Consider the following 71,597-nt stretch of genomic DNA (forward strand, 5'->3'; position numbering starts at 1 on the left):
AATTTGCTTTCTGTTTCTCAATTATGCAAAATGGGCTACAACTGTCTATTTACTGATGTAGGTGTTACTGTCTTTAGAAGAAGTGATGATTCAATAGCATTTAAGGGAGTGTTAGAGGGTCAGCTATATTTAGTTGATTTCAATAGAGCTGAACTCGACACTTGCTTAATTGCTAAGACTAATATGGGTTGGCTCTGGCATCGCCGACTAGCCCATGTTGGGATGAAGAATTTTCACAAGCTTCTAAAGGGAGAACACATTTTAGGACTAACAAATGTTCATTTTGAGACAGACAGGATTTGTAGCGCATGTCAAGCAGGGAAGTAAGTTGGTGTTCATCATCCACACAAGAACATCATGACAACCGACAGGCCGCTTGAGCTACTCCACATGGATCTATTCGGCCCGATTGCTTACATAAGCATCGGCGGGAGTAAGTACTGTCTAGTTATTGTGGATGATTATTCTCGCTTCACTTGGGTGTTCTTTTTGTAGGAAAAATCTCAAACCCAAGAGACCTTAAAAGGTTTCTTGAGACGGGCTCAAAATGAGTTCGGCTTAAGGATCAAAAAGATTAGAAGCGACAACGGAACGGAGTTCAAGAACTCTCAAATTGAAGGCTTTCTTGAGGACGAGGGCATCAAGCATGAGTTTTCTTCTCCCTACACACCACAACAAAATGGTGTAGTGGAGAGTAAGAATAGAACTCTACTTGACATGGCGAGGACCATGCTTGAAGAGTAGAAGACTTTGGACCAGTTTTGGGCGGAAGCAATCAACACCGCTTGCTACGCCATCAACCGTCTCTACCTTCACCAAATCCTCAAGAAGACATCTTATGAACTCCTCACCGGTAAAACCCCAATGTTTCATATTTTAGAGTCTTTGGTAGCAAATGCTTTATTCTTGTTAAAAGAGGTAGAAAATCTAAATTTGCTCCTAAGGTTGTAGAAGGCTTTTTACTTGGTTATGACTCAAACACAAGGGCATATAGAGTCTTTAACAAGTCCACTGGACTAGTTGAAGTTTCTTGTGACATTGTGTTTGATGAGACTAACGGCTCTCAAGTAGAGCAAGTTGATCTTGATGAGCTAGATGATGAAGAGGCTCTGTGCGTCGCGCTAAGGAACATGTCCATTGGGGATGTGTGTCCTAAGGAATCCGAAGAGCCTCCACAAGCACAAGATCAACCATCTTCCTCCATGCAAGCATCTCCACCAACTCAAGATGAGGATCAAGCTCAAGATGATGAAAATGAAAATCAAGAGGAGCCACCTCAAGAGGAGGACAATGATCAAGGGGGAGATGCTAATAATCAAGACAAGGAAGATGATGAGGGTCCAAGACCGCCACACCCAAGAGTCCACCAAGCGATACAACAAGATCACCCCATAAACTCCATCCTCGGCGATATTCATAAGGGGGTAACCACTCGATCTCGTGTTGCTCATTTTTGTGAACATTACTCCTTTGTGTCTTCTATTGAGCCATACAGGGTGGAAGACGCATTAAGGGATTCGGATTGGGTGTTGGCAATGCAAGAGGAACTCAACAACTTCATGAGGAATGAGGTATGGCATCTTGTTCCACGTCCTAACCAAAATGTTGTAGGAACCAAGTGGGTCTTCCGCAACAAACAAGATGAGCATGGTGTGGTGACAAGGAACAAAGCCCGACTTGTAGCCAAGGGATATTCACGAGTCGAAGGTTTAGATTTCGGTGAAACCTATGCACCCGTAGCTAAGCTTGAATAAATTCGTATATTACTTGCCTATGCTACTTACCATGGCTTTAAGCTCTATCAAATGGACGTGAAAAGTGTCTTCCTCAATGGACCAATCAAGGAGGAGGTCTATGTTGAGCAACCTCCCGGCTTTGAAGATAGTGAGTACCCTAACCATGTATATAAACTCTCTAAGGCGCTTTATGGGCTCAAGCAAGCCCCAAGAGCATGGTATGAATGACTAAGAGATTTTCTTATCGCTAATGGCTTCAAAGTCAGAAAAGCCGATCCTACTCTCTTTACTAAAACTATTGCAAATAATTTGTTTGTATGCCAAATTTATGTTGATGATATCACATTTGGGTCTACTAACAAATCTACTTGTGAAGAGTTTAGTAGGATAACGGTACAAAAATTCGAGATGTCTATGATGGGGGAGTTGAAGTATTTCTTAGGATTTCAAGTGAAGCAACTCCAAGAGGGCACCTTCATCAGCCAAACGAAGTACATTCAAGACATACTCACCAAGTTTGGGATGAAGGATGCCAAGCCCATCAAGACACCCATGGGAACCAATGGGCATCTCGACCTCGACACGGGAGGTAAATCCGTAGATCAAAAGGTATACCGGTCGATGATAGGATCTTTACTCTATTTATGTGCATCTCGACCGGATATTATGCTTTCCGTATGCATGTGTGCAAGATTCCAAGCCGATCCTAAGGAAGTTCACCTTAGGGTCGTGAAACGAATCTTGAGATATTTAGTTCATACTCCTAAGTTTGGTCTTTGGTACCCCAAGGGATCCACTTTTGATTTAATAGGATATTCAGATGTTGATTGGGCAGGGTGTAAAATTGATAGAAAGAGCACATCAGGGACTTGTCAGTTCTTAGGAAGATCCCTGGTGTCTTGGGCTTCAAAGAAACAAAATTATGTAGCTCTTTCTACCGCCGAAGCCGAGTACATTGTCGCGGGCCATTGTTGCGCACAATTGCTTTGGATGAGGCAAACCCTTAGGGACTATGGTTACAAATTAACTAAAGTTCCTCTCCGATGTGATAATGAGAGTGCAATCCGCATGGCGGATAATCCCGTTAAGCACAACCGCACTAAGCACATAGTCATTCGGTATCACTTTTTAAGGGATCACCAACAAATGGGGATATCGAGATTGCATATGTTAGTACCAAAGAACAATTAGCCGATATCTTTACCAAGCCATTAGATGAGAAAACCTTTACCAAACTGAGGCATGAGCTAAACATTCTTGATTCGAGGAATTTTGATTGATATTTTGCACACATAGCTTATATACCTTTGATCATATCTTTTTCACTTCCTATGACTAATGTATTTTTCAAGTGTATTTTATGCTAAGTCATAGATTGAAAGGGAAATGGAGTCTTCGGCAAAGACAAGGCTTCCACTCCACTCCATCGAATTATTCATCCTTCACCGTAACTCCGCACCGCTCTCCAATTTGGTATAATCTTCACTCATATGTTGTTTGCCAAAGGAGGAGAGAAAGTAAAAAAGGGCTTATATTTCACTCACAAGTATCCGTTTTTGGCGATTCATGCCAAAGGGGGAGAAAGTATTAGTCCAAAGCAAAAGGACCGCACCACCACCAATTTCAAAAAATGTAGTCTTTTCAATTTGTATTAAAGAAGTTTTTCAATTGGTATCTTATTTTTTATATAATTTAAAATTGGTATGACCTCTTTCAAAATTAATATCTAAAACCCTCTTGAACGCTAAGAGGAGAATTTCATTGAGTGGGAGTTTTGTTTAGTCAAAGGAAAAGCATTTGAAACAGGGGGAGAAAATTTCAAATCTTGAAAATGATTCTCAAAATCTTATTCATATACCTTTGACTATTTGCAAAAGACTTTGAAAAAGAATTTCCAAAACATTTGCAAAAACAAAACAAGTGGTGCAAGCGTGGTCCAAAATGTTAAAATAAATAAAGCAATCCATGCATATCCTATGAATGTATAAATTGGTTTAATTCCAAGTAATCTTTGCACTTACCTTATGCAAACTAGTTCAATTCTGCACTTATATATTTGCTTTGGTTTGTGTTGGCATCAATCACCAAAAAGGGAGAGATTGAAAGGGAAATAGGGTTCAAACCTTTTCCTAAATGATTTTGGTGGTTGAATTGCCCAACACAAATAATTGGACTAACTAGTTTGCTCTAGATCATAAGTTCTACAGGTGCCAAAGGTTCACAATTAACCAATACAAAGCTCAAAGAAAGGGTTCAAAAAGAAAGGAGCAAAGCAACCGAAGGCTGCCCTGGTCTGGCGCACCGGACTGTCCGGTGTGCCACCGGACTGTGTCCGGTGCACCAGGGAGAATCACTTTGAACTGCTCAGCTTCGGGAATTCGGGGAGCCCCTCCGCTATAATTTATCGGATTGTCCGGTGTAGCACCGGACTATCCGGTGTGCCATGCGGAGTAACGGCTACAGCGCCAATGGTCGACTGCAAAAGTGTACAGTGAACAGTGCGGACTGCGCGCGCAGAGTCAGAGCAGGCGCCAGAAGGCGCACCGGACAGTGAACAGGACATGTCCGATGCACCACCGGACTGTCCGGTGGCCCCACATGTCAGAGCTCCAACGGTCGAACCCTAACGGTTGGGTGATGTGGCTGGCGCACCGGACAGTGTCCGGTGCGCCCTTCGACTGCAGCCTTCCCCAATGGCCACTTTGGTGGTTGGGGCTATAAATACCCCCAACCACCGACACTTCAAGGCATCCAAGTTTTCAGCCAACACATTCAATGCAAGAGCTAGTGCATTCAATACAAGACACAAATAGATTGAATCAAAATCTCTCCAAGTCCCAATTCCACTCAAAAGCATTAGTGACTAGAAGAGAGAGTTTTGTCGTGTTCTTTGAGCTCTTGCGCTTGGATCGCTTTTCTTCTTCCTCCATTCTTGTTCTCAACTCACTTGTAATCAAAGCAAGAGACACCAAGTTGTGGTGGTCCTTATAGTGGACTAAGTGTCCCGTTTGATTGAAGAGAAAAGCTCACTCGGTCTAAGTGACCGTTTGAGAGAGGGAAAGGGTTGAAAGAGACCCGGTCTTTGTGACCACCTCAACGGGGAGTAGGTTTGCAAGAACCGAACCTCAGTAAAAACAAATCATTGTGTCATCCGTTCTTATTCGCTTGTGATTTGTTTTCGCCCTCTCTTTCGGACTCGATTATATTTCTAACGCTAACCCCGGCTTGTAGTTGTGCTTAAATTTATAGATTTCAGATTTGCCTATTCACCCCCTTCTAGGCGACTTTCAATTGCGTGGGGTAAGTTTTCGAATCATCGCATTAAATGCGCATGTCTCCACGATTCCCGTGATCTTGGACTGATGCTGGGCTTGGGTTGTCCTCCTGTCTGAGACGGGCTCGGACGAGGCAGAAACCGCCATTCCATGAAGAGAGGATCTCGGGCGAGACGAGGATTTCTCCGAGTGCTGCCCTTGCTCGAGGACAGGCTCGGGTGAGGCGGAGTTTTGAACTACCGTCGAGCGAGGTCTTAGGCGAATCGTGATTCGTCCTTTCTTGACCTTGGAAATGTCTTATGATTTTTTCGATAGTTAGGTGTTAAACATGTTTAGAGGTATAATCTGAGTACCTCTAATTATAATACTTGATATATATATACATATATACATAAACATGTATTAAATATTGTATGAATCTATTAAAACGTTAAAACAGATGGATTAGACGGAAGGAGTACAAGATCTTGCTCTTCGTCGTCCGTTTGTCACTGACCGCCTATGCTGACCATACGTGATTATGACACGTGTGTTGTTTGCCGCTGACGTCCTGTTTTGTTTTTCAATATGCTGACCATACGTGATTGTGACACGTGTGCTACTACGTCGTGTTGAATTATGACACGGGTGCTACTACAAACGAGACATCGTGCTACCCTTAAAGCAATCGTAGGAGACGACTTATGCCAAGTGATGGTAAAGCAATAATGTATGACTTTCGATCCATATTCTATACATGATCTACACATAAATTAAAAATTACATAAACAGCGTAAATAGACAACCGTTTGTTATTTATATTATTTGTACGTGTTTTTAATACACATATAAAGAATAATTATCTATGGAATATATATACAACCTTAATTAATATAAGATTTTTTGACAAAACACCACAGATTTAATATAGGATTTCTTGACATGACTTTATTTAGAGGTTAATTATCAAAACAAAGTAGACAGTTTTTTTATAAAGAGTCCGTCTTTAAACGATTATTCATATATATTGTCTATTCATTACAATTATGATCTAGAGACCTAGACTTATATTATATGCTGTTTCTTGTACTTAGAAGAAAATCGATACCTTGTCTTACATGCCCTGCTAGGTAACCAATGCTATGTCACGTGCTGCTTGATTTCTTGTGCTTTGATTGATTAGGGAACGAAACAAACATATAGACGGCTATATGTATAGGCTGGTGGAGTAGGAGTGATATATAGTACTCCCTCTGTTTCTTTTTATTAGTCGCTAGATAGTACAAAATTGCACTATCCAGCGACTAATAAAAAGAAACGGAGGGAGTAATTAATTAGCACAAGCAACAGAAATAAACAAAACATGTCGCTGTCACCTGCTCCGATGCCTTTGATTGCAGTGGGTGGTGTGGATCATCAGAAGCGCATCCAAGGTCAGGTCAGGTGTGTGGGGGCATGGCATGGCAGGTATGGAGGAGTTGCTGACGCTGCTGTTCAACGCGCTGCTGCTGGTGTTCGTGGTGAAGCTCTTGCTGGCCTTGTTCCACACCAAGATCATCGTCATCCTCCTCTACATCCTCGTCCTCCTCTTCGCCATGCTCCTCTCCGGCAGATTCCCCGGTTGATATTATCTACTCATACTCCCCCATCTGAGTTGTTCTCGCTTGTAGCCCTGCCCTGTATCACGTCTACTATTAAAGTAACCTCCATTCACAAATACTATCATATACACAGATTGTCTTCGATTGATTGATCTGTTGGATTGGATTGGATCTGAAAGGAGCCGGAAATGGGGAAAAATGAGGAGTAAGAAGAGAAAAGGGAGCGCCGCCGCGAGGGAAAGGGCCAAGGAAAGGGAAGGCTCTTCTTTTGCCCTCCCAGCGAAACCAAGCCCCGTTCTGGAAGGGAGGCGGAGACCTTTCGTTGCACAGCACAGCACAGCCACCGTGTAACTGCCGGAACACGGATGGGGATCCGCCGTTGCATTCTCTCTTCTCCACACCATAAGCAGGACACCGATGCTATTTCCACTACACCATAAGCAGTGATGGTATCATAGTTTCTCATTCAGCCGCACCCCTTTCACTCTACTGGTTATCTTTTTTTCCTCCTATAAGCCGCGATGTTAATGTTGTGAGGTAATGAGAATCAGAATCAAACATGCAGCTATAAACGGTAAAAGGAGAGAAATCATAATCAAAGCATGGCCAATTCCCACTAGTCCTTAGGCATACATAATGCATAGCCATAAACTGAACTAGTTTTTTTTCCCTGGCATCCACAGCTTTATTTAGCAACAATTAAAATCTCTAAACTAAGATTTGCTTAAGAAAAGCAGCCATACTCAAAAAGCTTAACAAAAGACAGTATGCCATTATTTTTTCACATCTTCATGTACAAAAGCTTGTATCATCCATTAGTTAAGTTTACCATGTGTTTAGAATATAGGCTGCATTGCTGCAATATTAAGAGAGAGAGAGAGAAGGCGACGATGTACCTTAATGAGTTGGGTAAAGCTATTAAGTGATTCATATGCTTGAGAGTCTGGTACAGAGCTTTCATTTTCTTTTGTACTGTATAGGATAGTTTGTTTTATTCTTGTTTGCTTTCTTCTTCTTCTGCAATTTTTCAGCCTAACTTTTTTTTTTGTTTTGATCCACTCTTTTGCTTTTCTTTCTCCTTCAGTCCAGCTACATGTTTGAATGGTTCAGTTAAACTAAATGATTCTTCAACGCTAGGCTTGCTAGCATCCACATTAGGAGTTCCTCGGGTTTCTTCTTCTTCCCCTTGCTTACTCACTCTATGAAGTGCCTCTTCCACAAGCAAGTAGCAGTCTTCATATTCAGCAGCTCTTGAAGCTAGTGGAAGAAGTCTTTGGCAAGGATTTTTTTTTACCCAAGTGTGGCATCTAAATTCTAAATTAGGATTTTCCACTATATCCGTCCCATGCATATCTACATCGAGTCCATCGCTTCAAAATATATCTTTCAGGCAGTAATTTAATGTTCAACAAATGGAGACCTTTTAGTCCATGCCTACATAATATACCAGTTCTCTCAAAGAGTCAACATTTGCATGAGACAATCTGACTAGTAGGATCCAGTATAACCTTTCGCTCTTCATCAAGTGTAACTGTCCCTCCATAAGCTCCAATTGCAATGACAAATTCATTAGTTCCATTTGAACCTACTACATAGGCTGCTAGTGACTTTTCATACTCACTTTGGAATAGGGCTAGAAACGAGTCGAGCTCGGCTCAGCTCGATGTGGCTCGCTCAGTGGCCGAGCTCGGCTCAGCTCGCCTACTCACCGAGTTGTAAAAGGAGGCTCGGGCTCACAAGCTGCACCTTGAAAACTAATATTGCATTATATAGTGAATTAATAGTCTATAAATGTGAAATAAATAATCATAACCCAACATTACAAGTAATCTAAGATATAATTGTCATATATCCATCATTAAAGACTAAGAAACGAGTCAGATATCTATAAAATTATCCAATATCAATCATTATTGTGTAGGTTTATTAATTTTGTGCAGCTCGCGAGCCAGAGCGGCTCGTTATCTTAACGAGCTCGAAAACCTGGCTCGGCTCGCGAGCTTCGAGCTTTTTTCGCAGCACTACTTTGAAAGGCTTAAAATAATGCAACTGTAGAGCATGGTCCATGGCACCTTCGGTTTGCACAGGAGGAGGAGCGCCTCCATGGACATTTTTCTGTGGGTGGAACTGTAACCACACTATAAGTACTAATTTACATTACCAGTCCAAATGTCCTATGCAGGGCCGTGTGATATGTAGCCCTTAGGCATACAGTTTCACTGAATATCTAGTAAAACTTCTCGGCTAGCATAAACAAGAGAGATAAGACTGTCTCCAGTAAAGTGTGACAAATAAGAGACGTGGAATTGTAGATGACATTGTTTGTAGAGAGAAGTCTGAAATAATAAGGGATCTGCTGGAGATAGCGTAACCTCCCAAGCACAAAAATTGACCACCAAACCAAGTACGCCCAGCAGGCTGTAAACTGCTTGTATTTTGGTACACACCTTCACTTGTTATATATAGCCAGTGGAACAGTCCTGGAATGCAGCCACGCCAAACCAGTTTGGCCGCTTAGGAATATGTTTGATTAGCTAATCTGTTCGTAGGCACTTTGGTCTATAGAACTAAAAGGGCAGCCAATGAGTACTAGATTAGGAAAGTAAGGGAGAAACATACATATATAATCCACTTAATGACGTTCAGAGTCGCAGGTTCTGTCAAACATACCAATATGTCAGATCTGATTAATTGTGAACTGAGTTCGATCTCTGTTGCACTTGCTTACTTGGTGGTAAAAAAAGGAACAAGTGGCGTGTGGAGGAGCATGTTGGTTGTAGTTTCAGCCTCAACTGAATAATCCCAGTTGCCCCATATGTCACATCAACAGAGGAGAGGCATGGTTTGAGATCTCGGCCAGAAACAGCTTCTCGCTAGCTTTGCGCTGGATTGCCTACTACCTGCCGGCAGCTGTTTGATCGTTCCCTGGTTTAAGCAAAGATATACAGCTGTTCAAGCGTTGAACCTGAATTAAAATAAACACTCCCTTGTTCCGTGGAGATTCATATACATTGTTTTTTTTCTGACGATTTGTTTATTCAATTTTGTGTACTAGGTTGGCGAAGTAATCCGATTCCAATGCAGACATTTTTCCAGTCAGCAATGGGCACTGCATCTAGTTTCATCTGCGCTATCTCCTGGTTCTTTTCAGTCAGCAGCCATTGGTGGCGAAATCAGGATCCGAATAGCTTGCTGTTCTGTATGTATTGAACTGCTGATCACGCTAATCAGTGTACGTCGTGGCAAGAACTCAATTCATAGAAAAAAAAGAAAAAGTGTCAATCTAAATACTTTTTTTGTTACTAAAAAGAGAGATGGAAATTCCCAACCAAGAGAAGAGGCAAGACCTGCTGAAATCATCTTGGCTCCGAAACGAAAAGGAAGAGAAAAGCTACGACATTGATCGATTTGGTCTGTACGGTGTGAGACAGACAGTCCCGTCATCTGGGTCCCGAGAGCTGCTGCGCCGACACGCACGACGGCGGCGACCAGCCACTGCTGACGCCGCCGGCGCTTCCCCTGGCTTTCCCTTGCTCCATCCACCCGGCAGCGGCGGGCCGCAGGTCCACCAACCCACGCCCGTACATCCTAAGGTACCGGAGGAGCTCCGCCCGGGGCTGGCCCGCCTCCATGCTGCCGTCGAGCATGGCGGACACCACCGTCATGGTGGGCCGCAGCGCCGCGTCCTCGTGGAGGCAGCAGAGCGCCACCCGCACCACACGTTCCACCTGCACCGCGTCCGCGCGCCCCTCCAGCCTCGGGTCCACCAGCTCCTCGTACCGGCCCTGCTCGTGCAGCTCCAGCGCCAGCGCGGGGAAGTAGCCGCTGCTCTCCGATGACGACGACGACGACGACGCGCTGGACCCGCTCGCCATCTGATGCTCCTCCCCCTGCTTCTTTGAGTTCTTCCTCCCGCGCACGATCTCCAGGAGCACCATGCCGAAGCTGTACACGTCCGCCTTGTCGGTGATGGGCGCGTTCATGAGCCACTCCGGCGCCAGGTACCCGCGCGTGCCGCGCATCGTCGTGAACAGCCCCGACTGCTCCGGGCTCATCAGCTTCGCCAGCCCGAAGTCGGAGATCTTCACGCCGCCGTGGTCGTCCAGGAGGATGTTCTCTGGTTTCACGTCGCAGTGCAGGATCTTACGGTCGCACCCAGCGTGGAGGTACGCCAGCCCGCGCGCCGCGCCCACGCACACCCGCAGCCGGGCCGCCCACTCCAGCTCCAGCGCCGGCGCGCTGCGGAAGAGCGTCTGGTCCAGGGAGCCCCGGTTCATATACTCGTACACCAGCAGCTGCCGCCCCGCGCCCTCGGCGCAGAACCCACGGAGCTTCACCAGGTTCACGTGATGGACGTTGCCGATCACGGCGATCTCCGTCAGGAACTCGCGCCGGCCCTGCGTGCCCAGCCCGTTCATCCGCTTCACCGCCACGGGGCTCCGGTCGGGGAGCTCGCCGCGGAACACGGAGCCGAACCCGCCGGAGCCGATCTGCCACTTGAAGCCGTCCGTCGCAGCGTCCAGGTCGGCGTACGTGAACCGGGTCGGCAGGCCCGGGATGAGCACGTCCTCGTCGAGGCCCTCGCTGTCGGACGGGGCGGAGGACGACGACAGCATCGCCGGCAGCTTGAACCAGCTGCTGCTGGTGCTCTTCTTGACGTGCTGCGGCCGGCGCCTCCTGAGCGCGTAGAGCAGGAAGGAGATGAGCACGGCCGCCACGGTGGGGAACACGATGCCGAACACGATAGTTATCAGGCTCAGGGACGACGACGAGCCTTTACTGCCGCGCTGCTGCTGCTGCGGTAACGGGAGAGTCTTGATGAAGCCCACGGCGACGTCGGCGCCGGCGCGGAAGACGGAGCCGATCCGGTTGTGCAGGAGGAAGCAGGACCCGGAGGTGTTCTTGTAGAAGAAGCCGAGGCAGGAGCAATTGGCGGAGCAGAGGTCGCGGCACGCTGGGAGCTCGTCGCCGGAGGTATCGGCTACCGCGAACTTGGTCGACAGGTAGCCGATCCCGGCGCCGAGGCTGACGTAGTTGTAACGCGTCGTTGCCTCTTGTTTGGCACAGGTGTCGGCGATGGATGGCAGCGCGGAGCCGTCGGCCGGCTCGCAGCCGCCGTTGGAGTAGGTGCTGAAGGCCTCGGGACAGGTGCAGGTGGATCCGTTGGCGTCCGATGTGCAGAGGCTGAGGGACGGGCACGGCAGCGGGAGGTCGCAGTCGTTGGCTGGCGCGGCCCAGATGGTGGAGACGGTGGCGGCGGCGGTGAGGGCGACCGCACGCAGGCTGCCGGAAGGGTAGAGCTTGAGGATGCGCGACTCGGACTTTGACGCCGGCGGCGAAGGGAAGAGGAGCCTGTAAACGGTGTCCCTGCCGTTGGCGGCGAAGAGGTAGAGGCCGGAGGAGTTGACGGCCATGGCGGCGACGGCTTGGTTGGAGTCTTGCAAGGCGGCGGGGTCGGAGGACATGGACCAGTAGGTGAGGAAGGCAGTGGAGGCGTTGGTGGCCCACTGAAGGAGCGCGTCGTTGGGTGTGAGGACAAGGCGGTAAGCTCCGGGGGAGAGGTCGCGGTCGGACGCGGAGGACGTGAGCGGGCTCCCGAGGAGGAGCGGCTGTCCCGGGAGCAGCGTGTCGGTGGGGCGGTCGAAGGAGGACCAGAGCGTGGTGTTTCGGCTATCGATGAGCGCGAGCTCGCCGGTGTCGAGGAGGCGCAGCGCTACGACGGGTTCGCGGAGGCGCGGCGTGGACCAGGCCGGGTCGTCGGGCTTGGCGGCGGAAGGGTCGTAGAGAGCGAGCCCGGTGGGGGCGACGGACAGGACGATGGAGTTGAACATGGTTGAGCCGGTGGCGGTGGCGGTCCAGACTGGGGTCCGTGAGGCAGTGTGCAGGACGGAGAAGAAGAAGCGGGACTGGGAGTCGTCTGAGGACTGGCCGGCTCCGGCGGCGTTGTAGATGGCGGCGGAGAAGTTGGCGCTGGGGGAGCGGAGGAAGACTCCGTCGGTGTCGATGGAGTGTATGTAGGTGAGATTCAGGGTCGGGTAGAGGTACTCGACGGGCACAGCGCTGGCATCGGCAGCGGCGATTGCCACCGACAGCGAGACCGAGAGTAGGATCAGGCGGTGGAGGACAGGCGACGCCATGGACATGGGAGGGGCGCGCGTTTGCGCCTGGCGCTGGCGGCCGGAGTGGTTGCGATTGACGATTTGGAGGAAGGCGCTGAGCGCAAGGAAAGGGAACGGCGCGAAGAGCGTTGACTTTGCTAGCTGCTGGGCTGGAGCTGGCACCCTTAGCAAGTGGAACCATTCTTTTTTCTTTTTTCTTAAATATACTATAAATATAAATTTTGGAGGTAACAATAATAATCAATACTTATTTTATAGTTTAGTTGTGCAAGCTGACGAAATGATGGCGTTGTGGGTTGATTGAGCGGCCACATTTATTGATTACATTGTGTGGGCTAGAGGTATATAAAATATTTTAAATAACAGAGTTGAAAGTCTCTAGTTTAATTTTAGTAATTGATTGTTAGCTTAGATATGCTAATATATGTTGATACATAAATGGTTAGTCCACAGATACACTAGTGTAAGCAATATGAGATATGTTGGTGATGGTGTCAGCGTTTGGTAACAGCGGTGCACCACGAGATGTATCACGAAGTGTTTTTTGTGGTTGGTGAGATCGATTGTAGCTTATGGTTTGCGTCGCATGGACGTGATAGGAGAATTACACAGGTTTAGACGATCGGGAGGCGTAAAACCCTACATCCTATGTATTGTGGAGATTGGATTGTATTGCACTGAGCCCGAAGTTACAATGGTGCCTTGCTACTTGCTAGCTCGAGGTTCTGGTAAGGGATAGCTATGAGATGGGATCCTCCGTTGAATCGTAGGAGTCCCCAACCTGCTTTATATAGACAAACAGATTTAGCGTTACAAGTATGTTTTCTTCCTAACTACCAGTCCTGCAATATCAGGGGTTTGTTGTTTCTCGCATGAGCCCTCACGCCTTTTGAAACAACTACCGCTCTGCCTTGATCTCCAAGCCTTTTCGTCGTCTTTGGGCCCAAGTTAGTCGATCGGCCCATGAAATCAGTCGGTCAGCCCATAAAATCAATCATCCGACCTATTTAGGCCCTTTAATGGCCCATGTACAGAATCCACGACTCAGGGGATATCTATCCATATCGCCCACATATGTGACTTGAATAAATTGCAATATTCAGCTAGTGTTGATTAAAGAGCTCATTGCATACAAGGCATAGCATGATGCTATATGACTGTAGAAAACATAAGGAAAATGACTTGGCTACGAAGACTAGTTACTAGTGTGAATGACAAGTCAAGACTCGAGTGTGATGGCCCGTATAGCAGTGAAGCTAGAGTAAGTACTCGACACCAAAACAGGGTTATAATCAATGAACCGATAAGGCCACGTGATGATATGGAGTGGACTGTGGACCATATCCTGTTTTTGGATGATGAAATAAACTTTATGCCAAGGACAATGATCAAATGTAGCGTGGTGTTAGTGCTCGGAATAGGCCATGCCTCTGGATGTTGCCAATGTTGAAGTATACTCAGTAGTAACAAGATTGAGAGAGAGACAAATGACAGTTCTATCTTTATTGCAGCAGGGGTTATGTTTATATACATATGAAGGGGTGAGTTCACAAGGGGTGTGTCCCTTGGGAATTATCTGTCGCACCCCTTGGATTGATCACAAATACAATAATTTGTAACACTCCCCCTTGATCAATCCAAATCCATTTGATCATCTGCAAGTTGTCTTCCAATATATTATCTCCTCAAAAACCCTGTGGGAAAAAATAAGGAGTACACAATATCTTTTGGATTATGAGTAGAACTCACGCTGACCTCCAAAAGAAAATATGCCTGTAATCATCATTCTTAAAAACCCCCGTGGGGAAAATTAATGATGAAGCATATAGCTTAGTTGATATTACCTCATTAAAAACTTTGGATGAGAAAACCTTAACAAGGCAAAACTCATACAAAGAAAAGAGTGTAATATGATGGATCAAAACAGGTCAAATATCATGGAGAATTACTCCCCCTGATTCTTGCAAGCACTTAAGTCTTCTCATACCAATCACCTCAACACATTTCTGAAACGTTGAGTATGGTAGAGATTTTGTGAATAGATCAGCAAGATTATCACAAGACTTTGTTTGCAAGATGTTAATATTTTCATTTTCCTGTTTCCATCTGAACAACACAAGCTCAATTATCCTTATGGATAATGGTCAGTGATTCAATCGAATCATGGTACGTTGTTCTCCAATGGACCTCTAGCCCAAAGAACAATAATATGTCTATAGCCATCATCTCAAAAACCCCAGTGGGGAAAATAAATGATGAGACATATAACTCAGGCTAATATTTCTCCAAGATAATCTTGCCAGAAAATCTGAGAAATCAACATATCAGCTGAGTCTCCTTAAAAACCCAGTGGGAAAAATAAGGAGAGTAGTCATACTCTATTGTTGGTCCATTTGAACTCTAGGGAGATAAACTCATATCCTAGTTCAAATACAACAATAACTATGTCATAATGTATCATCCTCGAAAACCTCTACGGGAAAAATAGATGATACGACATAGGCCTTGTGTTGATGTTGCCTCGTTAAAAACTTTGAATGAGAAACCCAAATAGGTGAAAACTCATGCAAAGAAAAGAGTGCAACATGATGTATAAACAAGTTCTTTCAATCAAGAGGGAAACTCCCCCTGATCTTTACAAAACACTAAGTCATCCCATACATACTCACAAACACATTTAAAATGTGGAGTAAGTTAGAGACTTAGTTGGTAACTTATTTTTCATCTAAACAACACAAAGTAATATTATCTTCATAGATAATAAGGTCACTGATATAAAATCATGACCACCACATACCCTCTGTATGTAGTATATCATTCTGTACAATCCCATGAAGTGTACTATAGAATGATTAGTGTAAGTGACCATTAATCTCTGTTGATTAACATTTATCAAACAGTAGGTCCAACTTACCAGAAGTATGTCATTGATCTTATACCTGGGGATCTTCTATAGATATCCAAGATCAGTATATCCAAACATAAGGAGAGCATGAGTACATCTAGAGATCATAACTCGATCTCATGTGCTGTTAGCTAGCAAATCGTTGCAAAGCAATATCCGGCCGGATGCTCTTGCAAGATACAATAGCACATCTCATGATCGGAAAGAATCAAATAACAATGATTCTCTCATATTGAATTTCTTCAATATATGTTGGATATAGACAATTTTGTATCCAAGATACTCAAGATAGTTTACTTTGAATTGAAAATCTCTTTCAATTCATATCCTCTATCTCGAACTCCGTCGATAAGTAATGTATGTTTAAAATATGCTGCACATATTTACATTGAACATACCATTCTTTGTGTATCCTTTCAGAAGGAAGGATTCACTAGGTCGAATGTACCATATTTGACCAGGATGCTCTAAGTCACAAAGACTTTCCAAGCATTACAAATTTGTGATTGGTGATTATGTATTTGGAATCCTTCAAGACTCCATAAATACCATAATCCAGTGACCACATATGCATATGTTGTCACTACATCTATCAACTGCATAGATAGATGATTTACTGCCCATAATATTGTATCGGAATTTTACTACTCACAGTAGAGGAGAATTTATAGCATTAAAATAATGCTTGGGTTTGCGTATAAACCCAGTTGCTACTAGTCATGCTTTCTCACCACCTCATTGTTTCCAAGTCCATGAAAACAAACTTGTATCCACAGTAAGATACCATGAAGTGGAAAATAATTCAACACTTCTTTCCGGTGAGCAAGGCTATCTCTGCAACATTGTATCACTCAAACAAGATCCAGTTTGAGCATACTCGTGCTCTGCTATGGCCATAGTCTTTTGGATCACTTGGAGCGCATATACAATTTGCTGAGATGTATGTGTCGACACTTGTAGCTTTTAAATAACACAATTCTCCAGTTGACATGAAGTCATTTTCTTATGTACCCTTATGATTTGTCGTGAAATCCCAAAACGAGAATCAAGGGCTTCCGATAACCTAGCCTCATCAGTGCGCACTGAGCTAGGTTGTGAATGTCTTCCATTCACAGGATAATCCATATCCTCTAGGTGTCTACCAACACTAGGTTGGTTACCAACGAATAGTTGGTCTGCATTTACTATCTCAGAAGGTCTAGCCTTCAGCTGCTTGCAAGCATCTTAATCCCAATTTGTGACCATACTTCTCCCCCTCTTATTTACAACAACGTTGCAATAGGGAGTTAAGTGGTTTTCCATGTAACCACTCTTTCTGGCACTTCCTCATAGGATTAATTTGAGTGACACCTCATAGTAAATGCATATGGCAGTTAATTTGCAACTTCTTGCAAATCATTCGAACCCAAAGGTTCAGTTTTAGTACGTGATCCTGAGCCTGAATGCTTACTGCATTCATTATAATTTCCTGGCATTCATTTTTGGTACTTGAAATCTCCCCCTAATGCCTGGAAAAGCTCATGATTCAAGCAAGCGTACGGGCCATAAATAGAATCTTATGAAGAGATTCTAAAACTTAATGATCGACGGAGAATGAATTCTCACATAGATCCCCAGTTTTCTGTGTGCCCATATATGTACGCTGCGGTGGTGAGATTGGGAACATACCCAATGTACGCATGGGAAATCTTTCACGGATTCCCACGTACTAAAAACCATAGGGGAACTTGTACATGCAGTACATGCAGTTAATCACAAGTCAGGAGCGTGCAAAACTTCCTGACTCCAACCATAACCAGTTGGAAATGACAATTCATTACTGATGGTCATTAATGATCTGAAATTTTCGAATCAATCACAGATTCATCATATCCTTTATGGATATCATTTTGAATACCAAGACAAACAATCACCATTGTAAGCACATTTGGTAAATTCAGTAGTGTGGAGGCTAATGTGCTCAAGCTTGAGACATTATTGCTTAATGGACATGTGTTGTCCGAAGGACACACTTGAGGTCATCATATAGATGCACCAAAGAACCATATAAAGCCTTCGATGTCCATACAATCTCTGTAATGGACCACACTCGTTCCTTTGAAACAATTCAAAGAACTTAACCAATTCAGATCAGATTTTAAGATAAGAGGGACTTAAAATCTCATTTCCGATGATACTCATCAAGTATCTATCTTATGGGAAAAACATGACCAACAGAATTGTCCATAACTTTTCATTTCATCCAACAATGGAATGACCAATTCAGTCTTACCCAGCATGGTAAGTATCATCACATGAAAAGTTTAACAAATGCAACACATTGTACGAGAGGATGTATGTCGAATACTATCCATAAGAAATGTTTTCGTGAAACACATGCAATATCCATCACTATCACTTTGTGTTTCCACATGATAGAAATTATATGGATATCTCTATAATATGGTAAGATAGCAATTAGGATATCTCAACACATCCTTGATACTTCCAATACCAAAAGGGGACTAGATATTAACATATCATGATATCGCGCGAAGCGATTGTTAAAATATTCTTTCCTCTTTCCAAAGGAATATGAGAATATTTTGTTTCCCCACTTATAGAGTTTGTGGCTCAATTCTCCACATTGCATGTTTCTTCCTCAATTGGAAGAATCCATGTACAAGTTTGCACAACTCAAATCAATGAGTCTTCAACTCCCTTGATGAGTTGGTTCAACTCTAATCGATGAGTTTGTTCAACTCAAATCACATGAGTGATCAACTCCAATCGATGAGTTTGTTTAACTCAGATTCATATGAGTTTTTACACTCAAATCACATGAGTGTGTTCAACTCACATCGCATGAGTTGAACCTATCAATTATGAGATTATACCAAATCTCATGCATCATTTAAATAGTACTCAAAAGCAAAATCATTTAACAAAGTGGTCTTCTCTTAGAAAAAGAAGTGTTGTTACATGATTAGTCCAAATCATGAATTACACAACTAACCACTGTTATCATGTCAGATGGAAGATTGAAGTACACTTCATATCTTAGCTTTCATGAGTAGTATGCATCTATTGGGATTTCATATACATGATTAGATGCTTAGGCATACAACACTATACCACGTATAGTGTAATGACAAAAGAGTTTGTCATACTCATTGCCCTTCCCTTTTTAATGTGCTTATATATTTGCTTTCAAGCAAAATATATGATACAAAGTGTTAGTCTACAGTATAATGTAGACACATACTCATAAGTCCACAAGACTTATGATTTTCTTTGCTATTCATTTTGCGCTTGCACATCAAGCCACAAAAGCACATAAGTTCTTTTCATAAGAACCATAAGAGAAAGAGAGCATCTCATTTCCTCCAAATTGAAGAGGTGAATTCCCATATCATGCAAAAATGATCTTGATATCTAATGAACATTGAGGATAATTAAGGCCAGTAGGCGAGTTCATCAAACTCTATTAAATAATTATCATCCAAATGGATTAACCATTTTCTGATGTTGTAATATGCCGCAAAATATATCATATCTTTATATGTTGGAGAACTCTAGGTATCACATAAAGTGTACCAAAAGATTTTTGAAAATTGGTGTACACAACGTAGATAATCTCCATGTAATGAAACAATGGAGTAGATCTCTCAGTAGTGGGCAAAAACTTTTGTTGCCTGAAAGCATGGTCTCTGGGCTGATATATTCAAGGAACATACCGCAGCCAATGCTTAGGACTCCACTACCCTGTGCTTGGCCAAAATTTCAAAAATAAAATGGTAATCACAATAAAGGTGAATTACCAACATCACATCTCCAACATATCTACTTGGGGAAACACATATAGGTAATCATCATCGACATATGATGTAGACCTCTTACTGATGGGCAAATAACCTTTTGATGTCTAAAAGCTTGGTCTCAGGGCAAATAAATTCCAAGAATTTATTGCAGCCAAAGCTTAGATCTCCATCATGTGTTGAATAATCCCAAGTTCAAGATATGTGTCATATTTTGCAAGAATCCATCGTTTAATTAAGTAGAACTTAATTAAAAGAATTCTTTTAGCAGTCACCATGACTGCAGCGTCCAGCCTGGCTCCATAGCCCGCGACGCCTGCTTGGTCCGTGATCTTTTTGGGTTAGCACGTATAGGTAATCATCTCGAAAGATGTAGACCTCATAGTGATAGGCATTTCAAATGCGGCCTAAAGCACGGTCTCTGGGCTACTAAATTCTATAAAGAATTTAGCGCAGCCAGTGCTTAGGACTCCATCCCCCTATGCTTTTCCCAAAAAATGCAATCTTATGTTGCATGAGGACCGTTAAGTTTCGACTTATTAAAGTGCTATGTTTTTCATGCAAACATAAAAGAATGCAAAAACATAAGTAAGTCGAAAATATGTGAATTATAAATATAATTCACTGACAAGTCTGCATTTTCACAATAAAAACAGACAAATATGTATAATTACATATAATATAGCAGTCTCATTATTCAAATTTAGATATTAAATACTGATTGAAACTGTGATACAAAAAAAATCACAGAGTCATGTACTTAAATTTGCAGAAAATAAAATAATAATGAGTAAATTTAGCCCATCCAGACATGTGGCCGAACAGCCCAGCCAAGCCAGGTGCGGCCCATGCGACCAGGCCGGCCCAGCCAGCCAGCCAACCCAGGCGCGGCCCAGGCGACCAGGCGCGCGGCCAAACGCCAGGCGAGGCCAAGCGACCCAGGCGGCAGGCGTGGCCCAGACGGCCAGGCGCGCGACCATATAAAAGTGGTGGGGCGGTTTTATGGTTTGGAACCCTAACCACCTGCTCCACAGCCGTCGCCGTCGCCTGGAAAAATGGTCATCGCACCGCCATCCTGTCCGGTTCTTGCGCCGCGTCCGAGAAGCTTGCACAAAGGTCGGCTACACCTTGTCCATGTCGGGAACAGGCCAAGCCCGGCCACGGCGCTAGACGCGGGAGCGGCCGCCTAGCCTCGACGATTCAGGCGCAGCGGCAATGGCGGCGCAGGCGCGTGGTCCATTTTGTGGCCGCGGCCATGCCGGCCCCTGCGCGGGCAACAGCCCGACAGTGCGCGGCACAGATCGGTGCGCGCGGCAACGGCCTGATGGCGCTCGGCACGGATCGGTGCACGCGGCAACGGCCTGACGGCGCTCGGCACGGAGCCCCTTGCGCGGGCGCGGCCCTCCACGATGCGCGGGCACGGCGGCCCCCGGCCCCGCGGCGGCACGGGCAAGCGGCCCTAGTGTGCGTGGGCGCGACGGCCTTCGGCGCACGGCTGCGCAGGCACAGCCCCGGCCATGCGGGCGCGGAGGCCTTCGTCGCACGGCCGCGCAGGCACAGCCCCAGCCATGCGGGCGTGGAGGCCAGCCCCCGGCATATCGCGGGCGAGGCCCCAGCAGCCGCCCCATGCGCGATGATGAATTTTGTATGATTTTCAGCATTGGAAACATACCTTTTAGAGCCAATTGCTAATGCCATGGCGCTTGATGGCACTGCCATGCATGCTGGTACGTAGGCAGCATGGAGATTAGTTTCTGAGCGGGTCGTCGTAGCAGTTCCATCATCCGCCGTAACGCCAGTACGCATTGATTCTGGCCATCTGTATCACCGATGTGTACAACGCCGCCTCCCACAGATAGAACCGCACATCGCCGATAGAAAACACTCGCTTCTTTTTCTCAGTTCTCGCGAGCAGTGCTGATAACGTGTTGAAGTATACTCAGTAGTAACAAGATTGAGAGAGAGACAAATGACAGTTCTATCTTTATTGCAGCAGGGGTTATGTTTATATACATATGAAGGGGTGAGTTCACAAGGGGTGTGTCCCTTGGGAATTATCTGTCGCACCCCTTGGATTGATCACAAATACAATAATTTGTAACAGCCAAGATGCCTTCCAATGATCTCAATAAAAAATTGTGGGGCACTACAAATTTCGCCTGCGTGCTTCTATGTCCCAGATTTATTGAGACATGTAGCCACTCGATTTGCCAATGCTTTTCACTTCTGCTTTTCTCACGAATACAAGCATAAGGCCTTGTTCGTTTACATCGGATTGCACCCGGAATCATTCCGGCTAATCAAAGTTTATATAAATTAAAGAAGCAATCCGGCTCGGATTCGTTCCGACCCATCAATCCGACACAAACGAACAAGGCCTAAGGATGCTTTGAGCCAACTTTTTTTAAGTGGTGATTGGTCAAGTCCAAATTGGCTTCCATAGAGGCGAAGATGAAAATCTGTGAGATTTTGCTTTCTATACGATTCTGACATGTTGTGGAGGATCGCATTAGGACATCTGAGCCTTTGTTAATCACATGGAGCACTGTTGATGGGGATGAGAAGCCTGCCATGCCAGAGATTTCTGCTACCATGAATTTTGCTATAAAAAAGACAAGTACCTCTCTTGGAAGCAAATAAATTCTGACATGGGGCTCCATTGACACGAGGTGATTGCATCAAATGGAGCAAAAACTACATGGGGCTCCATTGTTTTTAATCCAAATACATTCTGACACCACGAATGATGTTTAGCATGCTTCTAGGCTCCAGATTGCTTTGAATGATATGTTTGAAATGATGGTAACCGATGATGATGTGCTTGAAAAAATTAAGTAACCAAACAGATGACTATGACAAAAGGAGCAGAAACTTTGGGAAGCAATTGGCAATAAAGCAACAAAAGGCAAAGAACTCTCGTAAGTAATTTAAAATTCTAATTCATTTATTTTAGTTAGTTTTGAACATGCTAGTTCTCTAACATAGAGATAAACATTTCAGTTGGTTGGTGGGATGCTATTGACAGCCTTAACTGAGACCTTCGGCTGTGAACATAATTGGAGTAGTTTTTAATTTGTAAGTAATAAAGCATACTTGAGTTATTGTGTTTCTTTGATAGTTGGTTCGTGCTTACTCATTAGGCTATCTCCAGCAGCTTACTCATCCACATCATCATTCAAACTTCACTCCGCGACAGTGTTTTTGATAACCATATGGGTAAATTGTTGAAGACGGTACTAGTATTTACTTTCTATATACATACAAAGAAACGAAACCGACTGGAACACCAAAGATTGAATAATTTGGTTTATGTATAATATAACATGAAGATTATGGAAATGTTTAAAAAGAGGCGTGTGAAAGGGATAAATTTCAACCCTTTAGGGCTAGTTTGGGAACCACAATACCGGAGGGGATTGGAGGGGCTAAAATCCCTTTCTTATTCAATTTTAAATAAGGGGATTTTAATCTCTCCAATCCCCTCCGGTATTTTAGCTCCCAAACTAGTCCTTAATATTAGAAGAGTTTCAATTAGACAATGAATGGGTTGAAATAACAAGTACTAATCAAGTACATCATATAGATGATCTTTTTTGTCTCATGTTTATGAAGCTAACGACGCATCAGTCACATGAAGGACGCAGTTTGGTAGAGCTTCTGCTTATTGGAAAAGCAGCTTATCTGAGAAGCTGGTAAAAATCAAATCAGCTTCTACTTATTACATGCTTTTAGTTCATTTCGAGAAGCAGCTGAACTGATAAGCTGCTAAGCCTACTATTTGGTACAACTTCTGCTTAAATCTGTGAAAAAACTGTTGCGAAATAAGCTATGAAATAAGGGGTGTTTGGTTACAGGGACTAAAGTTTAGTACGTGTCACATTAAATGTTTGAATAGTTATTACAAGTATTAAATATAATCTAATTATAAAGCTAATTATACAACTAGAGACTAAACGACGAGACAAATTTATTAAGTCTAATAAATGTGTAATTAACAAATGTTTACTACAACATCGCATGATCGACTCAAACAAATTAGATTTAATAGAATCGTATCGTTTAATCCTCATATGTGTAATTGATTTATAATTGGACTATATCTAATACTTTTAACTAGCATCTAAAGATCCGATGTGACAGAGACTTAAGAGCCCTTAATTTCTACCTCAACTAATGAAGAAGAGTGATCAAGACTCAAGAGGAGATGAAGCCTATGATCTGGACATCGTTGTTGTCAACGATCCAGATGTTGAGTGTGACTATGGCCAACTACTGCCTACCCCTCTCCTCTCCATGATGGTGCGAATGAGGCTGGCCTAAATGATAGGCTTAGATATCCATTAGGCAATGGCCTACCACTATAAACCTGACCATGTTTGAGTAATTGAGTTTGTTTGTTTGATTCTTAGTTTGTTTGTTTGATTTTTAGTTTGTTTGATTGCTATGGTCAATATGGACATACCACTTACATTTGTTTACTATGAAGTATGAACTTGTGATCTTGATCACTAAATTGCTACTGATTACTGACTACTAATCGTCGCCAGACTCGCCGTGACGGCATGCCTGCTCTGGCATACAAGCATACAACTCTTACGGCTGGTTTGGTGAGCATACAAGCATACAACTCTTACGGCTGGTTTGGTGGACAGGGAAATGAAGAGGATCCATGGCCCATGGAGAGGAATATCCTTACTATTCAAATTTGAATAGCACCCCCACGCAGACATTATCCGTCCCACTACCCCTGTATCCTGCGGTATCTTAAAGGCAACTTATTATATTGGCACAAGTTAATCGTATCTTAGCATGTGTGCCATATCAATTAAACTATGTCTGACATAACTACTACACGGGGGTGGGTCAATGGGCTGCAATCCAGTTCTTCAGATTTACCCGGCAATTTCTACAGATACAAAGAACTCAACAGAAGTTACAAAACCGCTTGCATCCAACACAATAAACTGCTGTCATTCATATGCCCACGTATAGATGGTAATAGGTTCGTTCAACCAACTGTTCAATCTAAAGAATGATCTTACAGGCTTTGATTTATTTCCATTGCACCTCAAACTCTCAGCCAATTATCAATAGGTGCTTTGAGCCAGGCGGTCAAGTGCGAAATGGTAGGCCTGAATTCACTATCTTGGTTGGCTTGAGAGATTGGAATGATGTGTTTTTAACAGCGCCATTGCAAGTGTTATGGCAGTGCTGTGCAGGCAATCACAAAGGAGAGCATTCTACGGGGACAACAGGCTGAGAGCCTTTCAGCTTCTGCATGCTTATAGAGGGGAGGCCAAGTTGGGATTTCTTTTCCCTGTACCCAATTTTCTTAGGGCTAGTTTGGGATAAGGGAATTGGATGATGGGATTGATGGCTAGTTTGGAAGCCAGAAAACCGGAGGGGATTGGATGGGGCTAAAATCCCCGGAGTATATACTATATAGTACTTGAATTTCACAACCCATTAATATGGAAAAGTTTGTCGGACACACAAAAGACAAACAAATTGTTTGGAAGATCAATGTTTGATGAAACTGACAAAAAGAAATTACTTACCAAAACGCAAAAACAATTAGAAATACACCTGATAAACAGTAACGGTTGCTAAATTGAGAAACTAAATCAACCTTAATGCACCAACCCATTACCAACTATTAGGTGACAAGTCTTTAATAAGAAAAAAAAATGGAAGACATCCAGAGTTCAAAGTATTTACCATGATGAGGAGAGGAGGGTCCAGCGATCTCCATCCCAGGACCTCAATAACATAAAAGCAAAACCATTCAATTGATACTACATGAAGATAAGTAGGCAAAAGAATTAGAAGATTTGTTGCAACTAATTTAGTAAAGCAAACGAATTCACAAAGAACTACTCTACTTCAATTATGCAAACAGAACGTAGACACTGTGGTACATGTGTTTGTATTTGATTACTTTACATGCATTTACTTTCCGTCCATCCACCACTGATCTACAAGTGTGTGCGCATTAAATAGTTACAAATCTGGGAGGAATAGATAAGAAACTACAGGTGCCTAAATTTGGCAATGGCCATTCAGAAAATTTAATAATAGATTCAATATTGTACATATGCTAATGGGACCGAACGATCAGGACATATGAATGGTATAAAATTCAATATAGATGCCATCTCTCAACCTAATACAACAGAAAAAACAATATGTTGATGGGTTCAAACACATTAAGTTACCCAGATATTAACCAGGGTACCTTCAAATGTTGGCGCTTAAGCATATAAAGTGTACACACAGCAGAGGCCCTGGCAGAATCCTGAATGGAAGAAAAAATTAGAATAGAATCTTATAAATCGAAGCAGTACACAAGTAGATGTAAGAAACAATTTAACAGTACGCAAGGCCTGTGTTAGCATGAAATAGCAGTACGAAATTATGGTGCATTGCACCCCCCAGATATGTTAGTGCTTGAGGACAAGCATACCAAGCATGCAATCTTAAACATCAGCAAAGTACATGCTGGCACACAAATAAAAATTTGGTGTTCATATGTGTGCCAAGCACATGCAAAGATTTGCTTACACCAGTTAAACAACAGTGTTACACATATAACCTTGTTTGTCAGAGATCCACATGTCATCACAATTAAGGGAAATGAAGAAGACTTTCATGTATATCTTGTAAATCCATAGGAAAGATTGTATACAGGGAATGGAATGTCAACTGGCTAGTTGTCTTACAAGCAACAGAACATATCCAAATGATAAGTGCATGCAACAAGGTCTGCAGATAGCCATCTCTTCGATAGTTCCGTGCTTCATCCATGTATTTGTTCTCAGAGCTCCCAGGACACAAGACAGAAACGTCGATGATTAGACAAGAGAAACCCAAATTGTATTTTACAGTGTAGATGCTAAGTTCAATATCAAGAGGAATCAGCATCTTATGTCACTTGCCAGTGATAAATGGATGGCTAAGTGCTTGTGATACGGTTATCCTCTTTTCTGGATCTAATATAAACATTTTATCAAGAAGATCTTTAAAACTGGATAGCATTTTTGGATCCTCGCCAGGAGAGTTCAAAATCAAAAAACCGACATCCTTTGGTTTAATGTTCAAAATTAACCTTCTCACAGCCTGCAGACAGAAGTATAGTAAATAAGGAATTCAAATAACCCAAACAAAACATAGTAAAGAGGGTATGGTTCCACAGACACACCGTTTTTGTCACAGGATCCTCCTCGGTAGCATGAAAATTGAGATCTTGATCAAAGTGTTGCATAGTAAAGGCACCCTATGAAATGGAAAGTTAGACACGTTCATTTAGAGCATTTTTATTTGTTCAATCAATTAGAGAAGTATTTGCAAGTTCACTTAAGAGTTGAACAGATATGTGGAATTATTTAAAAAGGACAAAAGGTCATGAGTATGCAATCATGCAGGTCCTACTACCACATAATAAAGAGTTATTCATTTGTTATGTTAACAATCATGCAAGCATGTAAGACTAACCTTTCGAAGCATCTTCTTAGGGAATGGACCCTTCAATTCCATATGAAGCCGAAGCATGGCATTGTTTGATGGACCAGGAAATAAGACTTTACCGGTATAAAGCTCATATAGACAGCAGCCAACTGACCACATGTCTAAAGGATGATCATAGGCTAACCCAAGAACTGCAAGAAAACATGTTAGTTGTCACATATATATATATATATATATATATATATATATATATATATATATATATATATATATATATATATATATATATATATATATATATATATATATATATATATATATATATATATATATATACAGACAACATATGAGTACTAAGTAAGAAAGAAAATCTAAAAACATTGCAGGATGAAAGAACTCACTGATCTCAGGTGCCCGATAGAAACGGCTAACAAGATAAGGCGTAACTTCATTCATACCAGCAAGCATAGCATTCCCAAAATCACATAGCTTGAGCACATTCTTAGCCTCATTCACCTAGGGTACAAGCAATGGACACAGTAATAAACGGTGTTAATTTAAAAAAAAAAAACTCGACCTGCGGGGGTAAGACAGCCCCCGAGCTTATATTAAGAAGACCTTCTGACGCAGGTCAAGGAAACCCTCGAACCCCTCTCCCACCATACACAGCGGCACTGTAGCCCATATGAGAATGACCGCGACCATTGCCGGGCCTTAGGCCCGTGCTTTGGCTGGGACAGACAAGGGAATTTTTAACCCCGACCTGAAATCCGCTCCCACGACGAGTCAAACTTAGGATATGAGGAGTGCTACTCAGACCACCTAACCAACTCAACTAGATGCTCTTTCGCAAATGGTGTTAAATTGGTAATGTGTATTGCGTGCATGAAAGAATGAAATGATAGCATATCCAAAAAAATAGTTTTTATGCATCAATATGCATTTCCTATTAATATTTTAAGTAATAAAACTGTCAATGATACTATAATTAAAAATGATGATAAGCAAGATGGCATACCAGCATATTGTCAGGTTTAATATCACAGTGCAAAACTTTGCAGTTCTTCAGGTGCTTCAGGGCGATGAAAAGCTGCTTTGAATATGCCCTCACCGCAGTCAGTTTAAGCCCAATATTACGACCAAATTTCTTTAAAACCTCACGAAGATTCATATTGAGAGATTCAAAAACTAAGCAAAGATGGTTCCGGTACATGAAACTAGAAATAAACCGCACGCAGTGGCGTTTGTCCTCACGGTCCACACTTGCAAGTTTTTCCAGTATTGAAACCTCTTGCTTACCAGCCTTGTACCTGTATAATCGAATATTGAATTACAGTCCTATTTAATTTTCCATACTAAAAATTGCAGATCTCTAGGAAGATTATATTACATTGTCTCCTTGTTGCGAATAATTTTGATAGCAACTTCTTCAGGATCATCTTTACTCGCTTTAAGATCTTTTGCCCGCACGACTTTTGAGAACACACCCTTCCCATGTGCTGCTATGATTTCGTAATGGCCATCCAGCAATTCTCCGAACCGGTAAGCTGCAGAGTAGGAAAACAAGAAAATGATTGAATGCACGTGTCAGGACCTGTCAGGGCCCAAGGGGGCTGCGGCAAGGAGCGCAGGTCAAAGGATAAGAAGATTAGTTGAGATTATCTAGGAAGGTTATCAGTTAGTAGTTTGTTGAGAGTTTTAAGGAGACAAGGATCTCTAGCTAGATAGGGGCGGCTAGCCGGCCTATTTATGTAATCAATGGATGAAAAATAAAGTAGACAAGAATTAGAAGGGATAAACCCTCCTCTTGCTCGGCTGTGGGCAGAGGCCCCCGGGCCAGCGTTCCTGCCCATCGACCCCCCTCCCAATCCCCTCTACAGATCTACTGTTCATTGGCTCATTGGTGGGTACTATTCACGTGTGAACAGCACCTCACCCCGCCTCCGCCAGCAACTCCAATCCCTCACCGATCTAGCAACCATAACAGCACGACACAAGAGAAAACAATAAACTAGCAAAGAAAAATGGACATAGGATAGCAGAACTTACTGTAGTACCCATCTGCATCATCCCAGTTGTCATGAAGAGCATTTCTCTCAACATGCAAACCATCACCCTTGCCCTGTACACAATGATTTTGTGACAATAAATAAAACAAAGGATTTTTTAGTAATATTGGAGAATAAACAGGGTTCGAGACTTCGAGTCATGGAGAGACTCTTGCAAATGCTGGGAAAGGTTGTGTACTATGGACCCAAATGGGTTCAACTCTTCCCCTGACCCTGCGCAAGTAGGAATACATGCACCAGGATGCCCTTTTTATTGAAGAATAAACAGGCATAAATATTCCATCTTCAAAAATTAACCAGTTTACTTTAACATGCAAATAATACATGTTCAGAAAGATTAGTGTGTGCATCTGCATCAAACAGTGTCTCTTCTTGTGACGTATTGATCAGAATAGTATGGCATAAGTAGCAGAAGAATGGATAGAAATCATACCGATTTTCTAACTCCCGCAGGTGATTCTCCGAAAATGTCATCACAAAACATGTCTGCTGATCTCTCACTCTGGAATATGAAGGAGGCTAGTAAGTTTTCGGGATGATATGAATTAATATGTTTATTGAATTCGATAACAGGAAACAATTACCTTGGGAGAACCCTCTCCAAGACCTGAAACATCTATTGTCCTCTCATCAGTGAATGCTCCCGTGCTAGTTGAAGTATCATTTTGAGCAGGAGACTTTCCCACAGAAAAGTCGGTTTTGCCATCAAATACCTCTGAAGAATCATGCTTATTTTCAGCTTTGTCATTGCCCGTGGAACTGCTACCGTTATCATCTTTCTGATGCATAGTTACATTTCCATCCATAGCTCTTACTTCTGCACAGACAACAATATATCTTCCAATAACAATTAAATTGATATGGACATGGCAAAGTGAAGGTGTTAGTCATGCATTATGTGAACCCAACATTATATAATCAAGTTACCTTCATCATTGCTGCTTGGTTTAGCTTCCATATCCTGCTTCTGTGATTGCTGCTGCCTGTACTTCGCCATGATAGCTTCTTTCCTCCTCCTTGCTTCCTCTTTGATTTTTTCAGGGTCCTCTTCCTCCTGCATTGCTAACTGCTGTTCTATTTTCTCTTGGTACTTCTCTTCATCTTCCTCCCTAATACCAAGATAAGAGCAGTAAATATAAATATGCAAAAAACAAAACAAGAAATAGAAAGCAGGCTAATGAATTAATTGTCAGTTAGTCATGAGAAAACTGCCTTACTTGAGATAATTTTCCTTCATTTCTTCAAACTTTCGGTTTTTACGGTCAACATCTCTACCTTTCTCCCCAGATCTTGTTCTCTCTTTGTAGCCATCAGACACACTATATTTCGAGCGTGTTGAATCCCTGTACCTATCACTATCGCTAACTTTGTCCCGTCCTTCCTTAGCTCTATGAGTTTCGCTTCCCTTGACCCTGTGCCATTCCCTGTCCCCAGCATCTCTCCCTCTCTCCCTTTCATATGCACTGTTAACCCTGTCAGATTCTCTATGTTTACTTGTATCCCTCTTGCTGCCATGATCCCTATGCATTGAACTACCAATCCGTCTTTCACTCTCCCGGCTTTGATCACGAAGACGTGTACTTTCCCTTAGATCCGATCTACTATGACTCCTGCTTCTTTCTCTGTGCTTCCAAGTAGCTTCTAGCGAATCAATTTTGTCTCTATATGTCCTATCGTCTCTGTACCTTTCCTGGCTGCCATGTCTGTCATTATGCCTATCACCATGTCTATCATGAATACCATGGCTGCTGCTCCTTTCTCTTTCATTCTCCTGGGTCCCAGTCGTATGTCTGCCAGACTTCCCATTCTGATCATTGCTCTCACGATCAGAACCATTAGTATCATCACCTCTTTCTCCAGATCTCAAGTGATCTCTTGAATGAGCTTCACTCTGATGCCTTGAGTATGGAGATGCTCTAGAGCGATTTTTGGGATAATGATCTTTTGAAGATGAAGAGTGATGCCCATCTTTGTGCCTCCTTTCCTTCTCCCTTCTGGGCTTTGGAGATTTTGAACAACTTTGACTTTGCCTCCGTCCATGCCCTTTGTTATCCTCAGCATCACTTGATAGGATACCTCCGCTTTCAGACTCAGGGGCACCGTGAAGTGACCTCCTTCTATCTTTTGAGGATGGAAGGGTAGGCGGAGCAGGAGCTTGCATCTTGGTTGCATCTGTGTTAATATCAGCACCATTACCAAAGTGCTCCTGCGTTTGCAACATATCAAACAGTAAGTAGATTAGCCAACTTGGCATGGAGAAACAGAAAAAGGATATCCAAGTAATGCTAACTACGTTGCAGAAATTGAGTAAGACCGGCACCTCTAATTTCCTGATTAGACTGTTGTACCTGAACAACAATGATGTCATTCAATTTGCTATCTTAGCTGGAAAACCTCACCAGGACAAGACTGCGAAAAGACAAGAATCTTGCTACAGACGAATTAGTTGCTTCCAGTCAGTGGTGTGTGTTTTTCAGATGGCTGTGGTACCCTCGAGAGCAACTGACATGACATAGTCTAAATACATGAGCAAGCCGAGAGACTATGCGTCTATACTGTAGTAACGAGGAGCGCTTCCAGGGCTAGTTAAAGTCAAACCGAAGGGAGCAGGCGGAGAGAGATGTACCGGAGCAAGGGAAGACTGTGGGGCGGCGGACTCGGCATTGACCTCCATAGCAGAGACGGAGGAAGCATCGTCGAGTATCTCCCCCTCCTCTACCTCTTCGTCGGCCGCCTCGGGTATCGGGGAATCGGCGTGACGGTGTCGACGGTGGTGGTGGTGGTGGTGGTGGCGGTGGTGGCGCTTGCGGCGCTTCGGGGATGCGTCGGGCTGGGCGTCGTCGGGCAAGCGAGAGTATTTGGCAGGGGACAGGGGGGAGGGCTCTCCGCCGGCGGCCATGGCGATTGCGACAGAGGCAGGTAGGGTTAGGGTTAGAGGCTCCCCCTCTCCTCCCTGCGAGCGAGATTGCGATGCCGATGCGAATTTTGTTGCGCCTGCGGACCGAGCCGATGATGGCAGCACAAACGAGATTGGTTTTAGTTTAGTTGATTGATGTCAAAGGTTTAAATTACGAATATTATATATAGACTTTATTATATTTAATAAATTTGTTTTGTTTTTTATACTAGTATAATAGTATGTCTAATTAGTTTTATAATTAAACTATATTCTTATATCTATCATCTCTCTACCTCTACTTAATACTTATAGCTATCATCTTTCTACCTTTACTCTCTATCTCTACTATTACTATTACTAACGGCAACGATAGCACCTATTAGGTGCAAGCGTGCAACAGATCTTTTGGTCCATTTGATCTAGATCCAACTGTATATCCTATTTAACATTTAAACTCTTTCACCACCACTTTAGTGGTAGCTTTATAAAATCTTTATTATTTCTTTTTTCTATAAATTCTTTATAGTATACTTAAATATAGAGTATAAATCATAAAAACATGTGTTCTAGTGGCTATGTGGATGTGAACGTGGGATTATAGCCAACAATTTTGCATATTTTTTCTTATTTTTACCATTTAAACCTCACATCCATATGAAAAGTTGTAAACGAGTCTGAGCATTTATCCATATTGTCGGTACATGGCTACGATGGTTTTCTATATATCATGTGTGATTATATTTTAAATTTTATAATTATTAGTTCATAGACTAACGATACTGATCTCTCTTAATTTTAATGCAATTATATAAGTGTTGTTGTAGTAGAGGATGTTGGTTCGATCACTGCTCTCACTTAATATTTTTGTTGCATGCCTTAAATTTTAATGTAGACGCAAACTCGCGCGGGGAGGCCTGGGATGCTCGCGCGGGAGCACATTGACGCACGAAGAAATCGATGAAACTCATGTATTATATAATAGTAAAGATAAATTTTCTGTTAAAGGAGCGGCGGTCGCAGAACCGGCGGCTAGCTAGGGCGGTTACGCCGGGCGCGATACGGGGAGAGGGCATGCGCAGTTGGATGGCGTGGGGCGATAGAACAGACGGTGCATATGTGTAGATGGCAGAAAGGCGGGTTCATTCCAAAATATATAAGGGTCCTTTTTTGCAAAAAAAAATAACGCAGGACGATTTTTTAAACGGGTGTTTTAATATAGTAGAGAAGAGATAGAAATAGAGATAATGCACCGGTTTTTAAAATCGACGATCATGTGTTTCGGGCAGAGGTACCCAAGTCTCAACATCGCGCCGCTCGTAGTCTAGAAAGCAGAGCAGGCTCGGCTGAGCCTGAGCGTTTGCATGGGGGCTGTTAGAAGTGGAAGCATCGAGCAGAGCAGAGCGAGCACGACTGGAGGCTCCACATAATAGGGTCAGTCGCTACTACGAGTATAAGTGGACTATAGATCATTCTTCTCATCAGTTATGTACTAAGTTGTTAGTTATGGCTGAGCATATGGTTTCTAATTATTATAATCATGATTGTGTCTCATAAATAGATTGTGTAGAGATTTATTGTGTTAGTAAAATGTTTCGAACAAAAGAAGCAGCATTAGCGTAAATTGAAATTGAAAGTGAAGAAGAGGCACAAAATATTACAATTATTTTTAATGTGGTTCTCTTTAAAATTATGGAGCAAAAAACACTATTGCTGATGTCGACATGATGTGTTTAAAGGAGAAACCATATCATAACATGTATCCTATCTTTAACATCTATGATAATGTATTTTTTGTCCTACATATTTTTATTATATGTTAATGTTGGAAGTTTATGATCACTTCGGTCTGGATCTTGGTCAATTTCTGGGTCTGCCACTGGTTTTGGGCGACGCACCGGCCGCCCGCTTCAACTCTGCGCTAGCTACAGGTCCACGCGTGTGGGATCTGTCGGTGTTTTGGGTCCGACCGCGCACCCGGGGTTGCCCCTCAAGGTGCTTTTGGAGTAGGACGGTGTTACCGACTGTAGCTCGATGGTTCGTGCTAGATGCACGAGAAACAATGGACAGTTGTGTACAGGTTCGGGCTGCTTTGAGATGTGTAACACCCTACGTCCTGGCGTGAGTACTTTATGTGGTGGGTTACAAGGAGGTTCCCTAGTGTTGGAGACGTAGAGAGCCGGGGTGGATGGCTAAGTAATGAGGTAGATCGTCTTGAAGGGGTGCCCCCTAGGCCTTATATACTCGATCGTAGGGCATTACATGTGGATATGATAACAACGGGTGCATAAGTAATAGTGAACTGACTGAGTCTATCTTCCTATAATTCAGCCGACCCATCCTCGCTCAGTTCCGATGTACGGGGCCCCTGCACGGGAAGGTTGGGTCACTGTTGCGATCACTGCTCAAATCCATCGGGCCGTCTGGGCCTGCGTCGATCTGGTCTTGTGTCAATCCGCTTTATTGGACGTTCCTTCCAGGCCCACGAAGGGGTGACCTCGCGGATTATTGGGCCCACGGGCCCCTCGCGAGGTATCTTGTCCTTCTGGTGGACCCGGGGATATCCGTCCCCCACAAGCCCCGATCTTTGGGTTGATTTTGAAATAACCGGTCTAAAGATCCTAGGTCCAGCTTACAGTCTTTGATTTTAACAAGAAATGCCTTGGAAATAAGCCTGTCGGGTCACTACTTCTGAACTCTGAGTGATCCGGTAAAAACGATCTTTTACTGTCTTCTTCCGCTATTATTCCTCGGAATTTGGTGTTCTGTCTTAGGTTCATGCTTCAGAGGTCAGCATTTTGCACTGTAGAACTTTGAAGTATGGGTGTAGCCCCCGAGCTTTGAGTGGATTTTTGAAAATAATCCGCTCAAAGGTCTTCGCTGTCACATTGGAATCCACATAATGCTTTAGAGATCAACATTATATCATCAACATTATGCTTTAGAGGTCAGCATTCGTTTTTGTCTTCAAAATCGAGCACGAGATCTGTCTATATCTTGCTAGGTCCTGCAATTTATTTGGTCTGCGACTGATTGGACGTTCGATAGATGGCCTTTGGCTATTCTTCATATCACTTCGTGCTTCAATGCTTCTGTCGATTAGACTTGTACCTCACTAGCTATATTTGGCTTTCCTTTGATCCTTGTTGATATCTTCTTCTGCCTTGAGGTATTCATTGTGTATACTGTATTGATGTGACTGCTTGGGAAAATCTATTGAAAATTCCTGGTCGTCCCCCCCAATGGGTGTAGGCAAGGGACGGCTTGGTGCACTGAGCGTTTAGCAAACTGCTTCCAAGTAGTAACTTGACGTGACCGCGGGTGTAATCATATCGCCCAAGCAGTTTACTGGATTCCCAATGGGTGTCATGTTACGTGGAACGGCGTCAGCCGCCTGACGTGTCTCTAGACGGTTTGAATTGCATATTGAATTTTTGTGACTGTTCGGTGGCCGTGGTAGGAGGTGAGCGGTTGCCTTCTCCTTCTATAAATAGTGTTCTTGCTTCTCCGGCGTCTTCACATCTCTTACTGTTGCTTGTTGCTTATTCTCTTCACTTTCCTTCTACTCCACCATGGGCAAGAGCAAGAAGGGCGGTAGTTCTTCGCATCACTCCGGTGATAAGCGGAAGCGTGAGCCGACTCCTCCCTCGGAGGACTTCGGCGACTCGGAGTACTCGGAGGAGGAGTTCTCCTCCGAGTCCGAGGGCTCACCGGTCCATGCCTCTCCCCCGGCGTCGTCTGATGACTCAGACGACTCCTAGGGGATCGCCGCAGAGGTGTGGACCTACATCCGGGCCGTCGAGCGCGCCGGGCTCGAGGGCTCGGATGAGTCAGAGTACTCCTCGGACGAGGAGAACTTCTTGGACTCGTCCGAGGAGGGCGGCAGTGGCGATGGCGGTGATGGCGATGACGACAGAGGCGATGGTGACGGCGGCGGTGACGGCGGTGAAGGCGACGGCAAGGGCGGTGACGGCGGCGGCAAGGGTGGCAACGGCGACGGCGGCGATGGCAGCAAGGGCAGCAGTAGGGACAGCAACAAGGCCAGTGGCTAGACGCCACTGATTTTAGATGTTAGTATAGTTTAGTAGTAGAAGTAGTATTAGTGAAATAATGTAGTAGTAGTTAGTAGTATAGCGTAGCGAAATGTAATGTAGTAGTGGGGAGGACATCAGCTCATAATGAGTTGATTTGTAAGTTCGGTAATGCTTCCCTTTGATAATGAAGAAGGATTTCGTCCAATTCTGTGTGCACCATTTTGCCCTTTCTGTCAATCGTCGACCGTATTTATGCTTACTGCAGATGTTGTTTTTGGATGTAACGCTTGAGTAGCGACTTAGAATCGTCGAGTTACATTTCAGACTGCCTTCTTCGCGATGTCAGTGCTTTAGTGGTAGCGGCTGAGTGATAACGGGCCATGTCGGTGTTTTAGAAATAACGACCGAGCGGTTACTGGTGATGTCGGCGTTTTAGAAGTAACAGTCGAATCCTTTGGAGCCACATCACCGCTTTAGGAACAACAGCCGAGTGACTACTGGCGATGCCAGCGTTTTAGAAGTAACAGCCGAGTGATAACGAGTCACGTCGACCGCTTTGGAAATAGTGGCCGAGTGAAATCTGGTAACGTCAGCATTTTTAGAAATAGCAGCTGAGTTATATTGGGCTGCGTCGGCCGTTTTGTAAATAACGGTCGAGTGATGACATGGCACGCCAGCGTTTTAGAAATAATAGTTGGGTGATGACTGGGCACTTTTTAGAAATGGCGTCTGGCCCGAGAAAACCCCATATGTACTGCACTGTCGCATGCCTCTGCATTTTGTGCCCTAGTTTTGCTTTTCTGCATCCAGGCCTTCTCTGCTCCCTTGCAATATTGCTTTCGCTCCGCTCGCCAGCAAGATTGGGATGGCGCCCAAGCGGAAAACTCAGAGTTCGTCCGTCACAATGATTCCTCCTATCGATCCCAATAGTCAGTTGCCTTTCGTAGGTAACCACATGTCTGTTGTCTCTGAATCTGACCTTCTCCATCTCGTATCCATCGGAGTTCTTCCTCCGAAGGAACTCTGTTCCTGGCGGATCTGCCGTGGGGTCACTGTTCCGACAGAAGACACCCACGAATCCGTCATTTATGTTCCTTTTCTTATCCGCGTCCTTGCTCTTCCCATTTCTCCTTTCTTCCGTGGTCTCCTTGATTTCTATCGCTTGAATCTGACCCATCTGAATCTCAATTCCATTCTTCAAGTTTCTGTTTTTGTTCATTTGTGCAAAGCTTTCCTTGGTATTCTGCCACACTTTGGCCTATGGAAGTATTTGTACCACTGTCGGCCTAGGATGGCTGGAGGGCAGCACCAGCTTGTGGGGGGCGCGAGTTTGGAGATGCGCCATGGGAGGAAGACCGACTACCTCGACATCCCACTCAAGGACAGCATCAAAGGATGGCGCCTGGAATGGTTTATCGTGAAGAATCACGGGAATTCCCTCCCCCCACGGTCAGGGAGACAGCCAGATGTTCGCACTCCGAGTTGGACCGAATCCCCCATAGACCTGGAGGTGGCTGAGGCAGGGGCTCTGCTTGCTGAGGTTGGATTATTGAAAGAGAGGGGTCTGACTGCAGAAGCTGTGGTCGCCGATTTCATTGTCAAGAACATTCAGCCACTAAAAGATAGAGCATACCCGGCTTATCTGTATCGAGGCCTCGCTGATTCAACCCGGGTTACCAACAGAAGAATTCCTGTTGTGGATTTGGTGAGCCGACTCGAGATGATACTCAGAGGCAAGGTGTCGAACATCGGCGCTCCTGTTGCATACTCAGCCTGGAATCTGCCTCCTTCCAAGGCCTTTACCAGTTTTGTGTCAAATCCTCCTGCTGGTGATAGCGGTTTGGGCCTTAGAGTGTGACCCTCTCCCGAAGAGGTTAGTGCTTTGGTTGCCTCACTTGGCGAAATCCCTGACGACGAGAGGCTTGTTCATTTCGAGGTACATTTGAATCCAAGTGATGCAGAGATAAGTGCCATGCTGGATATGTTGGCTGAAGATTCCTCTGATGCAGCCCCTGCTGAAACACTGGTTGTAGCACCCATCCCAGAGTCTGGCAAAGCTTTGGATATTCAGAGGTCTGATAGTGTTCGCTCGAAGCGTCCTCGCCGAGCCAATTAACCAACTTCTCCTACTGAGGGGAAGAAAAAGAAAAATAGACGTCTTCACCGAGTGTCATGCTTGGATCAGGATGCCGGTCCTTCTGCTCCTGCTGATGAGGAAGTGCCAGTGCCGATTTTTGCTGAAGCTGATCTCAATGGGTGTGACCCGACTGATGCTGACCCCAATGGGTGTGACCTCGATGATGCTGATCCCAATGGGTGTAATCCGGCCAAAGCTGATCCCAATGGGTGTACTGTCCGTTTTTTGATGAAGATGAGGAAGAGGAGGATGAAATCCCTCTAATTCGGAAGAACAACCGGCGCTACATAGCCAGCGGGGAGAGTAGTGGTGTTCCTTCTCCAGCTTTGTCTACTCTCGTTGGTCTGCAAGAATTGTCTCTGGCAAATTTTGATCAGACTCTCGAAGATATGGTCCCAGAGGATCTGTTGTTGGAGCCGGCAGATGGTGGGATGATGGATATTTGTGCTGACGTGCCTGATGCTGGGTTGGAGTTATCCCGAGCGGCGTCCCGTGCCTCATCGACCTTAGAGCGCGGTCTTAAGGGTCAGGAGGCTAGTCTGGATTGTTCTGCTCCCATGGAAGTGGGTGAAGGTCCTTCAGCCTTAGAGGTGGCTGTTACAGAGAGCTCGGCCCTCAAGGATGGCGCTAGCGCTTACCCAGCCCTCGAGGGTGTCACCAGGGATGATCCGGCTTGGATGGGTAGCGCGAGCTATGGCCCAGCCCCCGAGGGTGTTGTCAGGGATGATCTGGCTCGGATGGGTAGCGCGAGCTATGGCCCAGCCCCCGAGGGTGTCCGAGTTGGTTCTCCCTCTCACACTTTCATGGATGTTCACGTAGGGTCTTCTCCTCCGCATTCTGGTTGCATGGCAACAGCTCAAGCTTCGGGTCAGGGAGTCGCTTTAGAGGTCAGCGCTCCTGATGACAGAGTTTTGATTTCTACTGATGACACTGACTTGGTCCCCGCTGATGTATTGCGGGTTGTTCCGGTTGGTGATCCTTCATCGAGCCATCAATTGACTTCCCACGACTTGGGAGTTCCTTCGTTCTTCTCCAACCTCCAGGTAATTTGGTTTTTCCTAATCTGGCTGTACCCCGGGTGTGATATCGTTCTTACACTCATTTGTCTTTAATGTCAGGCATTGGTTGATGAAATGGCTAGTCAGCTGAGATCGCAGGGTGCTTCTGTCCCGGAAAGAGCTCTGTCTCTGACGCATTGGAATCCAGTGCTGCTTCAGCGGCGAGTATCTGATTTGGAGATGACAAATGCTGGTTAGTGCCCTTTGTTTCTTCTTTGGCTACTTGATTAATCTACTTCTTATCTGAACACCCTTGCTTGACTATTTCTTGACAGATATGGCCCGGCGATATTCTGATCTTGAAGAAAAATATTCTTAAGGTTAGACTGAATTGGCCCAGGTTTCTGCTTCTCTGAATGATGCCAACGCGCTGAACTCCACTCTCCATGCTCAGCTTGACTCTGAAAAGGTGACCAATGAATTAAGCTTTACTTGGCCTTATCTGTTGTGTTCTTAGTGCTTGCTTGACGTTGGAGAAATTGATTCTTGTCTGCAGGAGGGAAAACATGCCCTTGCCACTTCTCGCGACAACATTGACAAGCTATACCGCGACGCCAGCAACTCGTTGACCATCCTGGAGAGGAGCCATCGCTTCACCATGGAAGATTTGGACAATCATCGTTATAAGATGCAAGAGTCCTTGGATGATATGATTCGCCTCAGGCAATTGGTGTCGAACAAGGATACTATCATCAAGGATCTGCGTGCTTCCAAGAAATCAGTCGTCCAGGAGCTAGAAACTGCTCGGTTGGCTGTCAAGGCTGCTGAAGAGACTTCTGCTACTCTGAGGGCCCATCGCGACAAAGCTATGGACAAAGCTATTCGCGCGGGGCGGATCCTGATGAGGAGACCCGGTGTGGTGGTTCCTGACGACATAGTGGCTGACGTGAATGCCGCTCCAGATTCTTCGAGTCGCCCTTCTTTGTTGGTCGCTCCTGAGAAGAACATTACCAAATAGAAACACTGAATGTTTTGTATACGTGGTTAGTGTGCTCGGATATTCCATTAGAAAACATTTTTCAGTACTGAATGTCGTTATTGTTTTTCCGTTGTTAGAATCCAACGGTATCTACAATTGCAGAAGTAAATTCAGTGCGATGGTTTTGAAGTTTTTTCGCATTTTTGCGAGGCTTAGAGGTCGCCCTAGGATGAGTGATTGCAAACGTGTTTGCGTTGGATCGAGTAGGCGCGAGTGTACTGTGCCGATTTAAGTCATTGCCAACTTAAACCGACTGCGCTGTTAGTAGGGTATAGTGGTCACCCCGAGTTAAGTAAGCGTGAGCATGTCGCACCGCCTTAAGTCATCGTCGACTTAAGCCGATTGCTCCGTTAGTAGGGTATAGTGGTCACCCCGAGTTAAGTAAGTGTGAGCATGTCGCACCGCCTTAAGTCATTGCCGACTTAAGCCGATTGCTCCGTTAGTAGGGTATAGTGGTCACCCTAAGTTAAGTAAGCGTGAGCATGTCGCACCGCCTTAAGTCATTGCCGACTTAAGCCGATTGCTCGGTTAGTAGGGTATAGTGGTCACCCCGAGTTAAGTAAGCGTGAACATGTCGCACCGCCTTAAGTCATTGCCGACTTAAGCCGATTGCTCCGTTAGTAGGGTATAGTGGTCACCCTGAGTTAAGTGAGCGTGCAGGTTGACAGTGAACAATTTGAGTGCCTTTGAAGTCTTTTTATTGATGATATATTTCCCAGTTTATAGAATACATTGTCGTCCCAATAGCTTTTGAGATATAGCTAGGGGTAAAACTTCCTGAGATGTTCTATGTTCCATGAGTTCCTAATTTCCGTGCCGTCCATTTGAGTGAGACGATATGATCCAGGCCGAGTGACTTCTGCTACTATTAATGGTCCTTCCCATAGTGGTGACAGTTTGTGCCGCCCTTCCCCCGTAAGAATTCGCCGGAGGACGAGGTCTCCCACTACGAAGGATCGATGTCGTATGGCCTTGTCATGATAGCGCCTCAGAGTTTGCTGATACCGTGCTGACTGAATCACCGTGTTTGAAAGGGAATTAGGCTTACACCTATTTCCTAAATGATTTTGGTGGTTGAATTGCCCAACACAAATAAATTGGACTAACTAGTTTGCTCTAGTGTATAAGTTATACAGGTGCCAAAGTTTCACACTTAGCCAATAAAAAGACCAAGAATTGGGTTCAACAAAGAGAGCAAGGGATAACCGAAGAGTGCCCTGGTCTGGCGCACCGGACTGTCCGGTGCACCACCGGACAGTGTCCGGTGCACCAGGGGACTTCACGCTGAACTCCTCACCTTCGGGAAAATTCAGAGGCGCTCCGCTATAATTCACCGGACTGTCCGGTGCCCCAGGGAAGAGCGACTATGGAACTCGCCAGCCTCGGGAATTCGCTCCGCTATAATTCACCGGACATGTCCGGTGTGCACCGGACTGTCCGGTGAGCCAGCGGAGCAACGACTATTCGGCGCCAACGGTCACTTGCAGAAGCATTAAATGCGCGCCAGAGCGCGCAGAAGTCAGGCACGCGCGATGTGGCGCACCGGACACTCTACAGTGCATGTCCGGTGTGCCACCGGACATCCAGGCGGGCCCAGCAGTCAGAGCTCCAACGGTCGGAACCCAACGACCTGGTGACGTGGCTGGCGCACCGGACGCTGTCCAGTGTGCACCGGACTGTCCGGTGCACCATGCGACAGACAGCCCCACCAAACGGCTAGTTTGGTGGTTGGGGCTATAAATACTCCCAACCACCCCACATTCAAGTCATCCAAGTTTTCACACTTCCAACCACTTACAAGAGCTAGGCATTCAATACAAGACACACCCAAGTGATCAAATCCTCTCCCAATCCCACAAAAGCATTAGTGACTAGTGAGAGTGATTTGTCGTGTTCTTTTGAGCTCTTGCGCTTGGATTGCTTTCTTCTTTCTCATTCTTTCTTGAGATCAATACTCACTTGTAACCGAGGCAAGAGACACCAATTGTGTGGTGGTCCTTGCGGGGAAGTTTTGTTCCCGGTTGATTTGAGAAGAGAAAGCTCACTCGGTCCAGGGACCGTTTGAGAGAGGGAAAGGGTTGAAAAAAGACCCAGCCTTTGTGGCCTCCTCAACGAGGAATAGGTTTGCGAGAACCGAACCTCGGTAAAACAAATCCGCGTGTCACACTTCTTATTTGCCTACGATTTGTTTTCCACCCTCTCTCGCGGACTCGATTTTATTTCTAACGCTAACCCGGCTTGTAGTTGTGATTAACTTTGTAAATTTCAGTTTCGCCCTATTCACCCCCCCTCTAGGCGACTTTCAATTGGTATCAGAGGCCGGTGCTTCATTAGAGCCTAATCGCTCGAAGTGATGTCGGGAGATCACGCCAAAACGGAGATGGAGACCGGCGAAAAGCCCACTACAAGCCACGGAAAAGCTTCATCGGGAGAGTCCCGCAACAAAGGGAAGGGGAAGGAGAAGAAACCCTCTTCCCACAAGTCGCATCGGAGTGGGGACAAGAAAAAGATGAGGAAAGTGGTCTACTACGAGACCGACACCTCATCGCCATCTACCTCCAGCTCCGACGCGCCCTCCATAACTTCTAAGCGCCATGAGCGCAAGAAGTTTAGTAAGATCCCCTTACACTATCCTCGTACTTCTAGACATACTCCATTACTTTCCGTTCCATTAGGCAAACCGCCAACCTTTGACGGTGAAGATTATGCTAGGTGGAGTGATTTAATGAAATTTCATCTAACCTCACTTCACAAAAGTATATGGAATGTTGTTGAGTTTGGAGCACAGGTACCATCCGTAGGGATGAGGATTTTGATGAGGACGAGGTGGCCCAAATCGAGCACTTCAACTCCCAAGCCACAACCATACTCCTCGCCTCTCTAAGTAGGGAGGAGTACAACAAGGTGCAAGGATTAAAAAGCACCAAGGAAGTTTGGGACGTGCTCAAGACCGCGCACGAGGGTGATGAACTCACCAAGATCACCAAGCGTGAAACGATCGAGGGGGAGCTCGGTCGCTTCCGTCTACGCCAAGGGGAGGAGCCACAAGACATGTACAACCGGCTCAAAACCTTGGTGAATCAAGTGCGCAACCTCGGGAGCAAAAAGTGGGATGACCACGAGGTGGTTAAGGTTATTCTAAGATCTCTTATTTTCCTTAACCCTACTCAAGTACAATTAATTCGTGGCAACCCTAGATATACACTAATGACTCCCGAGGAAGTAATCGGAAATTTTGTGAGCTTTGAGTTTATGATCAAGGGCTCACGAAAGATCAATGAGCTTGACGGCCCCTCCACGTCCGAAGCACAACCGGTCGCATTTAAGGCGATGGAGGAGAAGGAGGAGTCTACACCGAGTAGAACACCCATCGACGCCTCCAAGCTCGACAACGAGGAAATGGCGCTCGTCATCAAAAGCTTTCGCCAAATCCTCAAGCAAAGGAGGGGGAAAGATTACAAGCCCCGCTCCAAGAAGGTTTGCTACAAATGTGGTAAGCCCGGTCACTTTATAGCTAAATGTCCTATTTCTAGTGACAGTGACAGGAGTGACGACAAGAAGAGGAGAAGAAAGGAGAAGAAGAGGTACCACAAGAAGAAGGGTGGCGATGCCCATGTTTGTCGCGAGTGGGACTCCGACGAAAGCTCTAGCAACTCCTCCTCCGACGAGGACGCCGCCAACATCGCCGTCACCAAGGGACTTCTCTTCCCCAACGTCGGACACAAGTGCCTCATGGCAAAGGACGGCAAAAAGAAGAAGGTTAAATCCAAATCCTCCACTAGATATGAGTCTTCTAGTGATGATAATGCTAGTGATGAGAAAGATAATTTGCGTACTCTTTTTGCCAACTTAAACATGCAACAAAAAGAGAAATTAAATGAATTAATTAGTGCCATCCATGAGAAGGATGATCTCTTGGACTCCCAAGAGGACTTTCTAATCAAGGAAAACAAAAAGCATGTTAAAGTTAAAAATGCTTATGCTCTAGAAGTTGAAAAATGTGAAAAATTATCTAGTGAGCTAAGCACTTGTCATGAGACTATAGACAACCTTAGAAATGAGAATGCTAATTTGTTAGCTAAGGTTGATTCTATTGCTTGTAATGTTTCAATTCCCAATCTTAGAAATGATAATGATGATTTGCTTGCTAAGATTGAAGAATTGAACATATCTCTTGCTAGCCTTAGGGATGAAAATGAAAAATTGCTTGCCAAGGCTAAAGATTTTGATGTTTGCAATGCTACCATTTCCGACCTTAGAAGTAAAAATGATATATTGCATGCTAAGGTTGTAGAATTAAAATCTTGCAAACCATCTACATCAACCATTGAGCACACTACTATTTGCACTAGATGTAGAGATGTTGATATTAATGCTATACATGATCATATGGCTTTAATTAAACAACAAAATGATCATATAGCTAAATTAGATGCAAAAATAGCCGAGCATGAAATTGAAAATAAAAAATTTAAATTTGCTCGTAGTATGCTTTATAGTGGGAGACGCCCTAGCATTAAGAATGGCATTGGCTTCCAACAGGGAGGCAATGTCAAACTTAATGCCCCTCCTAAGAAATTGTCTAATTTTGTCAAGGGCAAGGCTCCCATGCCTCAGGATAACGAGGGTTACATTTTGTACTCTGCCGGTTATCCTGAGAGCAAAATTAGGAGAATTCATTCTAGGAAGTCTCACTCTGGCCCTAACCATGCATTTATGTATAAGGGTGAGACATCTAGTTCTAGGCAAACAACCCGTGCTAAATTGCCTAAGAAGAAGACTCCTAGTGCATCAAATGAACATAGCATTTCATTTAAAACTTTTGATGCATCCTATGTTTTAACTAACAAATCTGGCAAGGTAGTTGCCAAGTATGTTGGGGGCAAGCACAAGGGGTCAAAGATTTGTGTTTGGGTACCCAAAGTTCTTGTATCTAATGCCAAAGGACCCAAAACCATTTGGGTACCTAAAGTCAAGAACTAAACATGTTTTGTAGGGTTATGCATCCGGGGGCTCAAGTTGGATCATCGACAGCGGGTGCACAAACCACATGACAGGGGAGAAGAAGATGTTCTCCTCCTACGAGAAAAACCAAGATCCCCAACGAGCTATCACATTCGGGGATGGAAATCAGGGTTTGGTCAAAGGATTGGGTAAAATTGCTATATCACCTAACCATTCTATTTCAAATGTTTTTCTTGTAGACTCATTAGATTACAATTTGCTTTCCGTTTCTCAATTATGCAAAATGGGCTACAACTGTCTATTTACTGATGTAGGTGTCACCATCTTTAGAAGAAGTGATGATTCAATAGCATTTAAGGGAGTGTTAGAGGGTCAGCTATACTTGGTAGATTTTGATAGAGCTGAACTCGACACTTGCTTAATTGCTAAGACTAACATGGGTTGGCTATGGCACCGCCGACTAGCCCATGTTGGGATGAAGAATCTTCACAAGCTTCTAAAGGGAGAGCACATTTTAGGATTAACAAATGTTCATTTTGAGAAAGACAGGATTTGTAGCGCATGCCAAGCGGGGAAGCAAGTTGGGACTCATCATCCACACAAGAACATCATGACAACTGACAGGCCACTGGAGCTCCTACACATGGACCTATTCAGCCCGATAGCTTACATAAGCATCGGCGGGAGTAAGTACTGTCTAGTTATTGTGGATGATTGTTCTCGCTTCACTTGGGTGTTCTTTTTGTAGGAAAAATCTCATACCCAAGAAACCTTAAAGGGATTCTTGAGACGGGCTCAAAATGAGTTCGACTTAAGGATCAAGAAAATAAGAAGCGACAACGGGACGGAGTTCAAGAACTCACAAATAGAAGGCTTCCTTGAGGAGGAGGGCATCAAGCATGAGTTCTATTCTCCCTACACCCCACAACAAAATGGTGTAGTGGAGAGGAAGAATCGAACTCTATTGGACATGTCAAGAACCATGCTTGATGAGTACAAGACATCGGATCGGTTTTGGGCTGAGGCGGTCAACACCGCCTGCTACGCCATCAACCGGGTGTATCTACACCGAATCCTCAAGAAGACATCATATGAACTCCTTACCAGTAAAAAGCCCAACATTTCATATTTTAGAGTCTTTGGTAGCAAATGCTTTATTCTTGTTAAAAGAGGTAGAAAATCTAAATTTGCTCCTAAGACTGTAGAAGGCTTTTTACTAGGATATGATTCAAACACAAGGGCATATAGAGTCTTTAACAAGTCCTCCGGACAAGTTGAAGTTTCTTGTGACGTTGTGTTTGATGAGACTAACGGCTCTCAAGTAGAGCAAGTTGATCTTGATGAGATAGGTGATGAAGAGGCTCCATGCATCGCGCTAAGGAACATGTCCATTGGGGATGTGTGTCCTAAGGAATCCGAAGAGCCTCCAAATGCACAAGATCAACCATCCTCCTCCACGGAAGCATCTCCACCAACTCAAAATGAGGATGAGGCTCAAGTTGATGAAGGAGAAGATCAAGCAAATGAGCCACCTCAAGATGACGGCAATGATCAAGGGGGAGATGGAAATGAGCAAGACAAGGAGGATGAAGAACAAAGACTGCCACACCCAAGAGTCCACCAAGCAATCCAACGAGATCTCCCCGTCGACACCATCCTCGGCGACATCCATAAGGGGGTAACCACTAGATCTCGTGTTGCACATTTTTGTGAGCATTACTCTTTTGTTTCCTCTATTGAACCACATAGAGTAGAGGAAGCACTTCAAGATTCGGATTGGGTGGTGGCGATGCAAGAGGAGCTCAACAACTTCACGAGGAATGAGGTATGGCATTTAGTTCCACGTCCTAACCAAAATGTTGTAGGAACCAAATGGGTGTTCCGCAACAAGCAAGATGAGCATGGTGTGGTGACAAGGAACAAAGCCCGACTTGTGGCCAAGGGATACTCCCAAGTCGAAGGTTTGGATTTCGGTGAAACCTATGCACCCGTAGCTAGGCTTGAGTCAATTCGTATATTATTGGCCTATGCTACTTACCATGGCTTCAAGCTTTACCAAATGGACGTGAAGAGTGCCTTCCTTAATGGACCAATCAAGGAATAGGTCTATGTTGAGCAACCTCCTGGCTTTGAAGATAGTGAGTACCCTAACCATGTCTATAAACTCTCTAAGGCGCTTTATGGGCTCAAGCAAGCCCCAAGAGCGTGGTATGAATGCCTTAGAGATTTCCTTATCACTAATGGATTCAAAGTCGGAAAAGCCGATCCTACACTCTTCACTAAAACTCTTGAAAATGACTTGTTTGTATGCCAAATTTATGTTGATGATATTATATTTGGGTCTACTAACGAGTCTACATGTGAAGAATTTAGTAGGATCATGACACAAAAATTCGAGATGTCTATGATGGGGGAGTTGAAGTATTTCTTAGGATTTCAAGTAAAGCAACTCCAAGAGGGCACCTTCCTAAGCCAAACGAAGTACACTCAAGATATTCTAAGCAAGTTTTGAATGAAGGATGCCAAACCCATCAAGACACCCATGGGAACCAATGGGCATCTCGACCTCGGCGAAGGAGGTAAATCCGTCGATCAAAAGGTATACCAGTCGATGATAGGTTCTTTACTATATTTATGTGCATCTCGACAGGACATTATGCTTTCTGTATGCATGTGTGCAAGATTCCAAGCCGACCCTAAGGAAGCTCACCTTACGGCCGTAAAACGAATCTTGAGATATTTAGTTTATACTCCTAAGTTTGGGCTTTGGTATCCTAGGGGATCCACTTTTGATTTAATTGGTTATTCGGATGCCTATTGGGCGGGGTGTAAAATTAATAGAAAGAGCACATCGGGGACTTGCCAGTTCTTGGGAAGATCCTTGGTGTCTTGGGCTTCAAAGAAGCAAAATTCCGTAGCTCTTTCTACCGCCGAGGCCGAGTACATTGCCGCAGGACACTGTTGCGCGCAACTACTTTGGATGAGGCAAACCCTTAGGGACTATGATTACAAATTAACCAAAGTTCCTCTTCTATGTGATAATGAGAGTGCAATCCGCATGGCGGATAATCCCGTTGAACATAGCCGCACTAAGCACATAGCCATTCGGTATCACTTTTTAAGGGATCACCAACAAAAGGGAGATATCGAGATTTCATACATCAATACTAAATATCAATTAGCCGATATCTTTACCAAGCCTCTTGATGAACAAACTTTTAACAAACTTAGGCATGAGCTAAATATCCTTGATTCTAGGAATTTCTTTTGTTGATTTGCACACATAGTTCATTCATATACCTTTGATCATATCTCTTTCATGTGCTATGACTAATGTGTTTTCAAGTGAATTTCAAATCAAGTCATAGGTACATTGAAAGGGAATTGGAGTCTTCGGCGAAGACAAAGGCTTCCACTCCGTAACCCATCCTTCGCCGTCGCTCCAAGCCACTCTCCATCTTTGGGGGAGAGAGCATGAGTCCAAAGCAAAAGGACTCCGTCTTTGGTATAATCTTCACTCATATTTTATTTACCAAAGGGGAGAAAGTAGTTAGTCAAGGGCTCTAATGCCTCCGTTTTTGGCGATTCATGCCAAAGGGGGAGAAAATATTAGCCCCAAAGCAAAAGGACTGCACCACCACCTAATTTTAAAATGATTTTCAATTGGAAATTTCAAATTGGTATCTTATTATGATCCAAAGGGGGAGAAACTAGTAGTTCAAAATTGGTATATCAAAACCCTCTTGAACACTAAGAGGAGAACTTCATTTAGGGGGAGTTTTGTTTTAGTCAAAGGAAAAGCATTTGAAACAGGGGGAGAAAATTTCAAATCTTGAAAATGCTTCGCAAAATCTTATTCATCTACCTTTGACTATTTGCAAAAGGACTTTGAAAAGAATTTACAAAACAATTTGCAAATACAAAACATGTGGTGCAAGCGTGGTCCAAAATGTAAAAAATTAAAGAAACAATCCATGCATATCTTATAAGTATTTATATTGGCTCAATTCCAAGCAACCTTTGCACTTACAATCTTGCAACTAGTTCAATTTATGTATTTCATACTTACTTTGGTTTGTGTTGGCATCAATCACCAAAAAGGGGGAGATTGAAAGGGAATTAGGCTTACACCTATTTCCTAAATGACTTTGGTGGTTGAATTGCCCAACATAAATAAATTGGACTAACTAGTTTGCTCTAGTGTATAAGTTATACAGGTGCCAAAGGTTCACACTTAGCCAATAAAAAGACCAAGAATTGGGTTCAACAAAGAGAGCAAGGGATAACCGAAGTGTGCCCTGGTCTGGCGCACCGGACTGTCCGGTGTGCCACCGGACAGTGTCAGGTGCACCAGGGGACTTCACGCTGAACTCCTCACCTTCGGGAAAATTCAGAGGCGCTCCGCTATAATTCACCGGACAGTGTCCGGTGCCCCAGGGAAGAGTGACTCTGGAACTCGCCAGCCTCGGGAATTCGCTCCGCTATAATTCACCGGACATGTCCGGTGTGCACCGGACTGTCCGGTGAGCCAGCGGAACAACGGCTATTCGGCGCCAACGGTCACCTGCAGAAGCATTAAATGCGCGCTAGAGCGCGCAGAAGTCAGGCACGCACGATGTGGCGCACCGGACACTCTACAGTGCATGTCCGGTGTGCCACCGGACATCCAGGCGGGCCCAGCAGTCAGAGCTCCAACGGTCGGAACCCAACGGCCTGGTGACGTGGCTGGCGCACCGGACTGTTCGGTGCACCATGCGACAGACAGCCCCACCAAACGGCTAGTTTGGTGGTTGGGGCTATAAATACCCCCAACCACCCCACATTCAAGTCATCCAAGTTTTCACACTTCCAACCACTTACAAGAGCTAGGCATTCAATACAAGACACACCCAAGTGATCAAATCCTCTCCCAATTCCACAAAAGCATTAGTGACTAGTGAGAGTGATTTGTCGTGTTCTTTTGAGCTCTTGCGCTTGGATTGCTTTCTTCTTTCTCATTCTTTCTTGAGATCAATACTCACTTGTAACCGAGGCAAGAGACACCAATTGTGTGGTGGTCCTTGCGGGGAAGTTTTGTTCCCGGTTGATTTGAGAAGAGAAAGCTCACTCGGTCCGAGGGACCGTTTGAGAGAGGGAAAGGGTTGAAAAAGACCCGGCCTTTGTGGCCTCCTCAACGGGGAGTAGGTTTGCGAGAACCGAACCTCGGTAAAACAAATCCGCGTGTCACACTTCTTATTTGCCTACGATTTGTTTTCCACCCTCTCTCGCGGACTCGATTTTATTTCTAACGCTAACCCGGCTTGTAGTTGTGATTAACTTTGTAAATTTCAGTTTCGCCCTATTCACCCCCTCTAGGCGACTTTCAGTGTTCAATCGTTCTTCTTCTAGTATATTGATATCCTTCAGTCTTGTAGCCTCAGCTTCTGCTATGTTTTCAAAGATTAACCTTGGTGCCCCAAACTTGAGATCAGTGGGTAGCACTGCCTCCGAATCATAGACCATAAAGAAAGGTGTGTTTCCATGCAGAGCTCGACTGGGTTGAGTTCTCAGGCTCCAAACAACATAAGGCAACTCTCTAATCCACTTTCCTGCGAACTTCTCATTCTTGTCGAAAACTTTCTTTCTGAGCGCTTCCAATATCATCTCGTTGGCTCTTGGGTGCGCCACCGAGGCATATTTGATCTGAATGCTTTTTTGTTCACAGAAATAAAAAAACTCTGAGCTTGTGAAATTGGATCCCAGGTCGGTTATGATGCTATTCGGTATTCCAAATCTGAATATTATGTCTTGTATGAATTCCACTGCCTTAGCTGAAGTTAGAGAAGCAATGGATTTGAACTCTATCCATTTAGTGAATTTGTCGATAGCAACCAGCACATGAGTGTATCCTCCTTGAGCTTTCTTGAAGGGTCCAATCATATCCAGTCCCCAGCATGCGAACGGCCAGGTTACATGTATGGTTTGCAGTTGTTGCGCTGGTAGATGTTGCTGTTTTGACAAGTACTGACAGGCTTCGCACCTCTGGACTAACTCGACTGCATCACTCTTTGCTGTTGGCCAGTAGAAACCGGACTTGAAGACCTTCCCCACCAGGGTCCTGGATGCTGCGTGTACCTCGCATTGCCCAGCGTGGACCTCATCCAAAAGTTGTTTTCCAGTAGCTGAGAGAATGCATTTCATGAGGACTCCTGACGCGCCCCTTCTGTATAGCGTTTCCCCAATGAGAGTGTAATGAGCTGACTGTCTCGCAATGCGTTCGACTACATTTTTGTCATCTGGTTCCTCCTCATTCTTTATATATCTGATGATCGGCTCCCTCCAGTCATCTAGCTCTGGTTGGCTCAGAATATTGCATTCCTTTACCCGATCTAGTGAGATGCTCGGGTGCAGTACTTCTTGGACAAAAACTCTAGGCAGGACCTGAGTCCGACTAGATCCTAGCTTGGACAATACATCAGCTGCCGTGTTGCGGTCTCTCTCCACATGATGAAATTCCAAACCTTTAAATTTGTCTTCTAGTTTCCGGACAACAGTGCAGTATTTTCCCATGGAATCATTCGAGCAATCCCATTCTTTGTTTATCTGACTTATGACCACCAGCGAATCTCCATATACCATCAGTCTCTTGATGCCCAGTGATATGACAATGTTTAGTCCATGAATCAGAGCTTCGTATTCTGCTGCATTGTTGGATGCTGGAAATAACAATTGAAGAGCATATTTGAGTTGTTCACCTCTAGGTGCAATAAAGAGGATCCCTGCACCTGCTCCCTGCAGCTTTAACGAGCCATCAAAATACATTCGCCATACTTCTGCGGTTTCTGGGTTATCCGGCACCTGTTGCTCGGTCCACTCTGATACGAAGTCAACCAGTGCTTGAGTTTTGATGGCAGTGCGAGGTCGAAATTCAATGTCATGAGATCCCAGTTCACAGGCCCACTTGGCTATTCTTCCAATGGATTCTTTATTGTGAAGAATATCCCCTATCGGAAATCCAGTGACTACTATGACTTTGTGGTCGTCGAAGTAGTGACGGAGCTTGCGTGCAGTTAGAAGTACCGCATATAATAATTCTGAACTTGAGGGTATTTCTTCTTCGAGGGACCTAGGACTTCACTGATGAAATAGACGGGATGTTGTACTAGGTATGCATGTCCTTCCTCTGCTCGCTCGACTACCAACGCGATGCTCACCACGTGAGTCGTGCAAGAGATGTATAATAGAAGGTCTTCAGCCGGTTGAGTCGGCGTGGCTCGGCAAGGTGGTTTTAGCACTGGTGGTGTTGTCAAGAATTTCTTCAACGCATCTAGAGCTTCCTGTGCTTCTGAAGTCCACTAGAATTTGTCTACCTTCTTGAGCAACTTATAGAACGGTAAGCCTTTTTCTCCCAGCCTTGATATGAATCTGCTTAGAGCTGCCATGCATCCGGTAAGTCTTTGTACTTTCTTCTGTGATCGTGGTGCTTCCATTCTCATGATAGCCTCGATCTTTTCCAGATTGGCCTCAATTCCCCGGTGGCTAACAATAAACCCGAGCAACTTTCCTGCCGGTACTCCGAAGACACATTTTTTGGGATTAAGCTTCCATCGATATCGCCGTAGACTGTTGAAGACCAGCTGTAAATCTTCAATGAAGTTTTCTGAATTCTCTGTCTTGATCACCACATCATCCACATAAGCTTCCACACGCTTGCCCCAGTGGTCGGCTAAGCATGTCTGAATAGCTCTCTGATAAGTAGCTCCAGCGTTTTTGAGGCCGAATGGCATGGAGGTATAGCAGAAAGCTCCGAACGGGGTGATGAATGCTGTTTTTTCCTCGTCCTCTTTTGCCAAGATAATCTGATGATACCCGGAGTAGCAGTCCAAGAAAGACAACACAGAACACCCGGCGGTCGAGTCCACCACCTGGTCTATCCTAGGAAGTCCGAAGGGATCCTTCGGACAGTGTTTGTTGAGATCCGTATAGTCGACGCACATGCGCCAATCCACTTTATTCTTTTTGAGTACAAGAACAGGATTAGCTAACCACTCAGGATGTAACACCTCTCTAATGAATCCGGCCGCGACCAAGCGAGCCAGCTCAGCACGAATGGCTTCTCTCTTGTCGGGCGTGAAGCGACATAATTTTTGTTGGATCGGCCTCGCCTGGGGGTAGACCTTCAATTTGTGCTCGGCCAGTTCTCTCGGGACTCCTGGCATATCCGCAGGTTGCCATGCGAATACGTCTCGGTTATCTTGCAAAAAGTTGGATGAGCGCTGAAAGGGAATTAGGCTTACACCTAGTTCCTATATAATTTTGGTGGTTGAATTGCCCAACACAAATCTTTGGACTAACTTGTTTGCCCAAAGTGTATAGTATATACAGGTGTAAAAGGTTCACACTTAGCCAATAAAAAGACCAAGTTTTGGATTCAACAAAGGAGCAAAGGGGCAACCGAAGGCACCCCTGGTCTGGCGCACCGGACTGTCCGGTGTGCCACCGGACAGTGAAGAGTACCTGTCCGGTGCACCAGGGGACTCAGACTCCAACTCGCCACCTTCGGGAAATTCCAAGGCGACTCGGCTATAATTCACCGGACTGTCCGGTGTACACCGGACAGTGTCCGGTGTGCCAAGGGGAGTCGGCCTCAGGAACTCGCCAGCCTCGGGTTCGCGCGGCAGCCGCTCCGCTAAAATTCACCGGACTGTCCGGTGTGCACCGGACTGTCCGGTGTGCCAGCGGAGCAACGTCTCTCTGCGGCGCCAACGGCTCCCTGCGGTGCATTTATTGCGCGCGCAGCGCGCACAGACGTCAGGCACGCCCATGCCGGTGCACCGGACATCAAACAGTACATGTCCGGTGTGCACCGGACACTCAGGAGGGCCCACAAGTCAGAAGCTCCAACGGCTAGAATCCAACGGCAGTGATGACGTGGCAGGGGCACCGGACTGTCCGGTGTGCACCGGACTGTCCGGTGCGCCATCGAGCAGATGCCTCCAGCCAACGGTCAAGTTTGGTGGTTGGGGCTATAAATACCCCAACCACCCCACCATTCATTGCATCCAAGTTTTCCACTTCTCAACTACTACAAGAGCTCTAGCATTCAATTCTAGACACACTAAAGAGATCAAATCCTCTCCAATTCCACACAAAGCCCTAGTGACTAGTGAGAGTGATTTGCCGTGTTCATTTGAGCTCTTGCGCTTGGATTGCTTCTTTTCTTTCTCACTTGTTCTTGAGATCACAACTCCATTGTAATCAAGGCAAGAGGCACCAATTGTGTGGTGGCCCTTGCGGGGAAGTTTTGTTCCCGGCTTTGATTTGAGAAGAGAAGCTCACTCGGTCCGAGGGACCGTTTGAGAGAGGGAAGGGTTGAAAGAGACCCGGCCTTTGTGGCCTCCTCAACGGGGAGTAGGTTTGCAAGAACCGAACCTCGGTAAAACAAATCTCCGTGTCTCACTTGCTTATTCGCTTGGGATTTGTTTTGCGCCCTCTCTCTCGGACTCATTTATATTTCTAACACTAACCCGGCTTGTAGTTGTGTTTATATTTGTAAATTTCAGTTTCGCCCTATTCACCCCCCCTCTAGGCGACTATCAATTGGTATCAGAGCCCGGTGCTTCATTAGAGCCTAACCGCTCGAAGTGATGTCGGGAGATCACGCCAAGAAGGAGATGGAGACCGGCGAAAAGCCCACTACAAGCCACGAGAGCACTTCATCGGAAGAGTCCCGCACCAAAAGGAGGGAGAAGAAGAAGAGCTCCTCCAACAAAGGGAAGGAGAAGAAATCTTCTTCTCATCACAAAGAGAAGAAGGAAAAATCTTCTTCCCACAAGCCGCATCGGAAAGGCGACAAGCACAAGAGGATGAGGAAGGTGGTCTACTACGAGACCGACACTTCATCAACATCGACCTCCGACTCCGATGCGCCCTCCGTCACTTCTAAGCGCCAAGAGCGCAAGAAGTATAGTAAGATCCCCCTACGTTACCCTCGCATTTCCAAACATACACCTTTACTTTCCGTCCCATTAGGCAAACCACCAACATTTGATGGTGAAGATTACGCTAGGTGGAGCGATTTAATGCGATTTCATCTAACCTCGCTCCACAAAAGCATATGGGATGTTGTTGAGTTTGGCGCGCAGGTACCATCCGTAGGGGATGAGGACTATGATGAGGATGAAGTGGCCCAAATCGAGCACTTCAACTCTCAAGCAACAACAATACTCCTCGCCTCTCTAAGTAGAGAGGAGTATAACAAAGTACAAGGGTTAAAGAGCGCCAAGGAGATTTGGGATGTACTCAAAACCGCGCACGAGGGAGACGAGCTCACCAAGATCACCAAGCGGGAAACGATCGAGGGGGAGCTCGGTCGGTTCCGGCTTCACAAAGGAGAGGAGCCACAACACATGTACAACCGGCTCAAGACTTTGGTGAACCAAGTGCGCAACCTCGGGAGCAAGAAGTGGGACGATCACGAAGTGGTAAATGTTATTTTAAGATCTCTCATTTTTCTTAATCCCACTCAAGTTCAATTGATTCGTGGTAATCCTAGATATACTAAAATGACCCCCGAGGAAGTTATCGGGCATTTTGTAAGTTTTGAGTGCATGATAGAAGGCTCGAGGAAAATCAACGAGCTTGGCGACTCATCCGAAGCCCAACCCGTTGCATTCAAGGCAACGGAGGAGAAGAAGGAGGAGGCTACACCAAGTCGACAACCAATCGACGCCTCCAAGCTCGACAATGAGGAAATGGCGCTCGTCATCAAGAGCTTCCGCCAAATCCTCAAACAAAGGAGGGGGAAAGACTACAAGTCCCGCTCCAAGAAGGTTTGCTACAAGTATGGTAAGCCCGGTCATTTTATTGCTAAATGTCCTATATCTAGTGACAGTGACCGAGGTGACGACAAGAAGGGGAGACGAAAGGAAAAGAAGAGGTATTACAAGAAGAAGGGCGGCGATGCCCATGTTTGTCGCGAGTGGGACTCCGACGAGAGCTCAAGCGACTCCTCCGACGACGAGGACGCCGCCAACATCGCCGTCACCAAGGGACTCCTCTTCCCCAACGTCGGCCACAAGTGCCTCATGGCAAAGGACGGCAAAAAGAAGGTTAAATCTAAATCCTCCACTAAATATGAATCCTCTAGTGATGACAATGCTAGTGATGAGGAAGATAATTTGCGTTCCCTTTTTGCCAACCTTAACATAGCTCAAAAAGAAAAATTGAATGAATTGGTTAGTGCTATTCATGAAAAGGACGACCTTTTGGATTCCCAAGAGGATTGTCTAATTAAAGAAAACAAAAAACATGTTAAGGTTAAAAAGGCTTATGCTCTAGAAGTAGAAAAATGTGAAAAATTATCTAGTGAGCTAAGCACTTGCCGTGAAATAATTGACAACCTTAGGAATGAAAATGCTATTTTAAATGCTAAGGTTGATTCTCATGTTTGTGATGTTTCAATTTCCACTCCTAGAGATAATAATGATGATTTGCTTGCTAGGATTGAAGAATTGAACATTTCTCTTGCTAGCCTTAGAGTAGAAAATGAAAAGTTGATTACTAAGGCTAAAGAACTAGATGTTTGCAATGTTACAATTTCTGACCTTAGAACTAAAAATGATATGCTGCATGCTAAGGTTGTAGAATTAAAATCTTGCAAACCCTCTACATCTATTGTTGAGCATGTATCTATTTGTACTAGATGTAGAAATGTTGATATTGATGCTATTCATGATCACATGATTTTAATTAAGCAACAAAATGATCATATAGCTAAACTAGATGCTAAAATTGCCGAGCACAACTTAGAAAATGAGAAATTTAAATTTGCTCGTAGCATGCTTTATAATGGGAGACGCCCTGGCATCAAGGATGGCATTGGCTTCCAAAGGGGAGACAATGTCAAACTTAATGCCCCTCCTAAGAACTTGTCTAACTTTGTTAAGGGCAAAGCTCCCATGCCTCAGGATAACGAGGGTTACATTTTATACCCTGCCGGCTATCCTGAGAGCAAAATTAGGAAGATTCATTCTAGGAAGTCTCACTCTGGCCCTAATCATGCTTTTATGTATAAGGGTGAGACATCTAGTTCTAGGCAACCAACCCATGCTAAGTTGCCTAAGAAGAAAATTCCTAATGCATCAAATGATCATGCCATTTCATTTAAAACTTTTGATGCATCTTATGTGCTTACTAGCAAATCCGGCAAGGTAGTTGCCAAATTTGTTGGGGGCAAACACAAGGGCTCCAAGACTTGTGTTTGGGTACCCAAAGTTCTTGTTTCTAATGCCAAAGGACCCAAAACCGTTTGGGTACCTAAAGTCAAGAACTAAAATTGTTTTGTAGGTTTATGCATCCGGGGGCTCAAGTTGGATACTCGATAGCGGGTGCACAAACCACATGACAGGGGAGAAAAGGATGTTCTCCTCATATGAGAAAAATCAAGATCCCCAACGAGCTATCACATTCGGGGATGGAAATCAAGGTTTGGTCAAAGGTCTTGGTAAAATTGCTATATCTCCTGACCATTCCATTTCCAATGTTTTTCTTGTAGATTCCTTAGATTACAACTTGCTTTCCGTTTCTCAATTATGTCAAATGGGCTACAACTGTCTATTCACTGATGTTGGTGTCACTGTCTTTAGAAGAAGTGATGATTCAATAGCATTTAAGGGAGTGTTAGAGGGTCAGCTATACTTGGTAGATTTTGATAGAGCTGAACTCGACACTTGCTTAATTGCTAAGACTAACATGGGTTGGCTCTGGCATCGTCGACTAGCCCATGTTGGGATGAAGAATCTTCATAAGCTTCTAAAGGGAGAGCACATTTTAGGATTAACAAATGTTCATTTTGAGAAAGACAGGATTTGTAGCGCATGCCAGGCAGGGAAGCAAGTTGGAGTCCATCACCCACACAAGAACATCATGACGACCGACAGGCCGCTTGAGCTACTCCACATGGATCTATTCGGCCCGATTGCTTACATAAGCATCGGCGGGAGTAAGTATTGTCTTGTTATTGTGGATGATTATTCTCGCTTCACTTGGGTATTCTTTTTACAGGAAAAATCTCAAACCCAAGAGACCTTAAAGGGATTCTTGAGACGAGCTCAAAATGAGTTCGGCTTAAGGATCAAGAAAATAAGAAGCGACAACGGGACGGAGTTCAAGAACTCTCAAATTGAAGGCTTCCTTGAGGAGGAGGGCATCAAGCATGAGTTCTCCTCTCCCTACACGCCACAACAAAATGGTGTAGTGGAGAGGAAGAATCGAACTCTATTGGACATGGCAAGAACCATGCTTGATGAGTACAAGACACCGGACCAGTTTTGGGCCGAAGCGGTCAACACCGCCTGCTACGCCATCAACCGGTTATATCTTCACCGAATCCTCAAGAAGACATCATATGAACTCCTAACCGGTAAAAAGCCCAACATTTCATATTTTAGAGTTTTTGGTAGCAAATGCTTCATTCTTATTAAAAGAGGTAGAAAATCTAAATTTGCTCCTAAAACTGTAGAAGGCTTTTTACTTGGTTATGACTCAAACACAAGGGCATATAGGGTCTTTAACAAGTCCACTGGACTAGTTGAAGTCTCTTGTGACGTTGTGTTTGATGAAACTAACGGCTCTCAAGTAGAGCAAGTTGATCTTGATGAGATAGGTGAAGAACAGGCTCCATGCATCGCGCTAAGGAACATGTCCATCGGGGATGTGTGTCCTAAGGAATCCGAAGAGCCTCCAAGTACACAAGATCAACCATCCTCCTCCATGCAAGCATCTCCACCAACTCAAAATGAGGATGAGGCTCAAAATGATGAAGAGCAAAATCAAGAAGACGAGCCACCTCAAGATGATAGCAATGATCAAGGGGGAGATACAAATGATCAAGAAAAGGAGGATGAGGAAGAACCAAGACCGCCACACCCAAGAGTCCACCAAGCAATCCAACGAGATCACCCCGTCGACACCATCCTCGGCGACATTCATAAGGGGGTAACTACTCGATCTCGGGTTGCTCATTTTTGTGAACATTACTCTTTTGTTTCCTCTATTGAGCCACACAGGGTAGAGGAAGCTCTCCAAGATTCGGATTGGGTGGTGGCGATGCAAGAGGAGCTCAACAATTTCACGAGGAATGAGGTCTGGCATTTAGTTCCACGTCCTAACCAAAATGTTGTAGGAACCAAATGGGTCTTCCGCAACAAGCAAGATGAGCATGGTATGGTGACAAGGAACAAAGCTCGACTCGTAGCCAAAGGGTATTCACAAGTCGAAGGTTTGGATTTCGGTGAAACCTATGCACCCGTAGCTAGGCTTGAGTCAATTCGCATATTATTGGCCTATGCTACTTACCATGGCTTTAAGCTCTATCAAATGGACGTGAAAAGTGCCTTCCTCAATGGACCGATCAAGGAAGAGGTCTATGTTGAGCAACCTCCCGGCTTTGAAGACAGTGAGTATCCTAATCATGTCTATAGGCTCTCTAAGGCGCTTTATGGGCTCAAGCAAGCCCCAAGAGCATGGTATGAATGCCTTAGAGATTTCCTTATTGCTAATGACTTCAAAGTCGGCAAGGCCGATCCTACACTCTTTACTAAAACTCTTGAAAATGACTTGTTTGTATGCCAAATTTATGTTGATGATATTATATTTGGGTCTACTAACGAGTCTACATGTGAAGAGTTTAGTAGGATCATGACACAGAAATTCGAGATGTCGATGATGGGGGAGTTGAAGTATTTTCTAGGATTCCAAGTCAAGCAACTCCAAGAGGGCACCTTCATTAGCCAAACGAAGTACACTCAAGACATTCTTGCTAAGTTTGGGATGAAGGATGCCAAACCCATCAAGACACCCATGGGAACTAATGGGCATCTCGACCTCGACACGGGAGGTAAGTCCGTGGATCAAAAGGTATACCGGTCGATGATTGGTTCATTGCTTTATTTATGTGCATCTCGACCGGACATTATGCTTTCCGTTTGCATGTGTGCAAGATTCCAATCCGACCCTAAGGAATCCCACCTTACGGCCGTAAAACGAATCTTGAGATATTTGGCTTGTACCCCTAAGTTTGGGCTTTGGTACCCTCGGGGATCCACATTTGATTTACTTGGTTATTCGGATGCCGATTGGGCGGGGTGCAAAATCAATAGGAAGAGCACATCGGGAACTTGCCAGTTCTTGGGAAGATCCTTGGTGTCTTGGGCTTCAAAGAAGCAAAATTCGGTCGCTCTTTCCACCGCCGAAGCCGAGTACATTGCCGCAGGACATTGTTGCGCGCAATTGCTTTGGATGAGGCAAACCCTGCGGGACTACGGTTACAAATTAACCAAAGTCCCTTTGCTATGTGATAATGAGAGTGCAATTAAAATGGCCGACAATCCCGTCGAGCATAGCCGCACTAAGCACATAGCCATTCGGTATCATTTTCTTAGGGATCACCAACAAAAGGGGGATATCGAGATTTCTTACATTAATACTAAAGATCAATTAGCCGATATCTTTACCAAGCCACTTGATGAACAATCTTTTACCAGACTTAGGCATGAGCTCAATATTCTTGATTCTAGAAATTTCTTTTGCTAAGCTTGCACACATAGCTCATTTGAATACCTTTGATCATATCTCCTTTATATGCTATGACTAATGTGTTTTCAAGTCTATTTCAAACCAAGTCATAGGTATATTGAAAGGGAATTGGAGTCTTCGGCGAAGACAAAGGCTTCCACTCCGTAACTCATGCTTCGCCATCACTCCGAGCAACTCTCTATTCCTTGGGGAGAAATGAGCATCAAAGAAAAGGACTTCATCCTTGGAGGAGAGAGTAAAAGCTCAAAAGCAAAAGGACCGGATTTCGTCTTTGGTATAATCTTAACTCATTTACTTATGACCAAAGGGGAAGAAATTACTCAGGAGGGCTCTAATGATTCCGTTTTTGGCGATTCATGCCAAAAAGGGGGAGAAATGAGCCCAAAGCAAAAGGACCGCACCACCACCTAATTCAAAAACTTAGTGCTTTCCAAAAGTATTTATCATTTGGTATCCTATTGTGTTCAACAGGGGGAGAAAATTTCAAATCTTGAAAATGCTTTACAAACTCTTATTCATTTACCTTTGATTATTTGCAAAAGAACTTTGAAAAGGATTTACAAAAGAATTTGCAAAAACAAAACTCGTGGTGCAAACGTGGTCCAAAATGCTAAATAAAGAAAGAAACATTCCTTGCATATCTTGTAAGTAGTTATATTGGCTCAATTCCAAGCAACCTTTACACTTACATTATGCAAACTAGTTCAATTATGCACTTCTATATTTGCTTTGGTTTGTGTTGGCATCAATCACCAAAAAGGGGGAGATTGAAAGGGAATTAGGCTTACACCTAGTTCCTATATAATTTTGGTGGTTGAATTGCCCAACACAAATCTTTGGACTAACTTGTTTGCCCAAAGTGTATAGTATATACAGGTGTAAAAGGTTCACACTTAGCCAATAAAAAGACCAAGTTTTGGATTCAACAAAGGAGCAAAGGGGCAACCGAAGGCACCCCTGGTCTGGCGCACCGGACTGTCCGGTGTGCCACCGGACAGTGAAGAGTACCTGTCCGGTGCACCAGGGGACTCAGACTCCAACTCGCCACCTTCGGGAAATTCCAAGGCGACTCGGCTATAATTCACCGGACTGTCCGGTGTACACCGGACAGTGTCCGGTGTGCCAAGGGGAGTCGGCCTCAGGAACTCGCCAGCCTCGGGTTCGCGCGGCAGCCGCTCCGCTAAAATTCACCGGACTGTCCGGTGTGCCAGCGGAGCAACGTCTCTCTGCGGCGCCAACGGCTCCCTACGGTGCATTTATTGCGCGCGCAGCGCGCGCAGACGTCAGGCACGCCCATGCCGGTGCACCGGACATCAAACAGTACATGTCCGGTGTGCACCGGACACTCAGGAGGGCCCACAAGTCAGAAGCTCCAACGGCTAGAATCCAACGGCAGTGATGACGTGGCAGGGGCACCGGACTGTCCGGTGTGCACCGGACTGTCCGGTGCGCCATCGAGCAGACGCCTCCAGCCAACGGTCAAGTTTGGTGGTTGGGGCTATAAATACCCCAACCACCCCACCATTCATTGCATCCAAGTTTTCCACTTCTCAACTACTACAAGAGCTCTAGCATTCAATTCTAGACACACTAAAGAGATCAAATCCTCTCCAATTCCACACAAAGCCCTAGTGACTAGTGAGAGTGATTTGCCGTGTTCATTTGAGCTCTTGCGCTTGGATTGCTTCTTTTCTTTCTCACTTGTTCTTGAGATCACAACTCCATTGTAATCAAGGCAAGAGGCACCAATTGTGTGGTGGCCCTTGCGGGGAAGTTTTGTTCCCGGCTTTGATTTGAGAAGAGAAGCTCACTCGGTCCGAGGGACCGTTTGAGAGAGGGAAGGGTTGAAAGAGACCCGGCCTTTGTGGCCTCCTCAACGGGGAGTAGGTTTGCAAGAACCGAACCTCGGTAAAACAAATCTCCGTGTCTCACTTGCTTATTCGCTTGGGATTTGTTTTGCGCCCTCTCTCTCGGACTCATTTATATTTCTAACACTAACCCGGCTTGTAGTTGTGTTTATATTTGTAAATTTCAGTTTCGCCCTATTCACCCCCCTCTAGGCGACTATCAAGCGCGCCTTCCTATTTGTCATCTAGGCTGGAACTGATGATAGCAGTTTTGCGCTCGTCAGCAAACCCAAGATTGATTCTCTTGGTTTCTTCAGTCGGCCGTATAGAGGTCACGACTTGAGCTTCATTCACGGGCACCACGAGGTCTTCCTCAGGCTTTGAGTTCGCCTGCGCAGAAGAAGTCGCCGATGGTTTGGTGGTGAGGGCCGCCTGAATGGCCACTCGGAAACATTCTGCGGCGCCTTGGAAGTCAGCACGCACAGTTATGATCCCTTGTGGTCCTGGCATCTTCAATATCATGTATGTATAATGTGGAATGGCCATGAACTTCGCCAATCCAGGCCTCCCGATGATAGCATTGTATCTGCAGTCGAAGTTTGCCACCTCGAACCTCAGGAACTCGGTCCTATAGTTTTCCGGAGTTCCGAAGGTGACCGGCATGTAGATGTGGCCCAGCGGATATTCCCCTTCAGTCGGCACGATGCCGAAGAAGGGTGTGTCCGACTCGTGGAGCTCTTTGAGAGGGACTCCCAAGCCTTGGAGCGTCCGGGGGAAGGTGACGTTGATGCTGCTTCCCCCGTCCACTAATACCTTCTTTACCCTGCTCTCTCGGATCACCGGATCGACGAGGAGCGGGTACTTGCCTGGGTGGTCGAAGTTGAGCCACTGATCTGCCCGGGTGAAGGTGATCGGGTGCTCAGACCATCGGTACGGGGCGGGAGGACCGGTAGCCGCCACCAGTATTTGACGATTGTTGAGCTTTTGTTGTCTCTTGCTTTCTTGCGACCCGTGTCCACCAAAGATGACGTTGACTTCTCTGTCAACGCGCAGGAAGGCTCCACCTCCTCCCTCCTCCTGCTGCTGGGGTTGTCGAGGTTCTCCAGGTCCTCCTCATGGCGGGGGAGGAGGTAGAGGTTGGAAGGGTCGGCCGTTCCCCACAGAATGCTTTAAGTCTCTGCAGTTCCGGAGGGTGTGGCACATGTCCTTGTGGTACGGGCACTGGGAGTCGAGGATGTCGTCCAGCGTGCGTTCGCCTCCGCGAGGTCCTCCTCGGGCGCGAGAGGCGGGCGGTCCGGCGGTGTGGACCTCTTCACGAGGCCTTTTCTCCCAGCGTTTGTCGGGCTGCTGGTTCGCGTCATGTCGCGGTGCTGCCGGTGCGGGCTTTGCTCCTCCAATGAGGTCTTGAGCTCGTTCGTCGGCGGTGATGTAGAGGTCGGCTTCCTGGAATAGTTGCTCAGAAGTGGTCGACGCCTTCTGTAGTATGGCTCGGATGAAGGCCGAGTCATTAGATCCCCGGTAGAAGTCCTCGATCACTGCTGCTTCCGCAACCTCGGGGATACGATTTCTCATGGTCTGAAATCTTTTGAGGTACGACCGGAGAGTTTCATCCCCCCGACGCTTGATAGATTTGAGGTCCCATGGTTGCGCCGGTTTGTCGGAGAGAGATTGGAAGTTGGTGGTGAAACACCGACTGAAGTCGCTCCAGTCGTCGATGCAATGCCGGGGTAGGTGTCGCAGCCATTGCAGCACGTCTTGCCCAAGGACAATAGGCAAGTACGCGGTCATCACATCTTTGGTTGCTACAGCGGCTCAGGCGGCGGTGGTGTAGACGGCCAGCCAGCCTCCCGGATCCTGCTTGGGCTCATATTTGTCAACCTTGGAGACCTTGAAGTTAGGGGGCCACTGAATGGCCCTGAGGCGTGGAGTAAGCGCCGATACTCCACACGTGTCCTCTTGTCGTCGATGATGATGTTTGTCCCGAGGAGGGGAGTGGTTGTCGTGGTGCCTCGACCGTCCCAGGGTGGTGCCACTAGTTGAAGTCGTGGCCGATTCGGTCCTGGTGGCCTGACTCCATGTTGGGATGTCGTGATCCCGGTCGTACTCTTCTCGGCGACAGATCTCATTCTCGTGTCGTTGTTCGCACGATGGAGCTCTGTGCGTCCCGCCGACTGTTGATGGCGTGTCGCAGATTGTTCGGCGGATGAGCGAGGGGTAGAAGGTGGTTGGCTACTTGAGTGAACAGCCGCAGATAGCCCTCGGCGTCGGGAGTCTGGGGGAGGCCATCAGCTATCCGAGCCAACACTCCACCGACTTCACTCGGCGTGTTCATGGCTCGGGCAAAGTCGGGGTTCAGGTTGCGTCCGAAGAGTGGATTTTCCCGACGTTGCCTCGTTTACTGCTCGGCTTGTTCTTGAGCCTGCCGACGGTCACGTCGTTGAGAGTTCCTTCTTTCTCTGAGGACCCATTCTTCCGGAGTTTCTCCCACTTCTGAGTCCTCGTCTCGCGATACGGGCTGCGCCGGATCCCGTTCTCCGGCCTCGTGATGTCGCCTAATATTTCAGCGTCGGTTCCTCCGCCGGCGAGACTCTCGATGAAGAGGTTCTTCTCCTGGTACAGTTGGTTCATCGTTGGAGATAGGATTCGATTCCACTCTTCCCCCGATGAAGAGGACGTCGGGGTAGAATGGAGCAGCTGTTGTGACGATCTTCTTTATGTCCTCCTTTGAGGACGGAGGCACAGAAAGAGCAGCTTGACGACCCTTGGCCTCATTCGCTTCCTTCCTCCTTGTGATCCATGTCCATTTTTCCGTCGGAGAGGTGGACAGCGGGGTTCTTCGGGTAGACGGACCCTCGGCTCCTAGCTTGCTGAAGGTGATCTTTTCTCGGAGCGCTGGAGGTTGCGCTTTTCCCTGCTTTGCTCCGATTTTCTCGGAGATCTTCAAGGAAGACTTTCTCTCCGGTGGATCCACGATGCGATGCAGAGTTCCCTCCTCATCTGCTACAGATGAGATAGTTCCAAAGCAGAACACGGACCCGGGGCGGAGGATGATCTTGTGCTGGAAGGTGACGACCATTGAGCTAGCTTGGATCGGTGACACACCCCCTACCTGGCGCGCCAGCTGTTGGTGTTTTGGGTCCGACCGCACACCCGGGGTTGCCCCTCAAGGTGCTTTTTGGAGTAGGACGGTGTTACCGACTGTAGCTCGATGGTTCGTGCTAGATGCACGAGAAACAGTGGACAGTTGTGTACAGGTTCGGGCCGCTTTGAGATGCGTAACACCCTACGTCCTGGCGTGAGTACTTTATGTGGTGAGTTACAAGGAGGTTCCCTAGTGTTGGAGACGTAGAGAGCCGGGGTGGATGGCTAAGTAATGAGGTGGATCGTCTTGAAGGGGTGCCCCCTAGGCCTTATATACTCGACCGTGGGGCATTACATGTGGATATGATAACAACAGGTGCCTAAGTAATAGTGAATTGACTGAGTCTATCTTCCTATAATTCAGTCGACCCATCCTCGCTCAGTTCTGATGTACGGGGCCCCTGCACGGGAAGGTCGGGTCACTGTTGCGATCACTGCTCAAATCCATCGGGCCGTCTGGGCCTGCGTCGATCCGGTCTTGTGTCAATCCGCTTTATTGGACGTTCCTTCCAGGCCCACAAAGGGGTGACCTCGCGGATTATTGGGCCCATGGGCCCCTCGCGAGGTATCTTGTCCTTCTGGTGGACCCGGGGGATATCCATCCCCCACAGGATCCCCAAGAACAATCTCGTGATCCTCGCCCCCGCCCACAGAAAAAATATATACTATTTGTACTACCATAATACACATCATCGCAATGCACGTGCATTGTATTAGTAAACATAAGATGTGGCAGGGACTAAAGTTTAGTTGGATGGACCAAATACCCGTGAGGTATCAAACAATCCATTCGATATGGTGGCCCCACTCGGCCCTGATTCTCTCTATGATGCCTTGACTGGTTGACATGACCTAGAAGGCTATTTTTTAGCCATACGATCTAAGGCCGACTCTATCGGATATCAGGTGCGAGTGCGCATCCATCGCAACGCGAGAGCCGCTTGAGAAATAGAAAAAGCATATGCGGCCAACAGCTCACGGATGCGAGTACATATCCTCCCCCCACAGAGGAGGAAGAATGTGTGACCATGTTGTCGATCGCATATTTTGTGTGACGACATCTGCGATCTGCTGGGAACGTGAATAGTGGGTTGCGGTCACGCAAAATACACATCCACGAGATGATTCACAAATTGCTAGAGTCAACCTAAGAGCGTCTCTTTGTGTACCGTCTAAGGTCACCTGTCGTGTCAAAGATCTTGTTTGCGACAATTTTAACTTAGAAAAAATAAATCTTAATCTGTAATTTATGATGAAATATTCTACTTATGAATATATGATTCACATGAAATCATTTGACTTACATAGTAACTCCTGATTCATAGGATGGAAACCATCTTCGCAAGAAGAGCCTGAGCAAAAGCATCCATAAGAATTCGGTAATTGACTCGGTTCACACAACTCGGTTCCATTATGAATTTGGTAAGCGACTCGGTTCCATCATGAACTTGGTAACTAAGTTGGAGCCTAACATGTAGTTGTTATCCTTCTTATAATATAAAGGGAGGTACAGGAGGAAAGTGTAACCATTGTCCTTCTTAGGATATAAAGGGAGGGGTAGAGGAACAGACCCACCACACACATGACCTAGGGTATTGTTGGGGGCCTCTATTAACGAAGATCCTCAAAACCCCTTATTGTCAAATTGAAAAGGCGTGTTTCAGGTACAATTTGAAAGTGAAGCTAACTTTCATCAAAAGCAGTCTATGAATCAAAAGGAGAAGCTATGAAGCTTCACATGTGTGTAACTGATGTGAAGACATGTGGTGAAGGAGGCGGTCTCGGCTTCAAAGGCATTGGCATACGAAGCAAGGGAAACGAAGAAGACTCGGAAGGTTGGTTCAACATGGGAAGGAAAAGAGAAAAGACAATCTTGCCCGTGTGAAGCTTGCAAATCCTGTGTGTAGAATTAATGGGCATGTTTGTAATTTCATTCGAAGTTGTACCTCTCGACTACAAATAGAGAAACAGTGCCATGCATAGGGGCACATTTTTAAGACTCGGAAGCATCGGTTTACTCTGCCTTCGGAGATACCTTCAAACTCCCAACTGTGAAGCCGAAAGTATATTTGTAATCATTTGATGTATTGCAAGGAATGAAATAATATGTTTGCACATTCAGATGAGTAATACATTTTACCTCCTGAAATCTACATGATATTCTTGTCGGTGTATTTTTCACGCTTTATACATTCTCTCTTGAATTAACATTCGAATAAGAGTTAATTGAAGAGAGAAGCTTCCAATTTAACTTGTTGCCTTGTTTTTTATACTCTCTAGAATTCAAAAATGAGTGACCAACAGGTATTATATCACATTGAGAGTTTGTACTAAAATACAAAGAGGGGAGCTCTCTTGGGTAGAACTCTCTTCTCTTTTCGTTTTTTTCATCTCCTCTTCACAAATGATCTTGTTGGTGGTATATATAGCCCTCCCAAGGCCGATGAGTATATATAGTAGCTTGAGGTCGGCAATAGAGGTTAAGGCGGTTGAGAGAGAGGACAAGTGGCAGGCTAGGCGACCCCCTCTCCCGTCCATCCTTGCATCAAACAATGTGGAATGCTTCTTAAGGTCAGTTTGTAGTTATGGGTCGCCACCGTTGATCTAGAATGTGTTTATTTCTACGCCTTTGGATTTTAAGCCTTGGATCGCTGAGGTGTCATCTTCTGATGTGCCAACTTACATGCCGTGTTGTATTCATTATGCTACAATTGCAAGTCTGAAGGGGGCATCAGTGTGTGGCCAGGTGACCACTTAACAGGTTGGTCGGCCAAGGGGTTGGCTAGACGGCCATGTGTGTGGCTAGTCGACCACCTTGCATTATGCCTTGATCCATTAATGCATTGTGTTGTATGTTTTCTCCATGTTTTGGACCTACATCCAAATAACTCATCACAACTTATGGAACTCATTTATGTTAACTTTCTATTCACATTGTCATGAAGTTTATCTTACGTTTAGGATAGTTGAGGGCCAAGATCATGAAATAATGGCCGTCAACAAGGACCCCTCAAACTCGGGCCCTATGAAGAAGTGGTCCTTTGCATGAGAGGAGGGTTGCCCCACTTGGCGTGCCCTTCGCCCACGTGCAGCACCATTCGCCCTATGAAGCTGGGTCTTCGACCTTGCTAGGATTGTCATCGTTCAGAACTGTCCAAGACGATTGGGTAGCCTTCGCGAGGCTACAACGAGCCCCCTTTTTAAATAGTGTGGCCCTTCGTTCCAATGTCTCCGGCAGTGTTGGGGCCATGCTTCGTCGCTGAAGGTCCTGCAGGAAGACACACCTTCGGCAAATCCGTTTAAACATAGTGCCGAAGCTACCACTCATGAAGCTTCGGTATTATAACGTATCTGAAGACGAGGGTTCGAACCGACTTAAAGATGAAATGACTTCTTAGTCCATAAGGGTCTGAGTCATAATTGTAATCTTTTGTAAGGGGCATGATTGTAATTTCTCACAGGCTGCGTCCTGTGCCTATAAATAGATGAACAGTACTCCTTTACTGTTCACGCAATCCTGTAATCATTGACGCATCACACTGGAATTATTGTTCTTTGTCAAGGCAAAGGTATAAATATACTTAAATATTATGTTTTAATATTTAAGTTTGTATAATAAAATATATGTTTGATAATATCTGTCTTTGGTATAAATTTCTTTAATTTTTCATATTCTAGCATTGTTTACATTGTTCTATAGAACTAATCACGAAGGTAAGACCTTCGTGATATTTTGTTTATGGTCTTCGTCCGAAGTTCATTATATCCTAAGGGAAATAATGCTTCAGCGGACGAAGGGCATTAACGTTTAACATTTTATGTTGCCTTGTTCTTAATTCATAGCATTTGAGAACAAGTCCTCAACATTGGCGCCCACCTCCGGTGAACTCACTTCCACTTTCTGAGCTGATGGCTTCGTTCAACAACAAAGCTAGCGTTGCTTCGGCTACGAAGCTAGTGCTCCCAATAACAGGCGGATCGTGCTCAGAACCGGCCAATAAGAAGCAGAAGAAGGAGGCACAGAGAAGGGTACAACATGTCGGGGTACAGGGACCCTTCATCAAGTCAAGATGGTCTCATATCCCAATTACCTTCTCCCAAGAGGACCTTCAGCTCAAGGATTACCCTCACAATGATGCTATGGTCATATATTGTGTCATCAAAGGATTTCTAGTCCACAATGTTTTGGTCGACACAGGCAGTGCAGCCGACATTATATTTGCTAAAGCCTTCAGACAGATGCAAGAGCCATAAGACAAGATTCATGATGCTACGCACCCTCTTTGTGGCTTCGGAGGAAGACAAATTGTAGCGCTTGGTAAGATTACCATGCCAGTGACCTTCGGATTTGTCAACAATACAAGGACTGAGCAAGTTGTGTTTGACATTGTCGACATGGAGTACCCTTACAATGCAATCATTGGTCGCGGAACACTCAATGCTGTCGAAGCAATTCTTCATCCAGCATATCTTTGCATGAAGATACCTTTGAATCAAGGACCTATTGCTGTTCATGGGAGTCAGGAAGCTGCCAGAAAGGCTGAGGGGAATTGGACAGGTTCAAAGGCAATCCACAACATAGATGAAGCCGAAGCTTGTGAACAGTACAAGTACAGAAGGGAGAAGGCTGCTTCGGCCGATCAGCCGAAACCCATGCTTTTATGCGAAGATATCGCAGAGCAGAAGGTGCTGCTGGGATCTCAATTGTCTGAGGAACAGGAGAAAAACTTGATAAGGTTTCTGTTCAACAACAAAGATGTCTTTGCATGGTCAGCTAACGATCTCTGTGGTGTTAACAGGGATGTTATTGAACACTCGCTCAATGTCGATCCATCCTTCAGACCCAGAAAGCAGAGGCTTCGGAAGATGTCTGATGACAAGGTCGAAGGTGCTCGAAATGAAGTAAAAAGACTTCTCAGCGACAGAGTTATCAGAGAAGTGAAGTATCCAGAATGGCTGGCCAACACTGTTATGGTAAAAAAGGCCAATGGCAAATGGAGGATGTGTATTGATTTTACTAATCTCAACAAGGCTTGTCCGAAGGATGAGTTTCCACTGCCAAGGATAGATTCCCTAGTTGACGCAGCAGCTTCGTCAGAGCTTATGAGTCTGCTAGATTGTTATTCAGGCTACCATCAAATTTGGATGAAGAAAGAGGATGAGCCAAAAACCAGCTTCATAACCCCTAGTGGAACATATTGTTATCTTCGGATGCCTGAGGGGCTCAAGAACGCTGGAGGAAGCTTCAGCAGAATGACAGCGAAGGTTCTCCATTCTCAGATAGACAGAAATGCGCTAACCTATGTTGATGATATTATAGTAAAAAGCACCAAGAAAGAAAATCACATTGCTGATCTGCAGGAGACATTCGCTAATTTCAGACAGGCCGGTCTGAAGCTGAATCCAGAGAAGTGTGTCTTCGGAGTAAAGAAGGGGAAATTCCTTGGTTGTCTGGTCTCAACAAAGGGAATCGAAGCTAATCCAAATAAGATCGAAGCTATTCTTCGGATGGAGCCGCCAAGCACAAAGAAGGTGGCTCAACGACTAACAGGAAGACTGGCATCTCTCAATCGATTCATATCTAGATCAGTAGAGAGAAATTTACCATTCTTCAAAGTGCTGAAGTGAGCCGAAGTCTTTCAATGGGGATCAGCTCAGCAGAGAGCCTTCGAAGAGCTGAAGCAATATTTGATAGACCTAACGACGTTAACTCCACCAACGCCAGGGGCTCCTCTGTTGCTGTACGTGGCAGCTTCGCATTCAGCAGTGAGTGCAGCACTTGTTCAAGAAAAACTTGAGGGACAAACCAAAAAGCAAGCCCCAATATACTTTGTCTCCAAAGTCCTTAGTCTATCAAAGAAGAATTATACAGAATTGGAGAAGGTCTTATATGCCGTTTTAATGGCATCTAGGAAGCTTCGACATTATTTTCAAGCATATCATATAATTGTTCCTTCGTCACAACCTTTGAAGGATGTCATGAGGAACAGAGAAGCTATTAGAAGAATTGGAAAGTGGG

The 71,597-nt window shown here is 45.2% G+C and overlaps 3 protein-coding genes across 17 annotated transcripts; 1 reads left to right on the top strand and 2 right to left on the bottom strand.

The window, feature by feature from the left end:
- The first annotated feature begins 6,236 nt into the window (after positions 1 to 6,236).
- LOC103641061 (uncharacterized) lies at positions 6,237 to 9,919 on the top strand. Of its 3 annotated transcripts, XR_560061.4 has the most exons (3): positions 6,344 to 6,610; positions 6,725 to 7,040; positions 9,647 to 9,919. XR_560061.4 is itself a non-coding variant. In XM_008664460.4 (2 exons), the coding sequence occupies exons 1-2, from the start codon at positions 6,451 to 6,453 to the stop codon at positions 6,940 to 6,942; spliced, it is 378 nt and encodes a 125-aa protein (XP_008662682.1). In that variant the 5' UTR covers positions 6,237 to 6,450; the 3' UTR covers positions 6,943 to 9,879. The 3 variants fall into 3 exon arrangements, 2 of the variants coding, with proteins under 2 accessions (XP_008662682.1, XP_008662685.1); XM_008664460.4 differs by having other exon boundaries at positions 6,237 to 6,610; positions 6,725 to 9,879; XM_008664463.4 differs by lacking the exon at positions 6,725 to 7,040 and having other exon boundaries at positions 6,346 to 6,610.
- LOC100279369 (uncharacterized) lies at positions 9,435 to 19,296 on the bottom strand. 2 transcript variants are annotated; one of them, XM_020549977.3, is made up of 2 exons: positions 9,939 to 19,296; positions 9,435 to 9,840 (listed from the first exon to the last, which is right to left on the bottom strand). In XM_020549977.3, the coding sequence occupies exon 1, from the start codon at positions 12,732 to 12,734 to the stop codon at positions 10,032 to 10,034; it is 2,703 nt and encodes a 900-aa protein (XP_020405566.1). In that variant the 5' UTR covers positions 12,735 to 19,296; the 3' UTR covers positions 9,435 to 9,840; positions 9,939 to 10,031.
- A 2,070-nt stretch (positions 19,297 to 21,366) lies between these two features.
- LOC100502407 (uncharacterized) lies at positions 21,367 to 31,993 on the bottom strand. Of its 12 annotated transcripts, XR_004855409.1 has the most exons (16): positions 31,572 to 31,940; positions 31,266 to 31,447; positions 30,163 to 31,151; positions 29,873 to 30,054; positions 29,530 to 29,762; positions 29,379 to 29,447; positions 28,926 to 28,998; positions 28,267 to 28,423; positions 27,895 to 28,186; positions 27,278 to 27,392; positions 26,904 to 27,067; positions 26,611 to 26,685; positions 26,132 to 26,528; positions 25,648 to 25,707; positions 25,131 to 25,207; positions 21,367 to 21,978 (listed from the first exon to the last, which is right to left on the bottom strand). XR_004855409.1 is itself a non-coding variant. In XM_035964160.1 (12 exons), the coding sequence occupies exons 1-12, from the start codon at positions 31,842 to 31,844 to the stop codon at positions 26,340 to 26,342; spliced, it is 2,811 nt and encodes a 936-aa protein (XP_035820053.1). In that variant the 5' UTR covers positions 31,845 to 31,993; the 3' UTR covers positions 25,923 to 26,339. The 12 variants fall into 12 exon arrangements, 1 of the variants encoding a protein (XP_035820053.1); XR_004855404.1 differs by lacking the exon at positions 31,266 to 31,447 and having other exon boundaries at positions 25,131 to 25,172; positions 31,572 to 31,993; XR_004855405.1 differs by lacking the exon at positions 31,266 to 31,447 and having other exon boundaries at positions 21,367 to 21,996; positions 25,131 to 25,172; positions 31,572 to 31,993.
- Between the last annotated feature and the right edge of the window lie 39,604 nt (positions 31,994 to 71,597).

The sequence above is a fragment of the Zea mays genome, chromosome 1 (genome assembly GCF_902167145.1).
Source record: "Zea mays cultivar B73 chromosome 1, Zm-B73-REFERENCE-NAM-5.0, whole genome shotgun sequence".
Lineage (NCBI taxonomy): Eukaryota > Viridiplantae > Streptophyta > Magnoliopsida > Poales > Poaceae > Zea > Zea mays.

Bases quoted from the DNA above. Each gene is read 5' to 3' on its own strand.
- LOC100502407 (XM_035964160.1), bottom strand. From the start codon at position 31,844: ATGGCCGCCGGCGGAGAGCCCTCCCCCCTGTCCCCTGCCAAATACTCT. The intron at 28,187-28,266 runs GTAATATAATCT...TCGATTATACAG, and splicing joins ATTCGCAACAAGGAGACAAT to GTACAAGGCTGGTAAGCAAG. The intron at 26,529-26,610 runs GTGTGTCTGTGG...TTCTGTCTGCAG, and splicing joins AGGATCCTGTGACAAAAACG to GCTGTGAGAAGGTTAATTTT.
- LOC100279369 (XM_020549977.3), bottom strand. From the start codon at position 12,734: ATGTCCATGGCGTCGCCTGTCCTCCACCGCCTGATCCTACTCTCGGTC.
- LOC103641061 (XM_008664460.4), top strand. From the start codon at position 6,451: ATGGCAGGTATGGAGGAGTTGCTGACGCTGCTGTTCAACGCGCTGCTG. The intron at 6,611-6,724 runs GTTGATATTATC...TCATATACACAG, and splicing joins CCTCTCCGGCAGATTCCCCG to ATTGTCTTCGATTGATTGAT.